At 42.2% G+C, this 68,484-nt stretch overlaps 1 protein-coding gene across 1 annotated transcript; it reads right to left on the bottom strand.

Annotated features, from left to right (window-relative positions):
* Positions 1-8,182: 8,182 nt before the first annotated feature.
* Positions 8,183-33,646, bottom strand: LOC144508494 (plasmanylethanolamine desaturase 1-like). Its single transcript, XM_078236461.1, has 6 exons — positions 33,449-33,646; positions 27,565-27,684; positions 20,121-20,212; positions 17,189-17,333; positions 10,384-10,596; positions 8,183-9,337 (listed from the first exon to the last, which is right to left on the bottom strand). The coding sequence occupies exons 1-6, from the start codon at positions 33,591-33,593 to the stop codon at positions 9,216-9,218; spliced, it is 837 nt and encodes a 278-aa protein (XP_078092587.1). The 5' UTR covers positions 33,594-33,646; the 3' UTR covers positions 8,183-9,215.
* Between the last annotated feature and the right edge of the window lie 34,838 nt (positions 33,647-68,484).

Here is a 68,484-nt window from a genome sequence, read left to right as displayed (position 1 = left end):
TGGAGGCTACCTCGTTGAATATGTTTAAATCACGGATAGATGGATTCCTGATCGGTAAGGGAATTAGGGGTTATAGGGATCAGGCGGGTAAGTGGAACTGATCCACTTCAGATCAGCCATGATCTTATTGAATGGCGGGGCAGGCTCAAGGGGCTAGATGGCCTACTCCTGCTCCTATTTCTTATGTTCTCATATTCTTATGACTGTAATGCTACGTTCTGCACCCTCTCCTTTCCTTCTCTATGAACGGTATGCATTGTAAAGCGCACAAGAAACAATACTTTTCACTGTATACTAATACATGTAACAATAATAAATCAATTCTTTCAATGCAATTCATTCATGCTCAGCAAACAGACCACAGAGGTTAAGGTTGGGTTTAGATTTCCTGCTGCCTCGGAAAAGCAGCCAGCATTATCAAGGATCCCACGCACCCCGGACATACTCTCAGCTTCTTCTGTCGGGAAAAAATACGTACCAACACATACCAACCAACTCAAGAACAGCTTCTTTTGATTTGATTTATTGTTACATATATTAGTATACAGTGAAAAGTAGTGTTTCTTGCACGCTATGCAAAGCACACCATTCACAGAGAAGGAAACGAGAGAGTGCAGAATGTAGTGTTAGTCATAGCAAGGTTGTAGAGAAAGATCAACTTAATGCAAGGTAGGCCCATTGAAAAGTCTGATGGCAGCAGGGAAGAAGTTGTTCTTGAGTCAGTTGATACATGACCTCAGACTTGTGTATCTTTTTCCCGATGGAAGAAGGTGGAAGAGAGAATGTCTGGGATCCTTAATTATGTTGGCTGCTTTGTCAAGGCAGCGGGAAGTGTAGACAGAGTCAATCGATGGGAGGTTAGTTTGCATGATGGATTGGGCTACATTCATGACTTTTTGTAGTTTCTTGCGGTCTTGGGCAGAGCAGGAACCATACCAAGCTGTGATACAACCAGAAAGAATGCTTTCTATGGTGCATCTGTAAAAGTCAGTGAGAGTCGTAGCTGACATGCCAAATTTCCTTAGTCTTCTGAGAAGGTGGGCTTTCTTAACTATAGTGTCAGCATGAGGGGACCAGGACACGTTTTGATGATCTGGACACCTAAAAGCTTGAAGCTTTCGGCCATTTCTACTTTGTCCCTGTTGATACAGACAGGGCATGTCCAACAGTACGCTTCCGATGACAATCTCCTTTATTTTGTTGACATTGAGAGATTATTGTTATCGCTTCTTCCCTGCTGAATGGAGCCACGTTATAATAAGTTGATCTTTCTCTACACCCTAGCTATGACACTACATTCTGCATACTCTCCTTTCCTTCTTCCCTATGAACTCAATGAATGGTATGCTTTGTATAGCGCGCAAGAAACAAAGCTTTTCACTGTATACCAATACATGTGACAATAAGAAATCAAATCAAAATCCACCCCCTCCATCACCGATGCACAGGGGCAGCTGTGTGTAGCATCTACAAGAACATATGAGAACTAGGAGCAGGAGTTGGCAATTCAACCCCTCGAGCCTGCTTCGCCATTCAATATGATCATAACTGATCTCATCCCAGCCTCATCTCCACCTTCCTGCCTGCTCCCCATAACCCTTCAAGATGCACTGCAGGCTCTTTCGACAGAACCTACCAAATCTGCAACTTCTACAATCTAGGAAGGGCAACAGAGGCATAGGAACACCACCACCTTCAAGTTCCCCTTCAAGTCACACAACATCTTGTGTTGGAACTATATCGTTGTTCCTTTACTGTCGCTGGGTCATAATCCTTGAACTTTCCAAAAGCACTCTAGGTGCACCTACACCACATGGACTACAGCAGTTCAAGAAGATAGCTCACTACCACTTTCAAGGAAAACTAGGAATGGTCAGTAAACACTGGACTAGCCAACAGTGCCAACATCCTGTGAATGAATAATAATAGGTACATGACAATTCTGGTAGTTTAAAAGATCAAGCAGAATATGCAAAATTTAAAAAAATAATTTTCACGATATGGGCGATGTCAAACCCACCATATCCATCCCTAGTTTCCTGTGAGAAGGTGGTTGTTTTCTCTGGGAGGTTTACTGGTATATCTGACCTACAAATATCTGCCTGGAATTGAACTCCTATAGTCTGCATAGTCAAGATATTCCGAGTGTGATTAGATATGTAGCTCAAGGATCTTGGTCCAGCAATGACCCACATAACGTACCTCATCGTACATCAACAAATCAAGTTCTTGTTAGCAAAAGTAATACCATGCCTACCACTCATCATCCAATTCGTCAATTACTCCCAAGATTCTGAAGGATGGTAAAGATGATTCCAGGCATCTTTCTCCACCTTCACGTCTAACATGAAATATGAAAATCTCCTGAGTCTTTTGTCTCAAAGATCAAGACCATCCACTAGCCTGCTTTTTCCTTCATGAGTCTGTCCTCTACAATTTCACCTCCAAATTTCCCATCAGAGCTTCACCAATCTCCTATCTTTCCTTAGATATACCTGAATATCCAACTTACCATACCACCATCCCTCTTCAGCTCAAAGTTCACTAACATCAATAGATCTATGGCTCAGTTCCTCCAACCATTCCAACTCCCATCATTACCTTCCACTCAAAAAAACCTAACAAAATTCCTTCCAATACAATAACTTTCCTCCTCCTTTCCAATCCATAAATGGTTTGTTACCAATTCTATCAATATTGTTTCAAATTCATAAATGGTTTGTTACCAATTCTATCAATATTGTTTCAAATTCTTTCAATTCATTTTCCAACCTGCTCACAGCACTAAAACTGCCCGAGTGAAAGTTACCAACAATATATTTTGTGATATTTATTGGGTACACTGTCCTTCCTTGACCCCACTGTAGTACTTAACAGAGCCAATCATTTGCTTCCTCGTTAATCTTTCTTTCCAGGATCATGTCCTGACTTGGCTCCATCTTTCATTGTCACAGAAAAACAATTGCCTCAATTGTAATGGTTATACCCCTGCACAGTATTCCAAGGCTCCACTTTTGGCCTCTTTTTCCTCCTATGCACATTTCTCTCAGCAACATCATTTGCAGACATGGGCTCATTTTTTACATGTACCCAAAATCCCAATGACACCTCGTTCTACCTTTCTGCCGTCAAAGTGTTATCCAACTGCTTAATCACCATCATGATTGGGTGAACAAGAATAATTTTTCAGCTCAACATAATCAAGATGAAATCATGTTGTTCATATTTCACCAAAATTTGGAAATGGCTATTTATCTAAAACTCTATCACCTGCATCTATTATACACTGTCTTCCATCAATCTTCACTTCACCTTCCATCATAAATTCCAACTCATGACTCATGTCTTAATTCTAAGGTAAGATCATGGAGACTGAAATAACTCCTTTATACATCTCAGGGAGATTTTCTGGAGTATCTGACCTGCAAATATCCAGCTGAAATCGATAGATGAGACCACAGGCCAAGCTGAAACATTGCAATGATATCACACCAACACAGGTGTGTATAAAGCATCAGAGATCGTGGCCACAACACAGGTCTGCAGTACAAATATGTTTAAGATATTGTTGATTCAAAAATTATTTCCCTCTTGGAAACCTTCCAACTTTAATTAACTTTGGCTAACAATTCAAAAACTTATGATTTAATATATCTAGGTGAACAAGACAGTGCCCTTAATTTACAATATGAGGAGGTGTATTGGAATGCAATTCTGAGTAAATCAAAAGAGAAAATGCTGGAAAATCTCAGCAGGTCTGGCAGCATCTGCAAGGAGAGAAAAGAGCTGACGTTGAGTACAGATGACCCTTTGTCAAACCCTTTGTACTTCGACAAATGGTCATCTGGACTCAAAACATCAGCTCTTTTCTCTCCTTACAGATGCTGTCAAACCTGCTGAGATTTTCCAGCATTTTCTCTTTTGGTTTCAGATTCCAGCATCTGCAGTAATTTGTTTTTATCTGAGTAAATCAAGTTTTTTTTTTAAAAAAAGAGCAATGGCACATCCCTTCATGCACAAGAAAGATCGTTGGACACAGTTTGCCTTTGATCGCAGAATCTTTATTTTATCCAATTAAGTTTACTTCACAAATTATAAAATTACAGTAAGTTTTCCCATAAGTGTCACATTTATAGTATACACTCTGAAGTTAATGGCGAGCAGAATGCATATCATAAGAATCAGGTTCTCGTAACACAAAAATATAACAAAAAATTTTTTGGAGGTGGAAAAAGATATCAAAGCACTGGACACCTCTAACGCTTCAGAATTTTGACATTAAAGCAAGCATGATCAGAACGAGGGAAACAGAATGGTCCCAATAATACAGCTGAAGAGGCCAGATGAAGAATACAGCCTTTTCACTGAACATGGCTAGCAGGGTCTTGAATCATAGAAACCCTACAGTGTGGAAAGAGGCCATTTGGCCCATCGAGTCTGCACTGACCACAATCCCACCCAGGCTCTACCCCCATATCCCTACATATTTACCCGCTAACCCCTCTAACTTACGCATCTCAAGACACTAAGGGGCAATTTTAGCATAGCCAATCAACCTAACCCGCACATCTTTGGACTGTGGGAGGAAACCGGAGCACCCGGAGGAAACCCACGCAGACACGAGGAGAATGTGCAAACTCCACACAGACAGTGACCCAAGCCGGGAATCGAACCCAGGTCCCTGGAGCTGTGAAGCAGCAGTGCTAACCACTGTGCTACCGTGCCGCCCTTGAGCTTTGTTTACAACTCTAATCTTGAAAATAAAATCAAAACATGTAGTCAACAGCATGGCATAACTGAAAATTCTTCTTCATAACAAAATCACAGACCCTGCATAGTATTGTCAATTTGCCAAAGTGCTTTAAGCAGATAATTGGAGAAAAAAAAAAGACACTGAGGAAAACTAATCATTTAATTTCAAATGCTAAACAGTGAAACATACCTTGAATTTCATGCTAACTTTGTAATGCATCTAAGGGTTACTTCTTCAAATATATTTTGTTCGATAACCTTTAATGTTGATTTATATACCGATTGTGTATTTGCAGGCCATAAATAAGAGTCACATTTAATTAATTTTATTTAAATATATTGCTGGTAACCATCATGCTCACTAGAAAAATGAATAAAAAATTACACAAAAACATTGTTGACCAGGAAATGAAAGAGAGAAGAAGAATTAGAAAGTGATACAAAACAGTAAGGCTTATCTACTACAGGTTCTGCTAAAGCTCAGGAAGATAAGCTGGCAGAACAAAATTGAATGCTAAATTATATACACATTTTGAATCCCTTTCATAGCCAACCAATCACTTTGGGCACTTTAATGTTTTAAAATAAAAATTACATATTTGCTCACCAGAAGACGAACAAGAATGCTCAACAACTTGCATTCACATAGCGCTTTTAACATAGATATACATACCCTTCAGAATCAAGCCAAAGGAGGACTTAATAGTATGGTTCACCAAACGTTTGATCAAGGAGGTGGGTTGCAAGGAAGTTCTTAAAGTGGGGGAGGGGAGCAGCAGGAGAAATGAGGCAGAGAAGCAGACAGTTCAGGAAGGAAATTACAAGCACTGATTTGGATAGCTGAAGTCGTCAATGGTAGGGCAAGAGTACTGAGGGCAGAATACATAAAAGGCCAGAATCAGAGGAACAGAGTTCTTGAGAAACTTCTTAGAGCAGAGAAGGTTAGACAAATTGGCAAGGCCATGAAGGGATTTAAACAAGATATTAAGAATTTTAAATTGGAGGAGTTGAGGGAACCAACCAATGTGGAGATGATAGATGAGCAGGGTCTGATGTGGAATTAGATTGAGGTTCTCTGTAAACCGCATGGCTGCAGAACAGCCTGAAGGTTCACATGCAGGCTGTGCACAAGTTAATGCACATGTGCAGCTATACAAAAATAAATTTAAAAGGAGCCACGCAGTTAAACAAACTGTCCTCACACCCCTTCTCTCTCCCGCCCCCCCCCCCCCCCCCCAAAAAAAATAGGTTACATTGGATAAAATGTGGGCAGGAGTTTTAGGGCAAGTTGAAGATTATAGCTTGAAGGATGGAACCCTGTCAACACCAGACTCCACTATACAAGTCTTTCTAGGCCAAAGGCATCAGGCTTTCAGCCGGAGAGGAGCTGAGGCAGAGGTGATGTTGAAAATGAGTGTAAGTGGCCTTTCTAATAGAGCATGCATGGGTTTGCCAGCTCATCTGGAATAACACAGGTTCCAGCAATCTAATTCAGTTCAAGACAACAGCCAGGGAAGCGATGTAGTAGGTGAGGTGATAGAATGTGTGTCAGGGGCCAAAAGTGATGGCTTCAGAAGGTATAGCGAGGGATAATACACCATCGTCAGTTACATTAACATTGTGACTTTTGATTAGTGCTGTTTCAGTGTAGTGTGGCAGAAATATGTTTGGAGATATTCAAACATGGCATTGCAGGAAATATAGGCTTATTTTACAAAACATGTGACATATTCAATTACTTTACTCCCTTTAACCTATTTTCTTCTCTACAGTGTCCAAGGATATAAGTCATCAGGTTTTATTCTCCCCCCTCCCAGCCCCAAGAGATGCTAATGCCAGTCTTGACGAAGGGAACCATTTACAATATCAGCCACATGCAGACCAGGAAGGGAACTTGGGTGGTCAATAGTTTAGTGGGAGTGAGGCAGAGAGTAAGGGACTCCCATTGGCAACATGACCTCACCAAGAAGATGAGGGAGAAGAGAGATTAGAAGGAAACAGCTCGAGAGAATTTAATAACCTATGACCATGAGCTTCTCATACTTGTTGGGGATGGTGTTTTGGAAAGGGAGAGGTGTTTAAGCAAATGATTGGTAGTTGAGGAAACAAACTGAATTTTGTTTACTGTCCAGGACAATCCTGGAATAGCGGGAGGTTGTGGCAGAGAAGAACAAGGTCCATCAGCATTAAAGTAATCCAGTTCGATCTGGTGATGAATGGTAAAACAGTAGGTTCAGTGGATGCACTCCAGTCTGTACTGCTTGCACTTGAAGGAGCAAAGATGAGGGCCATGACAATGGAATCAAACAGAATGGGAAAGACCAAAATTTCTGCTGGGAACCAGACATGAAAGTATGCTGTGAAAGTGTGATTGAGCAGGATAGTGAATGGATAGTCAAATGGTGGGCAGTTTGAATTTGGAACGGTGCTTTGCTGTTTTGTTCTATGATCAACAGCATGAATGTTGTGAGGCCAGACGAGGTGTGACTATATTAACAGGAGAATTTATATGGAGGGAGATTTAGGGACAACAGGGGTTTGAGAATGCAAGAGAAGGAAGCCAAGATGAAAATCACATGTATTGATGAGGAGGACTCATTTTAATGACAGCTGGGGGAAGAAAGGAAGTAGAATGTTTTGGTGAGAAACTCGGTGAGACTGGGGAACAGCAGTAGCCAATGAGGATTTTAAAAGAGGCAGAAAAGGAAAAGACCAAAGTGAGATTTGATAAGGGACTCACTGCCACGATGGCATTTTAGGTGGGGCAAGTGATTGAGGTTGTAGTCAAAGGTAGAAGCTTCAACAAGAGGGAAGTTTCAGTAAAAGTTAGAATGTCAGAAAAATATCCGTTCCGAGTGAATGGGTGTTATGGAAGAGAATGTGGAGGTGTGACTGTCAGTCCATTGCCAGAGTCCAAAGTGATGATAGTGGATGAGGTGGGAAGAATGGAAAGGAAGACAGAGCAAGAAAGGACAGTTGGGTTGTTGCTCATAAGACTTGTGGGTGCCTCAAATGTCAGGGAATGCCAAGCGAGGCACAAAAGGAGACCCCAAGGTGGAACTGTGACAGGAGAATAGAAAAGCAAAGTAACCAAAAAGAGAGAAATAAAAAGTGACTTCAAGGGAAGGGAACAGGAGAAAAGGACCTGAGGGGAGGGGAGGCAAGAAAGAAAAACATGGAAATAATTAACTCAGGGTTGGACCTCCAGTCAAAAATCATATGTAAATAGATAAAAATAAATGTAATAAAGTTTTTTTCAATCAAAACAATGAGCTGAAATCTTGGGAGGTTCTACAGTCAAGAATTCCCTCACTTTGGTTGAAATGAGTATACCCAATAACTGAATTATGCAAATTTGCTAGTCCTAGGAGTGGAGATACTTTATAAGTTCAAATCATGGTAACATTTCTAATGAGGCAGGCTCCAAGTTGTCATTATTGTTGGCTTGGCTTTATTTACTGTAGTAATACTAGTATGAGTGGTATCAAACTATTCAGACATTTTCCCAGTAAAATGCAAATATTCCTTAATTCTCGAACCCAGATTCACAAATAATTTGCAGGCATTAGGAATGGCTCAATTTGTTATTTGGCAATTGTATTGGAAGCCATAGAACTACGCGAAGCCATCTTATCAACAGGTACTAAAAATCAACAACAAATTTAAATTTCTGATGTGCAAAGTGCTTTATATTCCTAGATCTTATAAAGCCTTGGAACCCTATGGCAAGGTGCTTTTGGTTTTCAAACCTTAAAGCTTCCACAATAGTTCCAAATTGTAAAATACTGGACAGCAGAATGAGACATTAGAAATATTAATATTGAACCACTCCTCAATGAAAAGTTAAATCCTTCTTGTATTTTAAGCAGCTATGGTAAAAAAAACAGATCATAGGCCAAATTGCCTAACACTATGTGCAAGCACTTGTAAAGTATGACTTTAAATTCAACAATAATAACTAGTATGCAGCAGTTTTACATTTTAAATATATATATAGTATATACACACACACACACACATTCAAATAATAAAGTTAAATATTTCTGGCAAACAAGTTATTTTTAAGGCCTTGTCAGTATTATAGAAGACAAAACAAGCAAGCACCATTTGGACACTGCAATTTTGTAGCAATTCCATCCCCAAGATGAAATTCCAGTATATCCGTAGCTAAACGATTGTGTCCTGAGAACACATTTCTATTGGCCTCATTAATGTCAAGTGCAACATACATTGCGTTCATATTACATTATGTGAATGTTAATTTGAGAAACAAACATGGCTACATTAAAGGATCATTATTCAAATGCTTTCAAGTTCCTTCAAACATCTTCAGTTTTATGAGTTCTCGTTTTTGGAATAGAATGCGCTTCCAGGGTACATCATTTTTAGGCTGCAGTCATAGATTTGGCTGGTGCAATTAGTTGGCAAAAAGTAGTTTGAAAAGTCAGAACATTGGCAAAAGGTTACTTTGTTTTCTGAGCCCACTTGAAATCATCTGCTCTGGGTTTATTTCCAGTTAATCCTTGGATAATGGCTTCCAGAGTTCTCCAGAATCCTATCTTCTCCAAGGGATAGTTAAGCCAACCTTAAAAGAAAATTAAAAATTACACATTATTCTACTGAATTTTAAAAGGACAAATATTAACATTTTATACAGTTACTAATTTAAGTGGCATCATTAATTAGAACAAAACTATTTTCCATCAAATATTACATTTAACTAGAGTAGAGTCTGGACCTGTATACACTTAGCTTCAAACATTTAATATCTGACTGCTTCATGAAATATACCAAAAAAACTATTGACATATTTTGCATAATAATTTGTATTTTCCCTACACTTCAGATACTCCAAACCATATGCAAGTTTACAGTTCAGTCGGGTAACCTGCTCCCAGGTTTCATGCAGTACCAATGTTGAACGTACGAGAGTACCTCTCCCAAACTATTTGAGGCTTCACTAAGCACTCCAGGTTGATCAAGTGGGAAGTCAAGACATGGCCAATCACAGAAATGAACTCTTAGCCTACTTTCCCAAGGCGGTGAATTGATATGCATTTTGTTTGCACTAATCCTACAAAATAAGAAATAGGAGGTTCTACAGATGAACTTGGCTATTCCATACACTGGTAGATTTAAAAATGCTTTGACATTGCATTGACATAGTCAAACCCATAATGGAATTTAAAAAATTGAAGTTAAGTCTTAGCATGAATTATTCCAATGAATGACCAACCCAGTTTCCTTTCTCCAAAAGTCGATTGCCAGATTACATTAGAAAGCTGATTTGGATTGTGGCTGTGTAGCTACAAGTGCACAAAGCAATAATTAGGAAAATTTAAACAACAAATGAAAGTTTTAAAGTTTTTTTAAAAAAAAAGTTACCCAGAACACACTTGCGTATTGATCCCATTAAGTCTCTGACTGTTCTAGGTTTCTGTTTCTGGTAGTGTTATTGTACAACAGGACTGAAGATTCTCATTCTTGTGAAAACAGCGCCTCCCCCTGGTTGCTTCCTTGCTGTGTTTAAGGGTGTTTAGACTGGGGCAGTTATTTCTTCAATTTTTAAATAGACAATGTATAACATTATGGATATACTATAAAATTAGCAGGCTGGTTCCAATTGCTGACCTGTGGTAATACAGAAGTAGGTTTCATGTGGAGATACGTGATGAATACGATGATGTTTTCGGGGCAGAATAATGTGCCAATCCTGTAAAAAGCTGACCCATGACGGAAGTCCAAAATATGTATGCGACCATTTGTGAATCTGGTTGGTCAGTGTCACAAATAATCCAAGAGAAAAGACATAGCACTCCCAAGGATATATACCATACATTGCCTCTGTAGAAGGAAATATATTTTCATTAGAAGCACAGAAGCAGAAAGACACTCGTTTTGGAAGTACATATATGCATATCACACCATTACTCGACATGATTTTTTTCCCCTAAATCACCACTTACTTTAAACAGCTGGTTTAAAGAGGAGTGCAAATTTAACTAAATCAACATTAATTTGATCACCCTTGAGATTTAGAACAACTTTCATAACTATTGTTTGCAGTGAACGCTTTTCTGGTGTGAAATTAGTATTTATACAAGGTAAATCTTCAGAATTCTGCCGTGTTAGAGAGAAAGGATAGAAACTTTACACCTAAAGCATCTTCACCCTGGTCCAAAATACAGCTTCTTGATCAAAAACATGCCTATCCAGTGTAGTCTGCATTTGGAATAGCTACAATGAAAACATAAAACAAGGTAGAGCAAAACCTTAACTGGAGAATTGCAAATGTTTCGCCCTTGTTCTAAAAAGGGTGTTAAGATAATCCGAACAGTCACTTGGTAGTAGAGAAGGTTTTAGAAATGATAATTCGGATCAAAATTAAGTTATTTAGAAAAAAATCTGGTTAATTAAGGAAAACCAGCATGGGTTTGTTAAAGGCAAATTATGTTTAACTAACCTGCTCGAGTTTTTTTTTGATGACCTAGCAGAGGGTTGGCGTGGTGTAAATGCGCTTACAAAAAGCAGGTGATAAACTGCCACGTAACAGACGTACAAGTTGGAGCTCATAGAATAAAAGGGATAACAGCAACATAGATACAAAATTGACAGAGTGACAGGAAACAAAAAGAATCACTTCACAAATCTTTGTATTTAATGTAGTACTGAACGGTTGTTTTTAGACTGGAGGCAGGTTTATAGTAGAGCACCCCAGGGATTGGTGTTAGGACCTTTGCTCTTCCTGGTATATATTAAATGATCTAGAGCTTGGTGTACAGGGCATAATTTCAAAGTTTGTGGATGTTTTAAACTTGGAAGTATTGTGAACCATGAGGAGCATAGAGTAGAACTTCAAAAGGGCAGAGAAAAACGGGCAGACAAGTGGCAGATGAAATTAAATACAAAGAATTGTGAAGTGATTCATTTTGGTAGAAATAATGCAGAGACAATATCAAATAAAGGGTACAACTCTAAAGGAAATGCAGGAACGTAGGGAGCTGGGTGGATTTGTGCATAAATCGTTGAAGGTGGCAGGACAGGTTGAGAAAATGGGTAAGAAAGCATATGGCATCCTAGCTTTATCAATGGAGGCCAAGATTACAAGAGCAAAGAATTTATGTTAAATCTGTATAAAACACTGGGTCAGCCTCAATTGGAATATTGTGTCCAATTCTGGGCACCACACTTTAGGAAAGATGTGAAGGCATCAGAGAGAATTCAGAAAAAATTGACAAGAATGAATCCAAGGATTAGGAACTTCAGCTACATAGAAAGATTGGAGAAGTTGGGACCATTCTCATTTGAGAAGAGAAAGGTGGGAGGAAATCTGACAGAGGTATTACAGAAAAAGTCGATGAGGAGAAATTGTTCCGATTGGTGGAAGGATCAAGAACCAGATGACAGATTTAAGGTAATTGGCAAAGGGGAAAAGGCATGGGAATGGCACTAGGTGAATTGCTCCTTCAGAGGGTCAGCACAACAGACCAAATAGTCATCTGCTGAGGTGTCACCATTTTATGATTATAAATCCACGAGCCAAGTTCCAAGTCAGCAACACACACATTTAAAATTGACTGGTCTTCACCAACCAGATTTTATAGTGCATATAACTTGTTCTTGTGGGTCAACCCACAGAACATTGACTGCAGCGATTCAAGAAGACAGCTCACCACCACCTTCTCAAGGGCAACTAGAGATGGGCAATAAATGCTGGCCAGCCAGTAATGCTCATGTCCCATGAATGAATAAAAATATACATTTACAATAGCAAATTGCTCCAAAACAGGACAGTAAGCCAGCTGGCCAACTCAAAACACATTCTCCCAGAGGAAGATGCCATTATTTTTTTCTGCATTCAAAAATGTTGACCACTCCTTTTTAATCTGTCACTTATCTTGTGATGCAGCCCAATGCACTACGTTCTCCGTTCCACTCTGGCCTGTACTGAAGTTGTCACAATATCTTCAATAGTTGCAGTAATCTTCATCATACCACACATCCCTTCACGAGACCACAAGACATAGGAGCACAAGTAGCCCATTCGGCCCATCGAATTTACTCTGCCAATGAGATCATGACTGATCTGATGAGATAATCCCCAACTCCACTTGCCCACCTTATCCTTATAACCCTTGATTCCTTTACTGATTAAAAAATCTGTCTATTTCAGCCTTGAACATACTTAACAACCCAGCCTCTACTGCCCACTGCAGTAAAGAATTTCACAGATACGCTACCTTCCAAGAAGAAATTTCTTATTACTAGTCAATCTATTCACCTGGGCTGTTACACAAAGTTCTGGATGAGCTGTAGATATCTACAGCTCACAGCCAAGCATAATGACATTTTAATTGTTTTTTCTAGCTCCTATTTACCTCAGACTTCCATGGTAGTTCACTCAGGTTGAACTCCAACTTGGGATTCTGTTAAAAGTGTAAGTTTCATTACCAAAGGTACTTAATTTTCCAACTTCTTTAATATTACCTGCCCAAGTCACCATGCCACTCCCATCAGCACTCGAATACTTGAAGGATAGCGTAGTGCAATGCTTCACTTACTGACTTCTTCGACTCCCACCTTCACCATCTACTTGCATCCCAAAGATATTATCCTCATCTACACATTCCATCAGTCCTGCTCCACCTATGTCTCTGTCTACACTTTCCACTCTCATGAAACTGGTTTATAACTTGTTCTACAAGTCTCTCATTCTAGCAGCTAAAATTCTTTCCATCACATCACCCTTAAATTATCTTCAGAATTACTTTCTAAATCATATTCTAGCCACTGTAAGAAATATACTTTAGTTCCATATAAGTGGTCAAACTAAAAACTTAAAAATTTAGATTCAAATACAAATTTAATGCCTATAAAACCAAACAAATTTCATGTCCTTAAAACAAAAAAATTCAGAATCGTTCTTGCCCAAAGAAAATATACAGGTGAAAATCCATATCTCACTTTCTCAATGGAATCCAAGTGATATCCAACAAAAGTCACCCGTGGGCTGTTTGTAATGACAGAGGTATTTGAACTCTTTTCGCCCTATTGAGCTCAATTCCAGTTTATGGATTCAACATGACCTGGATTTTCTAGAGATTTTCACTGAAGCTAAGCTCGGACAGAAACATCAATGGGCCCTCAAGAGATAAGCTTCTTGCTATGAACATACATGAAAACGTGTTGTTCCTCTCACCCCTCCAAGCTGATTAAACCAAGGACAAAGCTTTTCACCATGCATTTTAGAAAATTATCTTGAATGAGCATGTAGCTTACGGAAGAATGTTAACTTAAAGCCTTTAGAAAATGTCCATAGGAGACACATCTTAGTAAACCACTCTTTGCAAGCATTTAATAACCAGAAAATAAATGTTGCTAGGTTTGCATTTTTTAAAAAGCAAATTTCTCATGAATCACCCAAAATAGTATCCTAATAAACTTGGAAGAAGTGACTGGCTGTGAAAGTAGGTTCATTCATTGCATAAATGTGCAACAAAAGATTCACTTAGCTGTAAAACTTCAATAAACCTGCAGGTGGTGCTCTTCAGTAATTTCTGCTCTGGTGAAATGAGGAAGGTACAAGAGAATCTTCAAAATGACATCCATTATAATTAAATTGAACAAACGTTTAATTAAATGGGATGATAGCTAAAGTTGATTTAATCAAGTCCCAAACATTCCAATGTCACAATTACCGGTTGGCACTGACTGCATTTCAAACACTACGAGGGAACTGCAATCACAATGGATGCTCTCAATCGCGTGCAGTGGGGGGTAAGCAGAGTCGACATTTGAATTTTAGGGAACGAAGGGGCATTGCTCACTGGCCTCCAACTCATCAAGAACCCTGGGCTTTAAGAGTTCTGATACGTCAGTGGTTTTTAAAAATCTAATTAAAAAGTCATTTTAAAATGTTTTGGAAGAAAATGCAGAATGCACCTTCTCGTTCAGAAACCCATACCCGCACTTCTACATCTTATACTGCCAAAAAGCTGCATTGCATGACCGCCCAGGCAATCCTCCTCCGGGGGTGGGGGTAGTTAACATTTGGACCTTCCATGACTGATGCAACAGCAACACAAACAGAGATCTAACTGCTACTAGCCATTCTCTTAGCTGGGCAGGGAGAGGGGGGGTGGTGGGGGGGGGGGGGAGAGAAATTCCTCACTTCGTTTCTTCAATTTTATGAAGACATTTCTGCATTTTCTGGAAAAAAAAGGCGACGTATGCTGAGAAAGCTCAATGTTGTAACAGGAAACACATCAATTTTGTTCGCAACTAACCATGACCTTTGATCACTTCACTGGGGCTTTTTTGGGAAAATAACTTTATTTAAAGAAAGGAATACAGAAATTAGATAAAGGCTATGGATAAATGAAAAACTTGCTTTTCAGATAGAACGTTTACTAGATTTCTATAAACAAGCTATTATATCTTTCCTGTAAGGAGAACACTGACATTAATGACTTCATAATTAATATTCAGACTTATTTACATTCATACACTACAAGTGAAACGTTCCTGAAAAATGTTGTTTGTACGTATAGATATTGCATGACCTTCGCGATCAGAAAGGCTTAGTGAGCTTAGTGGTCTGCTTTAAGGTAGACGTCTACTAAAAAATTCATTTTCAAATATAGCTTTGATCACTGTCACACATTTGTTGGGGAAGGAAAGGTCTGTAAGTGCATTACATTAATTCAGTGATGTTAACAGGAATGCTTTCACATGACAGTGAAGATACACACAGATAAGGACTCTCAGACTTTTCAGTTAAAAAGGGTGGATTACGTTCAAATGTTACCCTCAAGAATTAAATAATGCATGCTAACCTAATTTCCAGTTCACTCCCAATTTGTTTAATTGGCAGATGAACAGGGGCACACAGACTCGTGACACTGCCTGAAGACTTAGAGGTAGCAGTTTAAAACACTGTTGTAAGCATTTCATTTGTTCATTCTCCGCCCGCCCACCCCACCAAATGTTTTTCTAACCAGTTACACACTTAGCTTTTTTTCTTCTGCCTGACTAATAGTAGATTTATACATCTTGAGAAAGACAGCTGTTGACTTCACCCTGCAGTTTTTCCCCATTGTTGAGTCTCTAGCGATCATGATTTTGAACATGTCATGGACCTGGGTTTATTACAGCTGGAGTGTCTGAGACTGGAACCAATGGGCTATACAAATATTCCCTGCTGGTGTAAACATCTGTGCTCCTCAGTGGCAGTCGAAACACCATTAGTTACTAAACGAAAATTAATAGCTAGAGTTGTGAAAATAGCTGGGAAAAATCTCTGTCTTGATTCCAATGTATATCTTCCAATTATTTGTAAATAATTCTCCGTCCAATGTACATCTCACAATTATATGTACATTTCCTACCTGGTTGTCATGTAACACACAGTGCCATCGTGCACTCTAGTTATTTTAGTTCCACAAGAGCAGGTGAAAAACCAAAACTAGTAAGTTACGATTCTCACACCTGCAAAATTTATTCACAACAGCCGAAAACACCCAGCACACAAGGCGTAGGTAAAAAAATATTCCACTCCAATCTAAAGCAGAATTCAAGCCACAGTAAAAGGAGCAAACTTCTCAAAGGGAAATTTCTGGTAGTAGTTTTAATATTAAAAATGTGTGTGTGTGTGAGAGAGAAAGAGAGAGAGAGTGTGCATGGGTTGGAGGGGGAGGGGGGGGGGGGGGGGGTGAGAGAGATGCTGCAGAAAGAGCGCCTCACTCACATCATGAGTCCAAGTCAGTGAGATCAAGTCCACTCTGAGAATTTGAGCACAATCTAGAAAGAAACATCAGCACAGTACTGAGGAAGTGCTTCAATGTTGGAGATGCCATCTTTCAGATAAGCCACCCCCACCCCCCCCGCACACCCCAGCCTTGCCTGTCAGCTGGAGGTAAAAGTTTCCACGACACTACTAGAAAACAGTAGGAATTTTCTTAGTTACCTGGCCGATATTTCGAAATAAATGAGTTGGACTCAGAAATTGGAGGTAGGCATCTACAGATGATATCAAATAGGGGATATAACTAATATGGAAGCCTCCACCAAAAGATGGGAGTACAAACAAACTGTTAACAAATGTTAACAGAGCATTGGATAGTAGAACATATCACAGCAAAACTGAATCCTGTCCCCACCCAAAAGCTTGCAGAAAGGGCTACTGGATAGCAATTCCAAATGGCAACTCTGGCCAACTCGAACATCAATAATGAACCCTGCTGAAATCAGTTAACTTGGCATAATCCTGGGATAGAAACACAGGACCTTGTTGCAAATGGCTCATCCGCTTCTTGAATAAAACCTGTTAGGGAGCCTTTAAAGGAATAAACTGATGCTGATTAAACCCACATCAGTTCTATTCACCGGTCATATGGCACTTGACAAAAACAAAAATCAATGCATCGGATCAACTTACCTGGGGATACAGTAAAAAAATTGTATGCCATGTTAGCCAGGGGAATCACAGTAAGCATACAGTTATCGCCATTTGTTTCAATGAAGTCATGCCTCGTTATAGCAGTGGGATCAATATGGTGTTCTCTGAATGGTCTAATGAAAGCCTGGAGGAGGGGGAAAGCATAATTACAGCATTAGCAGCTTGTGAACATTTCTGGCACAAAATGTACATCTACATCACAAGATAATATTTCAATTTTAACAGTGCTTAATTTCAATATTGCGATAAAATACATACACAGTACATAACAGTCTGGCATTGTATTCCAATCAGGGCTGATTGTTATCACGGAGACAGCAACTTCCAGAGTACACACTGCAGTAGTTCAAGGCAGCAGCTCACCACCACGTTCTCATGGGCAATAAGGGATGGGTAACCAATGCAGGCCTTCCCAGCCATGTTTACATACCATGAACAAATTTTTAATAAGTCAGAGAATGCATGGACCAGGTAGATATTTGAATGCATCAGTTACTACTGACAATTTGTCTGCGAATTCAATAGTTAGAATCCTGCGTTTCAACATCTATAAATGTGCATCGAGGATAAATTTGGATATCAATACAATTTAGCATCAGCATTCATTAGCTAAGCCTTTCAATTTTGCCAAAATCATCGAGTTAGCTTTCAACGTCCAGATTCACAATTTCCAATGAATTATAAAGATGACTTTGCAAAGGTCGGAAGAAGTAGGGAAAGATGTGTGCTGCATGTGTTCAACCAGCTGCTTGTGACAAATACTTATTTGTCACAAGTATTCTTACATTAACACTGCAATGAAGTTACTGTGAAAATCGCCTAGTTGCCACACTCCGACGCCTGTTGGGATACACTGAGGGAGAATTTAGCATGGCCAAACCACCTAACCAGCAGACCTTTTGGACTGAGAGGGGAAACTGGAGCACCCGAAAGAAACCCACGCAGACACAGGGAGAACATGCAAACTCCACACAGACAGCGACCCAAGCCGGGAATTGAACCCGGGTCCCTGGCGCTGCAAAGCAGCAGTGCTAACCACTGTGCCGCTTTTCAGACATGTGGGGCATGATTTTTCTGCCCTGCTGTGCTTATTGAGTAGTATTGGTGGGGCGGGAAATTTCAGTGGGAGGCAAATAAATGGGAATTGCACCCAGCCGGTCACGATCATTCCAGGTCATTTTTATCCAGGAAAGGCATGAGGCTGATTTAATTATTTATATGCTACTAGTGAGCCCAGGATGCAATTGTCCTCACCAACGAGGATCAGATGGTCCCCACCAACGGGGACCTGACGAGATGGCCTCGCTGGTGGACCGGAGATCATTGAAGCCCTCCAGGCGGTCGGGGGCAGTATCCCTTGGGCAGCGCCAGACTGACACCCTGGTACTGCCCACTGGGAAGTGTCAAGGGGACAGGAGGTCGGTAGGAGGGGATGGAAGGGGGGAATCTCTGCATCGGGCGTGGCGACTGGTGGTGTGGCTGGTAAATGGGGGCAGGGCAGTGTCTGCGCAGTGGGGGGGACGAGACGAATAGATACCCTATATACTTTGAACATTTGTACACAGTATATGGGAGTTTAGGGCGCATGCCTAGCAGTCTGGCTTTCCTGGTGAGCTTAGGCTCCGCCCTCAACCCACACCAGCGTGAAATTCCCAACTGTGGGGGAACATTAGGTGGGGTAGCTTGCTGAAAAAAACCAGAGTGAAACTCTCCGGTTTTCCGACTTTTGTGACACTTGGAATTTTTTTAGTAAAATTCTGCCTGTGGAAGAGGCTAAGGATTTTAAAATGGACCAAAAAAGTAAGCTGTGAGCTATTTCCACAACTACCAGAGGTTCCTGCTGCAGACTGTAAGCTACCACCATTCATGCATTATAACTAGGCAGTGTAGTTAACTAATAATGACCACACCAGTGGAAGGGAGCGTTTTTTAAAAAAATTGCATGCAGACAATATACCGATTAGCATATTAACAAGTAGTTGCTGAGCAAGACTGGAATCTTCATGGTAGAAACACAACTTAAATAGTTTCTTTAATGTAACAGAAACACCAATGAACTTCACAGTAGATGGAAATAAAACTAGCTATTTCGGAGGTAGACAGGTTTTAAGTAGACAGTCCCAAACAGCTGAAAGCTTTGTTGGTAATTGAGAAAGACCTGGGAAGGAGCAGATGCACAGAAGCTCAGACTTAGAGGACTGTTAAGCATGAGCTGGGAAATCGGATTGGAGAAAATTAGAGGTACAGCTGGTACAAGCCATGCACCATTTGGTGTTCCGGGGAAAAAGGGAGACCGTCAAGGTCAGTGAGATGGGTGATGAGTGAAAAGGCCAGCATGAAGATGTTAAGAGTTTTGGACAAGTGGACTATTTAAAACAAAAACAGTTTAGGAAACTGAAAGAGTTTTTCGGAAGTTTACTCTGGGAAGAAAGAAAAATATAGGTAAGAATCATTACAAGGAGGCAGGATAATTGCAACGAAGATGAGACAAGAAGTTGGAGAACTTATTGTTTTGACAATAGGTAAAAATTTGAAGGTAAATTCTCTGACTAGAACACTGAACTGCACACCATCATGTTCAGCCTGAGTGAGCAGCTGCAAAGGGGGACAATCACAAATGAGAGTCTTTAGCAAAAACCAAGTAGTTTCAGTTTTGCAATCACCATGACCATTTCAATTAGGCTTTCCAATTACTACCATCACAGATATGAAAACAGATCCAGATATGGGGAGCTTATGAACTGTCACCAAGATTGAGATCATCCATTAAGCATTCTGAATTCATAAGCTAGAAACAGCAATCTAATTGCAGCATATGGTATACAAGCCTGAATAAGAAATTCAATATTATGACATATACTAATGAAAAATTCCAGCATACAAGCCTGAGAAATACAGTCCTATCACATACCTTGCCAAGTATGGGCAAGTCAACAGAACCCCACGTGTCTGCTCCCCAGTGGACTAATCCGGAAGCAAAATCAGCAGTAATCATACCTGCAACTAGATTAAAATAGAAACAATTAGAATATATACCACCTTTATGACTTGGGTATTTGAAAATATACAAGATGTGTGCACACACAATAATTTGCGAACAGATCCTTTGAATAACATTTATCCCAAAGCTGTGCATTTAGCTATCAATTAATATTTACAGCAATGACCAATTTCCATTTCATTTAACAACTTGCATTTATAGAAACACTTTAAATGTAGAAAAAAAAATCCCAAACTATTTCCACAGTGCTTAACAAAAATAGATTCCAAACCAAAGGAGACACGAGGAGGGATAACAAAAGCTTGATTAAAGGGACATGTTTTCAGGAGAGTCCTAAATAAGGAACTTAAGAGGTCGAAGGATCTTAGGACTCAAACAATTGAAGGCATGTTGCCAATGCTGGGGCGAAGGAAGTCAACAGCAAGAGTTGAAAAAATGCAGAATACTCAAGAATGTGGCACGGCAGCAGAGCGTTACAGGCATAAAAGGAAGGCAATCCCACGAAAGGATTTAAATACATGAATAGAAGCGAGGCAATGTTACAGAGGTAGTAGACAACAGTCTATACCAATGGTTCCCAAACCACGGGTCACGACCCCATTTCAGATTCCGAAAGAGCGACTGGGCTCACGCTGGAATGAGTAGACTAATGGCTCTAAAGCCTCAAGACAAATGAGGGAGAATCTCAGAGACTTATTAAATTCGAACGGGACTAGACAGGGTGGATGCAGGGAGGATGTTCCCAATTGTAGTGAGTGGTGGTGTGGGGGGGGGGGGGGGGGAGGGGGGGAGAAGGAGGAGAAGAAGAGTCCAGAACCACGGGCCACAGTCTGAGGATTCAGGGTAGACCATTTAGGACGGAGGTGAGGAGACATTTCTTCACCCAAAGAGTGGTGAGCCCGTGAAATTCGTTACCACAGAAAGTAGTTGATGCCAAAACATTGAATGTATTCAAGAGGCGGCTAGATATAGCACTTGGGGTCGAATGGAATCAAAGGTTATGGGGAAAAAGCAGGATTAGGCTACTGAGTTGGACGATCAGCCATGATCGTGATGAATGGCGGAGCAGGCTCGAAGGGCCAAATGGCCTCCTCCTGCTCCTATCTTCTATGTTTTTAGATAAGACAAGTAAGTGTCCCTTTGCTGCAATGCATTGCCTCTCTTACTGCATGGTGCATTTGGGGCTTGGGCAAACAGTCAGAGGGGTGGATAGCAGTCACACAGGCAGCACATATCAATCAAATGGTGGAAGAGAAGGGAACCCATGATTGGAGGGTTGGAGTGTAAAGATGCGGCCAGGAAGAACCCACTGTGGAAAGTTTCAGAGTTCCTAGTCCACCTTGTGCTCTTCTGTAGCCCAACAGCCAGAGAGTCATTTTGACAATTAGCAGCATCTTGCTTCTAACATCAGGCACAATGGTTTATGCAGAACTTCTACCTCCAGCATCAAAGCTTTGGACTCCTTGGCATATGAAAAACAAGGTGCTAAGAAATGTGTTCATAAATACAATGAAAAGGTTCCTTAAATGCCCGAGTGTTTTTGTCAAATCCAAAGAAAACCCAAAATGCCTCAACTGTTCCCAGGCTATCTAGGGAAAGTGTAAAACCAAATAAGCTTAAGCGACACTTGGAGACCGTTCACAAGGAATACATCAAGAATCACAAAGAAGGAACTTCTGCTGTTCCTCCACTGTCGCTGCATCAAAATTTTGGAACTCCCTTCCTAACAGCACTGTGGTTGTACCTACACCACATGGACAGCAGCTATTCAAGGCAGCAGCTCACCACTACCATCTCATGGGCAATAAATGTTAGCGCAGCCAGTCATGCCCATGAAAGAGTAAAGCCCTGTTATTCCCTCACCAAATCCACATTTCATTTCTTTTTTAAGATGCCCCTTAAAATCTGCAAGGCGATTTTACCGGCTCATTTTGCTAGTCGATCTCGCGATGTTACTGGCCCTGTTCTGCTGATGAAATCAGCCTTGTGCCCACTGGGCACCTGGCAGTGCATCACTGGAGGAGGGGGCAGGGGCACTCTTCAACGGGGGCAGCAATGGTGGGGGGGGGGTGACATATCTCCCAGTGCACTGTGTACACTTGCCTGCACAATGGCGCCCCTAGAGCTCAGCAGCCGGCTTCCCAGCGTGAATAGCCTCCACCTACTACTCCAGCTGACAAGAATCATATTCGGAATCATTGTTTCCAAGTGCTATATGATTGGGTCTGGGAGCTCACCCACAAAATGGGTGTGATTCTCCCCCATTTTCACGCTTGTTCAGCACCTAATGTTTTTGGTAAGATCACCCCCATCTCTTTTGCCACCTACCCTGATATTGCCTTATGTAGTTAGGCATTAAAGTTTGCTTGCTGAAGCGCCTGTGGAAAACTTTGGGGCATTTTATTATGCTAAAGGCGCCATTTTTGTTAACTGAGCTTTCATCACCTCTTCCTCAACCTAGTTTAGAGCTGATTAGTGTCTCTCCTAATCTATACATCTATTTTCTCAAAGAACATCTTTCTTTCAAGTATGGAAATGTTCCTGAGTCACCTTTGATCAAGTTAGAGGAAGTGATCACCTTGGCATCAGAGTTACATTATCAAGCATTTCTGTCAGAAAAGCTTTATTCAATTGTGAAACTTAACTTTCCATTTATTTTTAAAACAGGAATTTCCCATTTAAGTTTTGCAACCGAGTTCAAACCTACTCTATTATATTTGGATCAGCTTTAATGACTCATGGGTATTGCCTGCTGTTGCACATGACAAACTGAATGAATCAATTTGATAGTTTAGTCCATTATACAAGGATCTGGAATAATGCTTGCGGATCATCTTCTGAAATGACATGGATGTAGAATGGGTCTCCTACAGAGTCAGTAGAGTACACTTGCCCAGATTATTTCATGCATACACCAGTGTTCACTAAAGTTAAAAGCTTTTCTAGAGAAATTGTTTATTGATGAGAACATTTATAGTGAAGTTAAATTGTAACAGTTACAGGTCTTTTAAGACATTGTTCATGGTGGGTGGAAGATTATGCTGGTTTGCAATAGTATTATGATTTGCAATTCCTCCAGTTATACACTGAGAAAATGAAATCCATCATTTCTGCACTGATTCTATCCCTTGCATTGGCTACAGTCTCAGGCTAAAATGTTCACAATGCTAATGACCTACTTGACTCCAAGATTAATTTTTAAACCCTCACCATCATTAAGATCACCAACTACCATCTCCAGTCTGAGGCCATTGGGTGCATCACTTGCTCCTATCTTTGTCACTACCAGATCTGACTATTCTAATGCTCTGATGGCTGACATTCCATCCAGCACCTTTCATGAACTTCTGCTGCCCATATCGTATCCAGCACCCAACACTTGTCTTTACTGGGGAGGCTGTGGACTAGTAATCCAGAGACCTGCCTACCACAGATACATCTGTCCTGACAGTATCGGTAGAAGCGACCACTACGTAATCCTTGTGGAGACAAAATCCCATCTTCACATTGAGGACACCCTCCATTGTTTTGTGTGGCATTTGCCAGTGTGCTAAATGGGATAGATTTCAAACAGATTTGGCAACTCATGACCAATGTATTAGGGTATTTGAATTCAATAAAAAAAATGAAATTAAAAGTCTAATAACAACCACAAAGCTATTGGTTTTGTGGTACCTTTCAGTAGTCTATTTCTAATCAAAAAAGCTAAAGCATTAAGTCCTGGTCCCCACATGACGGATAAACCAAATCCAAGCTGACAAGACATTGCACTCCATCTTGGGCTCAATCAGGCAAGATCCAAGCTGACAGGATGAGGCATTGCCAACCCTTTCCAGGCTTGATCTAATGCTTCATCTTAGCCAAAAGATGGCTTTGAAAAATTGCATCAGGTAAAAACCTCCGTTTAACCTCATTGGCTACCCTAATCTGTTACTTACCCCAAGTGCCTGATCATGGTTTCATCCCTCATTGTTGATGTCCTTGATGGAAGCAAATCTGTAATTTTTATCTAGCCCGGCCGACATGTCACTCCAAACCCACAGCAATGTGACGGACGCTCAAATGAGCTCTGACATTACTGAGCAAACCACTCAGTTGTATCAAACCTCTACAAAGGTAATAAAAAGGAACGAAACCAGATTGAGCAACTGGCATCGACCTAGGCACTGGAAATGACAACGTCAAACCCAGCCCCTTCGACCCTGCAAAGTCCTCCTTACTAACATCTGGGGGCTTGTGCCAAAATTGGGAAAGCTGTCTCAGACCAGTCAAGCAACAGCCAGATATGTCCCAGACATCACCATTCTTGGGTATGTCCTGTCCCACCAGCAGGATAGAACCAACAGCGGAGGCGGCACAGCAGTATACAGTTGAGAGGGAGTTGTCCTGGGAGTCTTCAACATAACTCTGGACCCCAGGTATGGCATCAGATCAAACATGGGCAAGGAAACTTCTTACCGATTACCACATACTGCTCCCATGCAGCTGATGAATCAGTACTCATCCATGTTGAACCCCACTTGGAGGTAGCCGAGAGGGTGGCAAGAGTGCAGAACATACTCTGGGTGAAGAACTTCTATGTTCATCAAGAGTGGCTAGGTAGCACCACCACAGACCGAGCCCTAAAGGGTAGAGCTGTTAGACTAGGTCTGCAGCAAGTGGTGAAGGAACCAATAAGAGCAAAAAAACATCTTTGACCTCATCCTCTCCAACCTGCCTACCACAGATACATCTGTCCTGACAGTATCGGTAGAAGCGACCACTACGTAATCCTTGTGGAGACAAAATCCCATCTTCACATTGAGGACACCCTCCATTGTTTTGTGTGGCATTTGCCAGTGTGCTAAATGGGATAGATTTCAAACAGATTTGGCAACTCATGATTGGGCCCACAGTGCCTCATGGCTGCCACAAGCAGCAGCAAATTATACTCAACCACAATCTGGAATCTCATGGCCCAACATATCCCCCATTTTACTATTACCACCAAGCAAGGGGATCAATCCTGGCTCAAGTGCAGGAGGGCATGCCAGGGGCAACACCAGGCATATCTAAAAATGAGGTGTTGACCTGGTGAAACTACAACACAGGATTACATGCAAGTGAGACAGAGCCAAGTCATTCCACAATCAACAGATCAACTCTTAAGTTCTACAGTTCTGCCACTTCTAGTCGTGAATAGTTGTGGACAACTAACAACTCAGTAGAGGATCAGGCACCACAAATATCCCCATCCCCAATAATGGAGGAACCCAGCACAATGTACAAATTATTAGGATATTGCATATTGGGCTGAAACATATGCACCAATCTTCAGCCAGAAGTGCCGAAAGGATGATCCACCTTGGCTTTCCCCTGGAAGTCCCCAATTTCAGAAGCCAGTATTCAGCCAATTTGATCCACTCCATGGGATTTCAAGAAATGGCTGAAGGCACTGAATTATGCAAAGGCTTCAGGCCCTGACAATATTCTGACAAATATAGTGAAGACATGTGCTCCGGAACTTGCTACATCCCTTACCAAACTGTTCCAGTACAGCTTCAAAACTGCATCTATCCAGCAATGTGGAAAATTGCACAGGAGAACCCTGCAGGTCAGATGTCAGTTTGGTGATCCTTTGTGGCACGAGCTCTATGGCAAATATATCTTTCCTTAGTAAGGAGACTAAAACTGCACACAATACGCCAAGTGTGATCTCACCAAGGTGCCATACAATTGCAATACATCTTTACTCCTATACTCAAATCCTCTTGTAATAAAGCTCAACATATCAGTTGCCTCCTTAATTGCCCGTTGTACCTACACATGAGCTTCCAGTGACTCATGAACAAGAACACCAAGTCCCTTTGAACATCAACACTTCCCAGTCACTCATCATTTAAGAAATACTCTATTTCTGCTTTTCCGGCCAAAGTGTATAACCACACATTTCTCCACATTGTATTTCATCTGCCAAATTTTTGCCCACTCAGTTAGCTTCTCCCGGAAGCACCTTTGCACCCTCTTCACAACACATACTTCCATATTAGGTTTGTGTCATCCGCAAATTTAAAAATATTACATTTAATTCCAAAATCATTGATATAGATTAACTGGGGCCTGAGCACTTACCCATGCAGCACCCCACTGCCTGTCAATCTAAAAATAACCCATTTATTCCTACTTTCCATTTCCTGCAACCAGGAAGAATATGGTGCAAAATTTTAGCACTCATGTTTGATGGTGCTTGAACTCACAATCTCTCTCTCCAAAGTGAGATCACTACCTCAGCCATAACTGATAGCGTTTTGTTCTTGCATTTACTTACATAATTTATTTTCATGCACTATTGTTTCATTTCAGTGGGGCACAGTGGTTAGCACTGCTGCCTCACAGCACCAGGGACCCGGGTTACTGTCTATGTGGAGTTTGCACATTCTCCCTATGTTTGCATGGGTTTCCCCCTACAGTCCAAAGACTTGTGGGTTAGGTTGATTGGCCATGCTAAATTGACCCTAGTGTCAGGGGATTAGCAGGGTAAATATGTGGGGTTAAGGGAATAGGGCCTGGGTGGGATTGTGGGTCGATGCAGACTCGATGGGCCAATGGCCTCCTTCTGTACTATAGGGATTCTATGGATTTGTTGCCCTTAATCTGGGGCTTGAGATTGATTTGATTGGTTGACTTTGCTACTTGGCTTTCGCTAAAAGCCAAGTTTTTAACCTGAAATTCAGACATCTACCTTGTCTGTCTCCTGAGGTTTTAATTTTATAAAAAGCACTGGATATCCACCCCAAAACAAAGAGGGTGGCATTCTGGCTGGGATAACATGCAATCCATATAAAGATTGTGCTTTGATCGAAGCACATGCCCGGTATGTTAGCCGATCCGTTACTGAGATGCACTAACACATTGACAACAAAGATACCAGATAAAAGTAAACAAAACTACTTGCCAAGGTACTTGCATTGTTCCTCCTGTATTACAGTTCTACCTCTACCTCCCAGAGCCAGCTGTATGTAAATAAAGCACGAGATGCACAGATATCTTGCAATATAAGTTGCTGTCTTTTGTATGAATCCAAGGCTGTAACTTCAGTCAGTTAACTCCAGGAGTTAATTGCAAATTATAATAGTAACCAACTGTACTTTGCTCAAGAATGATATTGATTATGAAAATGTAAAAGCAAATTCTATTGCTATATTTAATTATCATGTCTGTAGAGGGCAGAGGTACTGATGTTATGGAGATGGAAGTAGATGATCTTTGTGATGGAAAGCATGTTGGATCAACAGCTCAGTTTGGGGTCAAATAGGAGACATTTTTGGGCTATAAAATTCCATTGCATTGCACATCAGGTCAACCATTTACTTACCAATTCCAATAAGGATCAAATGGATGTGGTCCCAGCTGAAATTTATGACCAGATGATAGAAATTGCAGTTCATTAGAGCAATGTTTAAAATAACACACACCCATTCCTGAAATCGTTTCACTGCGGGAGAAAGAGAAAACAGTCGTTTAGTTTTTTAAACTGAGCAAATGAGTAAATTATTGAAAATTCTTCATCTGAAAGCTGAAATTTGCCTCCTACTTTCTCAGGACAAAGTGTGTCATTTATTTTACATTTTGAAATACTACAGTATTATACGGGGCACATTCCCTGGCTGAAACACCAAAGCACTGTACAATCAATCTAGTACATCATCACAATTCCTTAGGTAGGGGCTGGAAGGAAAATAGCTCTTAACATTTACACGTGGACCACCTCAGAGTGCAGCATAACCGATATGTATAGTGGGAAAAGAATTGTATGCTCTGTCATGAAAATATTAAAATGTTTTAAATGTTCTCATTACTGAACTTCAAAGAGCAATAAAAACACAAAATGCTGGAAAATCTCAGCAGATCTGACAGCATCTGTGCAGGGACAGCAGAGCTAACGTTTCGAGTCTGGATGGCTCCCAGAATCCCCACTGTGCAGAAGGAGGCTATTCAGCCCATCAAGGTTGCACCAACAATAATCCCACCCAGACCTTATCCCTGTAACCCTGCGTACTTACCCTGCTAGTCACCCTGACACTAAGGGGCAATTTACCACAGCCAATCAACCCTACCCGCACATCTTTGGAGCGTGGGAGGAAATCAGAACACCCGGAGGAAATCAACGCAGACACGGGGAGAATGTGCAAACTCCACACAGACAGTGACCCGAGGCCAGAATTGAACCCAAGTCCCTGGCACTGTGATGCAGCAGTGCTAACCATGATATCACTCTCTGACTCTTCATCAGAGCTGGCACCTCAATCTCTGGAGAAAATGTGAATATCATTGCACTTTACTGTAATAACAACTTGAAATGTTTTGTGTCTTTCATATCTTATATGAATAAAATATCTTTTTGCAAAAGAAATGTAAATTAAAACTAGTGGTACCTAAGAAAGTGCTATTTTTGTGATATACCATGAGACTTGAAAGGTTATCCAAAGGTGGCTAGAATCTTTGCGATTGCATTTTAAAGCCCACCTTTTCGACCGTGACACTTTTCTAGTCCATCTCCTCTGGCTTAGGTTCAATTTCCCATTTAATTTTATAAATAGTGCTAGATGTTCACTCCAAAACAAATATGGCAGCATCCTGACTCAGATAACATGAAATCCATCTAAACATTTTTGCTTTGATCAAGCACATGCCCGGAATGTTAGCCAATCAGGATTATCTATCCAAGTGTGTCAGTCAGTTTTGACAGTGCAGACAAGTCATACCATGTTGTCCAGTTTACTTAAACTCCAACGGTTACATTTGACTGAGCTCCAGTGAATTCCAGGAAAGCTGAGAAGAAACCCAAGAGCGCACAGTGCGATCCAGCATAAGCTACTAACACCATTACTGTGGTTACACTTAGTGGATGCTGACACATTCCTAATTAAGAAATATCCCCTGTACTAAAAGCTCATAAACAATCTCTATAAACATTACTTTGCCGATTTTTACTGCAAGGAGCCATATGAATGACTGGCCACCCAAGTGAGTCTGAAAACCATGATAGCAGATGATGACAACAATATTGAATATAGTTCATCAAATTCTCGTCATCAGCAAAAACGTATTTATAAACATTTAGACATTTTTACAATTGTAAATATTGAAATATCAAAATACACCAAAATTAACACCAAAGAAGACTGTGACAAAATACAAGGCAGTTAGAGTTCTTGAATAGGTGTGAAAATGGTAAATGAATTTCAATGTAGAGGACTGCAAAGTGGTTCATCTTGGTAGGATAAATAAGGAGGTCCCTTGGAAAAATAAGAATTTAAATAGAGTGCAGGAGCAAAGGGTACAAATTCATAAATTAAAGTCGCAAAGCAGGTCAAAACCATTAAAAATGCTATTTTAGCACTGGAGTTGATTTCTTCAGGGTTAACATTCTGAACAGAGTGGTGATGTTAAACTTACATTGTATTGCACCTTAGCGAGATCACAAAGTACTGAACTTTGTTCTGGTCTTCATATTACGGAAAGTGGACGAGGAGGTGTATATTTTAAAGACACATATTTTAATTTTCTGGCTGGATTGCTTAAAAAGGGGAACCCTTCAAGAAACAATGGAGACTGTCAGATGGTTGTAATATACAGTTTGCATTCCACCTAGTGGGATGGAAAAGAATAGTCACCCATCCTGAAACTTGTCCAGTTATCTGAGTGAGATGTTAAAATACAAATACCTGTGCTAAAACAGTGGCTGCAGCAGACATGGCCTAACAGATTTTATCAGGATTATACAGCCAGCAGGGTACTTTAAGAGACTGTTCTACCAAGTAGGAGAGACATCAGAATGCTGTGCTGAAACATTAAGTCGAAACATTCCAGGCAACCTATTAAAGCACTTTGGGTTGTCCTGAGGTCATGAAAGGTGCTATATAAACATAGGTTTGTGCTACTATAAATTAAATAATGGCATAGACAGGAGAAAAAAAGGACTGACAGATCAATTGCACAGTGCTTAAATACTTAATTTGAATTAGCATAAGTAGGTAATCTAGTCATTACAGAAATAAAGCTAATCTCTCATATCATGAGTTTTACAACTGTAACCATAACTTCACTATCACAAGCAAAAATGGGGGGAAATCTCCCTAAACATACAGCCTGACTAACAGTTGGCTCAAGTAATTCCCCAGATATTTAGTTTATAAATTTAAAATTCTAAGAATCAGGGATACAATCATCAAAACAGTAGTAGAATCCCATGATTCTACATATTAGAAGTAAAATTTAATTTAGCTCTCATAAATTTATCGATTGCAAACATAAACAGATACTCAGTAGTAATAAATGCAAGATCCCACGTAATAAAACAGAAATTTGACCTACTCTATAACCATAAACCAAAGGCCATATTCATCAATTTAAGAAGTGTCCTCAGATCTAGATTCTTTGCCTCCACTTCTGAAGAATGAACTCCATTCTGTTTTCCAGCTCCATGCTGGTGGGTAGCTCAAGCACGCCAAGGAGGCCAATGTTCTTCACTTGTGAATACAACCCATCCAGGATATCACCAAGACTTCACACAGCAAATCAATACACAATCAGGGAACACAGGAACTGGAGCAACTCGCTTAGTCCCTCAGATCTGTTATGTCATTTAATGAGATTATGGTAGATCTGAGACTTAACTCTGTACCTAACTCCTTTTTAAATTTAAAAATTGATCTAAAACCAATTGGCACTTGCCAAAGAGAGCTGCAAACTCTATCATCTTTGTGTTTAAGTGTTTACTAATTTGAGTCCCGAAAAATGTGGCTCTAATTTTTGAACTAAGTCCTCTAGTGCTAGACTCAACAGAAGTAGTTTCTTCAGATCTCCCCTATTTTTCCCCCTTAATATCTTGAAACATTTGATCAAATCATCCCTAACCTTTTAAACTCCAGGGAAGACAATGCTAGTTTGCATAATTTTTCCTGTGTAGCTAAAGTCCAGGTTTCAGTCTACTAAACCTACTCTGCATTCTCTCTCAGGTCAGTATATCCTTCCTACGGTGGGATGCCAAAAACTGCACATCATAATCCAGGTGTAGCCAGAGCTCTGTATACCTGAAACATGATGTATGATTTCTACCTATTGTAACTTATTCCTTTAGATATGAAAGCCAGCATTACATTAACCTTTTGATTATTGTAACTGTTCATGATATTTTAATCTGTTTTGGCCATCCAACCTTCCCCACATTGAACCCCTTCCCCCTCTCCAAAGTCTCTGGAGTTCCATTTTTCACCATTTAGAAACTGTATCCTTTCAGTCCAAAGTGGATGACTCCACATGCATCCACTGAAAACCATTTGCCAGTTTTTTTCCCTTTATCAATATCACTTTCTAATTTTACATTTCCATCCATATGACTTACAATACCACTCGTTTTTGTGTCATCCACAATTTGAGATGGAACTTTTTATCTTATTAAATAAGAACAGTAAGAAGTCTCACAACACCAGGCTAAAGTCCAACAGGTTTGTTTGGTATCACGAGCTTTTGGAGCGTTGTTCCTTTATCAGGTGAGTGATGACAATGTTTTTTCAAAACCATAATGGAAGTCATTTATCCTGGGGATTTTTTTTCCAAATTTTTATTCCATCCAAAAAACCAAATTCAAATTGAATACAATTCATGGTCATAAACATAGAAACCCTACAGTGCAGAAGGAGGCCATTTGGCCCATCGAGTCTGCACCAACCACAACCCCATCCAGGCCCTACCCCCACATATTTACCCGCTAATCCCTCTAACTACACATCTCAGGGACAATTTTTAACCTGGCCAATCAACCTAACCCGCACATCTATGGACTGTGGGAGGAAACCGGAGTACCCGGAGGAAACCCACGCAGGCACGAGGAGAATGTGCAAACTCCACACAGCCAGTGACCCGAGCCGGGAATCGAACCCAGGACCCTGGAGCTGTGAAGCAGCAGTGCTAATCACTGTGCTACCGTGCCGCCCTAGTAGAGACCCTAGTTGGGTCCCCACAAGAGAGACAAACAGGATCCAAGCTGACAAGATGAGACATTGCACCCCATCTTGGGCTTCATTTGACACTTCACCTTAGCCAAAAGGCCGAGATGGCTTTGAAAAATTACATCAGGGGACTGCTTAGTTAAAGCTCATCAAACACCCCGATCGTTGATTCTAGCCTAGCATAGGAGATCAAGCTGCCTGATCACTGATTCTATCCTGCCTGGGCATTTGTCACTCATGTTGTTTACCCATTGACAGATTTGCTCCATCTACTGTGGACAGTCTCTGTCTCATCCCCTTGAAGTCAGCCTTACCTGAACCTAGAACCTTAGCAGCTGTTTCACTCTTTTCCCTTTCAATGCAGGAATCTTGCTTGCCTTTTCCTACTGTGCAACCTAGGGGCAACCCTGCCAACACCCAGGCTGAAACCAATTGAGGTTAACATGGACCGCAGATTAAACTTGCTCCACGTAGGGCAGTTTAAGAACATAATTTTCTCTGCAGTGGGGGGGCCTGATCCAGATCTTTAAAATGACAAAGCACAGTTGACGTACACACAAAATGGTCATTTGCAATCACACAGTTAAAGGGATACTGGGACACACCCCTTTAACCCCACAACATCTCTTCTCCACCTCTTCCCCAGCACCATCAAGGGAGCTTTTATCACCCCTATTCCCACTTTCAGAAGTCTTCGCATCCCCAATCCATTTTTAAAAAGTCTCCTTCCTTCATCATTGGCACTCCAGTATTGGGAGGTCCCAGCCCCTCCAGAGGTGCAGGAACTATCAGCTCTTTAGGATGATTTCCTCCACCCTCCCTGTGAGGAGTGACTCAGTAAGAGTTTTAACAACACCAGGTTAAAGTCACGGAGATGATGACTACCATCGACACCGCATACTGCCGGTTCCAAGTGGAGAGGATCTCCAACAAGATCGCGCATATCCACTTTAACCTGGTGTTGTTCAAACTCTTACTGTATTTACCCCAGTCCAGCGCCGGCATCTCCACATCAGGAGTGACTCACACAGCACCTCATTCCCCGGCCATCAGCTAACCCTTCCTCACATACACCCTCCACTTCCACTGGGGCCCCGCGGTGATTAATGCCCCATAACGCTGAGTGAAGGGGGGTCCTGCCTCTCTCTCTCTCCCGGGGCTGGTGCCCGAGGCCGCTCCAGCTGGGACCCGGAGAAGGAGGGTGGAGAGAGATCGGCTACCGCCCAGCCGCCGCCGCCCTCTTACCGGGAGAGTAGAGCTGCGCCAGCTCCTTGGCGCCGGGATGCTGAGGGCCCCAGCGGGCTACCTCTGGCTCGCCGTCCTGGTGCCAGCTCTCCTCAGCGGGGCCGGGCACGGCCAAGCACTCACTCCGGGAAAGCCCGCCCGCCATCTTCAACTCGCCCCCCCCCCGGCTTCCCACAGCGCGAAGCTGCCAGCCAATCGGGGCGAGGCTGGGGCCGCGTGACATCACAGTGCCCTTAGGGCTACTGCAGCCAATCAGAATGTCCGGTTCGCCAGCTGGAACCAATCGGAATCGGTCTGCTGTGGAACGCTGGCGGCCAATCAGAGTTGGCACCGTCTGTGACGTAAGGGGTCAGCTGAGGGCAGAGTAGCGGGGCGTGGGAGTGAGATGTTGCTTCTGACGCTCTGGCTGAGTCTCAGCAGCGCTTCGAAAGCTAATGGCATTTGCTACCAAATAAACCTGTTGGACTTTAAGCTGGTGTTGTTAAAACTCTTACTGAGTCTCACCACACCAGGTTAAAGTCCCAACAGGTTATTTGGTAGCAAAAGCTACTAGCTTTCGGAACAGGCTGTTCCTTTGTCAGGTAAGTGGGAGTTCTGATCACAAACAGGGCACAAAGACACAAACTCAATTTACATGAATAATGATTGGAATGTGAGTCTTTACAGGTAATCAAGTCTAAAAGGTACAGACAATGTGAGTGGAGAGAGCATTTAGCACAGGTTAAAGAGGTGTGTATTGTCTCCAGACAGGACAGCCAGTGAGATTTTGTAAGTCCAGACAAGCTGTGGGGGTTACAGATAGTGTGACATGAACCCAAGATCCCGGTTTAGGCCGTCCTCGTGTGTGCGGAACCTGGCTATCAGTCTCTGCTCAGTGACTCTGCGCTGTCGTGTGGCATGAAGGCCGCCTTGGAGAACGCTTACCCGAAGATCAGAGGCTGAATGCCCGTGACCGCTGAAGTGTTCCCCAACGGGAAGAGAACACTCCTGCCTGGTGATTGTCGAGCGGTGTTCATTCATCCGTTGTCGTAGCGTCTGCATAGTCTCCCCAATGTACCATGCCTCGGGACATCCTTTCCTGCAGCGTATCAGGTAGACAACGTTGGTCGAGTCGCAAGAGTAGGTACCGTGTACCTGGTGGATGGTGTTCTCACGTGAGATGATGGCATCTGTGTCGATGATTCGACACGTCTTGCAGAGGTTGCTGTGGCAGGGTTGTGTGGTGTCATGGTCACTATTCTCCTGAAGGCTGGGTAATTTACTGCAGACAATGGTCTGAGGTTGTGCGGTTGTTTGAAGGCAAGAAGTGGGGGTGTGGGGATGGCCTTGGTGAGATGTTCGTCTTCATCGATGACATGTTAAAGGCTTCGGAGGAGATGTCGTAGCTTCTCCGCTCCAGGGAAATACTAGTCGACAAAGGGTACTCTGTTCGCCGTGTCCCGTGTTTATCTTCTGAGGAGGTCAGTGCGGTGTCTTTCGACTCGGCCAAAGTTGTCTACCTGATACGCTGCAGGAAAGGATATCCCGAGGCATGGTACATTGGGGAGACCATGCAGATGCTACGACAACAGATGAATGAACACCGCTCGACAATCACCAGGCAGGAGTGTTCCCTTCCAGTCGGGGAACACTTCAGCAGTCACAGGCATTCAGCCTCTGATCTTCGGGTAAGCGTTCTCCAAGGCGGCCTTCACGACACACGACAACGCAGAATCGCCGAGCAGAAACTGATAGCCGAGTTCCGCACACATGAGGATGGCCTCAACTGGGATCTTAGGTTCATGTCACACTATCTATAACCCCCACGACTTGCCTGGGCTTGCAAAATCTCACTAACTGTCCTGGCTGGAGACAATACACACCCCTTTAACCTGTGCTTGGCCCTCTCTCCACTCACATTGTCAGTACCTTTTAAGATTTGATTACCTGTAAAGACTCGCATTCCAACCATTATCTTGTAAATTGAGTCTGTGTCTGTATATGCCCTGTTTGTGAACACAAGTCCTCACTCACCTGATGAAGAAGCAGCGCTCCGAAAGCTTGTGCTGCCAAATAAACCTGTTGGACTTTAACCTGGTGTTGTGAAACTTCTTACTGTGCTTACCCCAGTCCGACGCTGGCATCTCCACATCATAACTAACCTGACTGAGACTGTTTGAGGAGGCAGCAGACGCACCCTGGACATTCTCTCTTCTACCTTCTTCCTTCGGGAAAAAGATACAAAATTCTGAGATCATGTATCAACCAACTCAAGAACAGTTTCTTCCCTGCTGCTGTCAGACTTTTGAATGGACTTACCTTGCATTAAGTTGATCTTTCTCTACACCCTAGCTATGACTGTAACACTACATTCTGCACTCTCTCGTTTCCTTCTCTATGAACAGTATGTTTTGTCTGTGCAGCGCGCAAGAAACAATACTTTTCACTGTAAATACATGTGACAATAATAAATCAAATCAAATCAAATGAAACCTTTGTCGATTGTTGTTTTTTAAAAAATCATCTGGTTTACCAATGTCCTTTAGGGAAGGAAATCTGCCATCCTTACCTGGTCTGGCCTACATGTGACTCCGGATCCACAGCAATGTGGTTGACTCTTAACTGCCCTTTCAAGGGCAATTCGGGATGGGCAACAAATGCTGGCCCAGGCAGCGACACCCACATCTCATGAACAAATAAAAAAATCTGCTAATTTTAACAATAGTATTTTGTAAGCTATGGCTAAAATATATATTTATCGACATATATTTAGGATCTTTCTGGATGTAATAATCAAAACATAACATTTCAATTCTCAGAGCATTTCAAGTATATTTTTTAAATTCCAATCAGTAACTCTTGTACTGAATTTGAGTCAGCTGATTCCACCTAAACAAATATAATGAGGGATCATTAGTTCCCTGAGTTAATTACTGAAAGTAATGTATATTCTATAATTAAAACCTGTCCACTAGGATCACCAAAACAAAGTATCAGGTTTACGTATCACTGTTCTGTAGCATCTACATGGAATGTCACATGACTCATACATTCTTATGAAGGAAAGTTAATAGTTATTTGCCGTTGTGTGCCTGTATGCATTTGTATGGTTTAAATTCCATTGTCCACCTTGGAGACCAAGTCATTTCCAATCACAAAGGCTGAGTATTGTCTGAGACTGTAAATTGAGTTATCGGCTTGAGGCTAAACAATTGGAGAATTTCTGTGGCAAAACAACAGTTCTAATTTGTCTAACACAAGGATAAATAGCAAAACACTTTCTAAGGCAGTAGATAACATGCTAACACTGGACTAGAGAAAAGAATAGGATCTGTGAAAGACTTAAAAGGGAGTGATAGTGGCAACATATGGATGCACTGGGGGAATTGTGTTATAAAGTCTAGACTTACTAGTACTTATACTACTTATAGAGTGGGAGCCAGGAATTCCAAGTCTTGATAGGCCTTGGAGGTCTCATACATTTGCAGGCCGGGAGTAGGGGTGACCATGCACAATCTGACATTTTTGTAATTCTTCGGGCTGAGGACGAGCCCAGTGTGCCTGTGCAAAAAGAAAATGTCACAAGTACCCCATCATGTGATCAGGAGTGGAGCACAGTAATCTGAAAAACCCCAGACAGGGGACGGGGAGAGATCGCAGTCAAGAAGAAAGAGGAGCAGAGAAAGAGAATTCAAGCAGAAAAAGGACTGCGGTTGGCAAACTTTAAGTGGTGAGGATTCAGGAGAAGCCCCGAAGATTGAAGAGGGCTTGGAAGAAACTTCGGCGATCGAAGAAGGCAACAAAATGTTGGTTACTCATTGCTGTGTGCCATTGAGGAAATGGTACCTCTTTGGAGCAGTAGTATTCTGCTTGACATGGCCAAGAGCTGAAGTTGTGCTTATGAGATTATGTTGCAGTGCAGACTTAGGAATCCAAGGGAATGGAGTCCTGGAAGATGAGGTTGAAACCCTGTGAATTGGGCTGATGTTGAGGCCAACTAAAGGAGAATTTAATCCAGACGGTAAATCAATCTCATTAGCTAGAATTCGGTTACAGAATAAACAGCCTGAGATAGAGAAAATATAGAGAAATGAAAATGTTCAAACTGGAAAAGAAAATGAAATGTAAACATTGAACTTGGACTCCAGAGAGAGACAGAGAGAGAGAGGTTAGCATAGGAGGTAGGAGATAAGGAAAGGGAAAGAGAGTTTCAAAGAGAGAAAAAAAATCAGAAAGCATGAACAGGCAAAAGAAAAGCTTAGCTTATGGGATGAAAGAGAGTCGAGTAATTCAGATGAGGTGAGAAGTCCCATTTGACCAAGAACCTTTGCCTCATTCCTAAATTTACAGAGGATGGAGTTGAGACATAGCTTATGTCATCTGAGAAAGTTGCTGCAAAATTTAAGTGGCCGTAGAACTCCTGGACCTTTAAGCTACAAAGTGTCCTGATGGGTAAAGCTTTGGATGTTTGCTCAATTCTTTCAACGGAAAACAGTTAAAAAGGCATCCTTAACACTTTTGAGCTTGTTCCCAAGGCTTATGAATTAAAGTTTAGGGCAATGCAGAAGAAATCCAATTAGAAGCTTGTTGAATTCGCTGGGGAAAAATAAAAGATATGGATGGGATCAATGGTTCCCTCATTTAATTTAGGGCAAATTTTTGATACTGTGAAGGAAATCATAATTACGGAGAAATTCAGGAAAAGCTTTCCAATAGCAAGTAAATCCTACCTGGATGAGTGTCACACATCAAATTCAAAGAGGTAGCAGCTCTGGGAGATGCATATATTTCTCACAGCTGTGTCTTAGTATGTTGTCATATGAAAACCAGCAGGGAAGCTGGAAGAGTGGAAAAGAGTCTAGCTTTAGGGAGAAGGCAGGAGCTCTTTTGTTCAATGGAAATTATAGTTTACAGGATAAAAATGATGTAAAGAAACTAATATGCTTCTACTGCCATGAGACAGGGCATCTCAAAACCTATTGTTGGAAACTGAATGGCAAACCAATGACAGTAATAGGAACATTTAGGAGTTTTTAGAAAAGACTGTACCAGAAATTGAAATGAGCTTTAAAACAATGGCCATGATACAGGTGAAACATGTTTCCTCAGAACCCACTAGAATGGGGACATGGCTTAGAATAGTCAAGGGGATTCTTACTTGAATACTGCTAAAGTGGGTCAGGTTATTGGAGGTTTTAGAAGTTTTGTCTCTAACGTAGAAGTATTCCCTTACCCCACCAACAAAAGAAATAATCAAATTAATATTTTGAGAGAGACTGGGGCAGTTCAGTCATTGGTGGTGACTGACAATATGATTTGTGTTCCAGATGGTTTGATGGAAGGAGAAGTATCAAAAGGGGTATCCATGGGATATATTTACCTGTTCCTTTGTGTAAAGTCAATTTATGAAGTGACTTAGTAAATTGAATTGTTACTGTGGCATTTGTTCTTACTTTACCTATTGAAGGGTAGATTTTATGTTGGGGAATGATTGGGCTCGTGTAGACAGTAACATGGCAACGACTGTGTTGCAGCAGTTGCTTGATCATTGCTGATCTTGCCAAGCTCACCAAAATTACTGTGGCCAAGCATGAGAAACTTATTGCTGATAATGATCAATTGAAGAAAAAACTTGTCAGTGTAGAGAACAAACTTTCACTCATGAAAGATGAGAATTGCTAATGAGGAACGAGAACTGGCTAGAACATTGGAGTGTTGATGACAGGGAGTAGAACACTTGAATGAGGATTGAAACATCTAAAAGATAAATTTGTAACATCAAATTCAACAAAGATAGATTTTCAATTGAAACTCGATGAACTTCAAGTATCAGGAGTCTCTATTAAACATCGTGGAAAAAGTCTCAAACTGCAAAAGGAATTGCGGATGAATCGAAGTAATTGGTCAAATGTGGAATTAGAAGAAGGAATGAGGTCAGAGGGTTGGGAAGGTGCGGAGGGCGCCGGATAGGCATTGGTGTCAGTAAGTTGTTGCAGCTTGCGTTCCTGAAAACCTAAAAGGAAGAGAAAAAGCTTCTTGTTAAGGCACTGGATGAGATGAAGAATAAAATGGAACTGATGACAAGATGTGGAGATGCCGGCGTTGGACTGGGGTAAACACAGTAAGAAGTTTAACAACACCAGGTTAAAGTCCAACAGGTTTATTTGGTAGCAAAAGCCACACAAGCTTTCGAGGCTCTGAGCCCCTTCTTCAGGTGAGTGGGAATTCTGTTCACAAACAGAACTTATAAGACACAGACTCAATTTACATGAATAATGGTTGGAATGCGAATACTTACAACTAATCCAGTCTTTAAGAAACAAAACAATGGGAGTGGAGAGAGCATCAAGACAGGCTAAAAAGATGTGTATTGTCTCCAGACAAGACAGCCAGTGAAACTCTGCAGGTCCACGCAACTGTGGGAGTTACAAATAGTGTGACATAAATTCTGATTCTAGGATCGCATGATAAAGACTCAGGAGGAAAAAAGCAGAAATATTTATGTGAAATAGTGTGACATAAACCCAATATCCCGGTTGAGGCCGTCCTTGTGTGTGCGGAACCTGGCTATCAGTTTCTGCTCCGCGACTCTGCGCTGTCGTGTGTCGCGAAGGCCGCCTTGGAGAACGCTTACCCGAATATCAGAGGCCGAATGCCCGTGACCGCTGAAGTTGGGGAGCACTTCAGCGGTCACGGGCATTCGGCCTCTGATATTCGGGTAAGCGTTCTCCAAGGCGGCCTTCGCGACACACGACAGCGCAGAGTCGCGGAGCAGAAACTGATAGCCAGGTTCCGCACACACAAGGACGGCCTCAACCGGGATATTGGGTTTATGTCACACTATTTCACATAAATATTTCTGCTTTTTTCCTCCTGAGTCTTTATCATGCGATCCTAGAATCAGAATTTATGTCACACTATTTGTAACTCCCACAGTTGCGTGGACCTGCAGAGTTTCACTGGCTGTCTTGTCTGGAGACAATACACATCTTTTTAGCCTGTCTTGATGCTCTCTCCACTCCCATTGTTTTGTTTCTTAAAGACTGGATTAGTTGTAAGTATTCGCATTCCAACCATTATTCATGTAAATTGAGTCTGTGTCTTATAAGTTCTGTTTGTGAACAGAATTCCCACTCACCTGAAGAAGGGGCTCAGAGCCTCGAAAGCTTGTGTGGCTTTTGCTACCAAATAAACCTGTTGGACTTTAACCTGGTGTTGTTAAACTTCTTACTGATGACAAGGACAGCTTTGAGATAAGGTGAGTCAGTGCTACTGGAGAGAGAGCTCGAGTATGCACACCTGGCAGCACATGGCACTGAGTATGGATCTCATGATGTGGCGAGAACAGCAGTCTGAGGAGCTTTGTATATTCTGAAGATACCTGTAATCCTGGGTGGATTCAGAACATGAGAGGTGGAAGTTCAATTGGAATCCATGTGGGGCAAGTTGTAGCTGGAGGCAGTCACTAAAAGAAAATGTGGCTGTGGAAGCGAGTTTTGGTAAACACCTTGTCAAACACAGAGGGGGAAATGGAAAGCAATGAAGGTGAACTTGGTAAAGGAGACAGACAGAAATCCCGTTACAGAGAAAGGCAGTGCTTCTTCAAGCTAGGCATTGTTGGATGAGAAATGGCAGTGAAATAAACACTGAACTAAGCTGGATACTGCGGATGCAGCAACCTGAAATAAAAACAGAATGCTGGAAAGCTCAGCAGGTCTGGCAGTATCTTTAGAAAGAGAAAATTAACCACTGGAATTTTACTGGCATGCTGACCTGAGGCTCGTAAGATCCCGTCCGAGGCCAACCGAGAATGCTGTTCTGTGAGCCTCGTCTGGGGCGGGGGTGCCAGGAAAATTCCGGTGAACGTTTTGTGTCCATTTGATTCTTCAGAGAGTGAAAATGTGCAACAAAAATGTAGCAAACTTATGATCAAGAGAGTCACCTACGTGTAGTGGGCTGAGGGTGGCGGGATGGAAATGAGGGGGAACGCGGGTGCAATTTCTCAGGCCCCTCACCTCCACGACTGCTCCATTGGTCCTTGAGCAAGTAGGTGCATCCTGATTTATTTGTTTTTACAGGATTTTTCATCAAAAATATACTTTATTCATAACATTTGTAAAAGTGCATTACATAATAGTTCAGATTTGACATATAAAGTGCAATAAAGTTCAATTTCTTTCACTGTGAAGTGCCTCACTAAACTCACAATTACATGTTGGGTGGGATTCTCCCAAAATAATTCTAAATGTCAAATTCGTGTAAAATCTGGAGCAAATCCTGCTGGTTTTTTCAACAGGATTTTCAAAGCGAATCTCCCAGTGAAAAATCAGTCGGCCGGGCCTATTCCTGCTGGAGAGGCTGGCAGCATAGCGCTGAGCAGGCCACTGCGCACTCGCTGATCTGTCAGTGCCGACATCGGCGCATGCACACTGGTCCCGCACTGCCAGCCTCCCGATTGCTGGTCAGCTCACTTGCTGGCCAGCTCTGAGAACCCATATCGCTGCCCCCATGGCCCAATCACTGACCACCCCCCCCGATGTGTCTGGGCCAGCCTCGACCCCCCACCCCCACCTTCCAGCCCAGCCCGTCTTGATTTCACCCCCCCCCCCCCCCCCCCCCCATCCCAATGACCAGCCCCAATTGCTGGCCTCCCTTCCTCTGTCACTGACCCCAAAGTGCAGAGTGGCAGTAGGACACCCCACCCCCACCGATCACCTCCCGAGAGGCCCCGTCCTCACTCTAGCCCCACCCCAACTCTGGCCTCACCCCTTGACTGCCCAATGCCCGGTGGGCAGTGCCAATGTGCTCTTTTGGGCATTGCCACTTTGGGTAGTGCCACAGGGCCAGGCTGGCACTGCCACGTTGGCAATGACCAGGGGGCACCCTCCTCACCCTCGAATTCCTGGGGGACCTCGATGCCTCCCCTTCACTCCAGCGAGGTCAGGCCGCCAGCTCCCCACAAGTGGGGTGCTATTGTAAATTCCGCTGGAGTGAAACACTCCTGAGGGGAAAGATTAGTGGGCCCAGAGATTTCATTCCCGGGCCCTCTAATTACATTTAAATGTGTTTTTGCATAAATTCTACAGCTCCATGGAGTTGATGGCACTGGAAATCCGGCGCCTGAAGACGTGTGGAAGATGTAGCATCCAGCAGGAAGCCCACTAAATGAACTCTGCTTGAGTCTCCCAGCCCATTGCACTGCAAAAGCAGCACAGTGGGCTGGGAGAATCATCCCCATTATATTTACAATATGCATTAACATTTTATGTCAAACGTTCTCTGTCCCACACAGCCTGAAGGGTTTTACACTGGCTCCAGATCCCCCGGTGTACAATGGGGAAAGGCTACTGAGCCTTTGTGGTGGTTGCCCAATCCTGCCCTGGCAAATAGTCCTGAACATTGGAATGTGCCACTCTACAACACTCAGCCATGGGGAGCTTTTTGCACTAGATGACCAGAAAGTTTCAGGCAAACCAGAGAGTAGGATGGAGAATAGGTGACTGGAAACGAGGACTGAGGAAATTCTTGTCTCAGTGAAACTACTATCCCTGATTGGCAAATGGCAATAGACCTTTCTCAGGTGTAAGGTTCCCTCAAGTGGTAACATTGGAGGGGTCTTAAAAATAATGTGTACTGTCATGACATTCGTGACCACCCTTTGGTGAAAGGCACAGGCTTGGATATACTATGGGTCAGGGTCATACTAGATCCAATCAACTTTGTGAGTCTCAAAAAAAGGCAGAAGCTCAAAATATTTACTCAACAATGATCACATCCACTCTAGAATCGACCAATGTCCTCAAATCCTCTTCCTGACAACTTCTTGTGACCGAAGTCTTATGGACCATCAGTGTCTCCAGTGTTACTGATTATGCATAGTGGACTCCACCCATTTTATAACAATCACATGGAAACCAACTTCATTGCATGCACATGAAAATTATGCCCCCAATCATTGTGCTTTTGAAGACTGGGGCCTCTTAAATCTAGATTCATGGAATTCTCAATGTATTGTGGTCACTTTACACCATGGAAGAATGGCATACTCCTGATCTTCCCTTCATACTCACGAGTACACATTTCTTCACCCAACGAAAACCTTTTGCACTTTCTAGTTCCTCCAAAATGGCTGATATGCTTGGACAGGAAAAGTTCTAGTTGGTGACAATGGCCAAACGCTGAGGATCTCATTGAGCCTGATTGTTCATTCTAAACAGCTAGCGGCTTCCACTAATGTAATGTCTTAAGATTTAAAAATAAACAAGCTAGTATAGCTATGCAAACAACCTACATGACTCCTTGAATAAATAGCAGTATTTATAAGTACATGGCCATTGCTATATTTGGTGGCAATTCAGCTGAATCTGGAACAACCTGTGCTCTCCTTTGCCCTACCTTTACCACCTTGATTTTGGCACCTTGCCTCCTACTTCTATTTCTCCTACAGCTTTACCTGTTGATGTTCCTCCTCCAATTGCCATTCTTTGATATTTTTGTTATAAATACCATTTCTTTTGCAATGGGAGAACACAGAACTAACAGCACGTGGCGAGCTAGGATGCATTCTAGTGTATACATGTGTATACATTCTATGCTTATCAGATTTTCAGGTGCAGACTCTTTGTAAACATTTCTTGTTCAAAATCTTGTAGTGCAAGTAATACGACTTTTCATACTAATTGCCAGTGAACTTGATACATTATTGTTTTTCAGAGGTTCCCTGAGAATAGATCAATATTCCTTTCACCTAGGTAATGAGACTGAGAGGCCCCAAAAGGAAGGAGATAAGTCATGCCTTAATCATTCCTATAGGACGTATGGTAAGATTGAAAAACCTTTAGATCCATTTTCAGACTTAAGTGGATGGCAGGTCCAATGCCGACCTGAATTAGGCCTCATTAATATTAATTGGGCACCTTTTGCACATCCAAAAGCAGCTCACCCATTTGGAGAAAATGAATTTCATGTCATTTGATTTGCTGGCCATGGCCTGAAGGTACAAGAGCCAGGAAAGGGGGCAGTTAGTATACGATGGGGTTGGAGAGCATTCTTGCTTCTTCTGGCTCCACAGCAACATTTTTAAGTTACAAAAATGTTACCTTTGTTGGGAGCCTCTGCTTAGGTTGCAAGGATCACTGAAGAATTCACAGCAGAGTAGGCCTCATTCTACAATATCCAGTTTCACAGAAGGGGTCCTAAACAAACTTTAGCTCTTTATTTACATTTTTAGAGAGCCTAATTCCTCTTTTAGATAGCCATCAGAAAAATGTCCTGACCTAATATTGGGTTGGATCTCTTCCTTGCACCCTTCGGTGAGGAATGTTGTCCCTCAGAATTGGCCCTCCTGTATTCTTTTTATACTTGTTTTAAATGCTGCAGCAAAACTCAAATTTTTCTCCTTCCTAGTGGTAGTAAATACAGCACCAGTGGCTTTACTGCTACCATCTTTCTCCTCTATAAAACATGAGAGCCTTTTTTAGAATCCTGAACATGCTCAAAGTGTAAGCATGTAAATACATGAAGTCCTGCCTCACTGTTAACTCACCAAGCATGGACAGTGTTAGCACTCTTTCTCACCCACTCCCTAAGCTGTAAACTGCTATCTGCTCCCACTACCCTTGTTGCTGACCACTTGCTCCTACTCAATCACTCATGATTTGTTCTTTGGCAATTCTAGATAGGGGCTAAATTTTCATCTGAATGTGGAGGCACGTTTCAGTAAAAAACGTGAGTGTTTTTTGTAAGAAATCTGATCTTTGTCCATGTAGCCAAATCCACGCCATCTTCTTTTCCCTTTTATGAGTACCTAGTGTGCAAAACACATACCCGCCCCTGCTGAGGTTGAGTTCCCCATTTTAAACAAGGAACAAAAGTTGGATTTCCTACCAAACACCATTTCCATCGTGATACAATATTTTTGTAAAGTTGTACGAACTAAGGAATAGCATGATGGGAAAATTGGTCAGCTATTTGGTACAATATAAGCAAGGCTGACTCCGCATAACTTTAAGACTGTATGAGTAAATAAAACAAGATAAGGTCAAGGATGAAGGAGTCACCGACCTTTTTCTGTTCCATCAAAGGACAAGATAAGGGTATGAATGATGAGACAAAGAGTTCAAGGAGGTCAGCAAGTTATGACATGATTAATGACATTGCTTATGATTCTATTACTATTTGAATTCCTGAATATGCTCTGGTTACGCAAACTGATAATGATTATGTATAAATACTGAACTGATTCTTTGTGTAATGGTGGACTTAAGGAGGAATTAGCAAGTTGTACCAACTGCTCTCTGAACTCAAGTTTTCAGCCAAAACTGCATGCAGTCTTTAGTAAATAAAAGCTAATTATTTTGTCGGAACGAACTTTGTTGAGTTTTTCTATCACAGTCAATAAGCACGAAAATTTCCACTTCAACATTTTGGAAGCCCATTAAAAGAATGCCAGGTTTGAGAATTCATGAAGAAAATAGAAAGTCTGCTGAGAAATCCGGAATATTCCAAAAGGCTAATGTAAAGTGTTTCCATGCCTTTCACTGTCTTGTAATGCATATGTGTTTTAAATGCATTGATTCATCAAAAAGATTCTTCCTTTCAAAGTAAATTGACCCTGACGTTGTTTACTGTCTTGTGAATTTGTTAATATGCATTACAGTGTTTTTTCAATGGTAAAGGCTATAAGACAGTGAAAAGTGTTATAACGTGACCTGTCAGCCTGTCCTGTCATTTTTTATACTGTGATTTGAATGTCTCTGGCTGCTGTAAAAAAAAAACAATAATTGACAGGTGCTCTATGACATTGCAATGAGCACCTTCTGTCCTTTATTTCCCAGCTTACTGTTTCAACAGCTGTGACCATGATCAATGCTTAACTGAATTTCAGGTGATAATGGATTTCAATACAGTTGGTTCATCTGAGAATGAATGACAGTATTAAGCAGTTGTTATAACAGATTGTCCATTTGGTTAAGAAAGCCCACCAATGCATCTATTCTCTCAGGAGGCTAAGGAAATTTGGCATGTCCGCTACGACTCTTGCCAACCTTTACAGATGCACCATAGAAAGCATTCTTTCTGGTTGTATCATAGCTTGGTATGGCTCCTGCTCTGTCTAAGACTGCAAAAAACTACAAAGGGTCACGAACGAAGCAATCATCCATCGACTCTTTCTGCTGCCTCGGAAAAACAGCCAGGACCATGGACCCCAGACATAGTCTCTTCCATCTTCTTCCATCGGGAAAAAGATACAAAAGTCTGAGGACACATACCAACCGACTCAAGAACAGCTTCTTCTCTGCTGCCATCAGACTTTTGAATGGACCTCCCTTGTATTAAGTTGATCTTTATCTACACCTCAGCTATAACTGTAACATTGCATTCTGCACTCTCTTCTTTCCTTCTCCATGAACGGTATGCTTTGTCTGTATAGCGCTCAAAAAACAATACTTTTCACTGTATACTAATACATGTGACAATAATAAATCAAATCAAATCTTATTTGTTGACACGCTAATGGCATAATGCACTTTTCTCAGTATCAGTGATATGAAGACATTTATTAGATGGTGAGAGCTTTATTTTTCCCCTAAGGAATTTTTTTCCATTGATATTGCATGGAATCTGAGGACATACATAGTACCTACTGGGTGAGTGGCTATGGAGTATACATGGGAAACATAGAGCTGGCAAGGGGAGGCAAGGGTGATCTGAAGTGGCATGGGCTGAAATGGGGGTGTGTGGGAGGTGAGGTTTAGGTGGTCTTTAAACACTGTTGGGAACCTACGTTCACAACCACACCCCTTGTGCACTCCAGTGTGGCTCACAAACTGCACTGTGAACACAACTCCAAAGGGGAAAGAAGCAAATGGTGTATGAAATCATGGCTGTGCCGTTTACGAACCTCGGAAATGTGCAGGTCATGTTTTCCCATGCCCACAAGAGGATTTGACTCTGCTCTCCATGAAATGGGCAACTTCCACCTGGTCTTTGTCATGCTGACTACTCATGATTCGTTTTGCTCAATGTAGGCTGACAATTTCTGGATCTGCAGTGACTGCAAGTACCACCCTCTGCTCAGGATGCCGAGTTGGGGAATCAGGCCAAGCATCTGCTAAGTCACAAACACTTGAAGCAGTCACAAGATTTCAGTAGAGCATAATGAGATGAAAAACCAGGGCACATGACAAAACCCACGCAAACAAACTCATGCAATACAAACGGAGTATCTAAGGACAGAGACCCTGGCAAATGATAAACTAAGGTAAAATAAATCATGATGTTTCATTTTGAAGTGAAACATATTTCATGATTGAACTGATATGAGATGAGGGAGGGATCAGCTGGCAGCAGAGTGCCAGCAACCTCCTTTGCAGTCAACCAAATACTTAGGTCTACATGCTAAACAAAAACCAAGAATTCACTCCACAGGTCCTGGAGGCAATTACAGATCTACACCATCTGCCGCAAAGATGCCACAACTAACCTACACTTTAGGAATAATAATGCTCATGGCAATTAAGGTATCACTCTCAATGTTTTTGCATTGCCAGAAATTATGCAGTGCTATTCTATGAGGAGAGTGCCTCAGATTGCCAAAGAGGGAAACCTTCCCCGTACCCACCTCATGCAGCAGCACTGCCTCCTTGGCAACCATTAATCAAGGGATTTGGCTATTTTATGACTCTATCACTTGCTAAAAAGAAATGGCACTGGAGCGAGGTGACTTCCTGCGAGCTGTCCCTAGCTTACCCTCTAGTTCTATCTTTTACTCTTGTTCTATGCTCGTAAAACTTAACTCTAACTCCTTTAAATTTTGTAATAATGTTCTCTTTAAGTCTCTTATGACTGTAACACTATATTCTGCACCCTCTCCTTTCCTTCTCCACTATATACTCTATGAACGGTATGCTTTGCCTGTATAGTGCGCAAGAAACAATTCTTTTCACTGTTTCCCAATACAATAAATCAAATCAAACAGACTCTGCATTATGCCAACACATTTGTTTCATTCCAAACAGTCCTTACAACAGCTAAGCAACTTTTACCTGGCTATGGAGTCACTTGCCTTAACTGACTGCATCCCCTAAGCTTTCCCCAGCAAGTTTTTAAGACATGCTTAATCAAGCGCTTTGTTTGAACTTTTGAGAGCACCTTGTGCCAAATACAGTTGGGGCTGGGAGACAATTGTAGCCGCTTGAAAAATGTAAATCTTAAGTTCATTATTTCATTACTAAGTTCTTCAGACTGAAATATTTCTGGATGAAGGAAAACCTATACTTTTAATGTTCTGAAAAGTGTTACAGCCTCTGAATTGGGGCACAATGTCAAAGAGAACATTCATGACTTGCTCAATAGAGGCGAGTACGACATATTAGCTGATTTAGCAAAGATTTCTGATAGCTCTCCAGGGTAAATCTGGAGAATAAAAGTGCATGTCTGCGATCACATTCTCTTGTAAGTCAGTGCTGTACCTGCTGTAAGCATTGGTTGTAGATCTGACTGCGTCGGTGAATACAGCTCCTCCAAAGCATCATAACTGTAGCACAGCCACCAGGTACAGAGCTGCTGGGAAACTCCTCTCCCAGCAAATACATCAGAGTCCATGATTCCTGCTTTCCTCTTTATCGCTGAAGATGTTGTCTCCAGGCTGGATTACAGTTCCACGGGTACCAATGTACTTTGGTACTTCACCCAAGCAGGGGTTTAAGTGTGGTGAGCCTGGACGATGAGTTTGTTGATAAGCTAGGTTCAAGTGGAACTTTTTTTTTAGTTAAACCAAGTCTAGACTCAACCAGGAGAAACTCTAAGCAGGCCAATCAAGATAACTCTGTAGTCGTGATTTTAAGCCCATCCACCATGAACTGTGTGGGTATGGGTGTTGAAATGGCAGTGCTGTGCTCCTGGCCAAAACTTTTGTAAACACCTCCATTTCAACTTCAGAATTTTTAACAGTACACCGCTGTGAACATAGATTTTGCCCCAGGACATATCAGGTCCTTCAATTTCTTTAATTAAGCAAGTCAGACAAGAAATGCAAGAGTCAGAAATACTTTAAGGGAGGATACATAATTCTAAAGATAATTGCCTCTGTTACATTGTTCCTTATACTTGTACTGTTGATATTGTTGCTCCAAAAATTGTTACGAAATACATATATGTAAGCATTTGATCTAAGTGATTTTTGCTATTTTTCAACAAAGAATCCTTAATGAATTTGAATTTGTTTATTTATTGGTCTCTTGTTTTTTGTGAATAGCAAGGGTTATTTTCCAGTTGAGCGTTCACATTTGAAATTGACGCTAATTAAATGTAACTTTGAAGTTTTCCCTCGTGTTTTCAGTCAGTCCCCAGTCCCCACAAGGATCCTTGAGTCTGCAGTGGGTTGGAGGCAAGCAGTTGTACCATTTGCATTGGCTCTGCCAGGACACCAAACTAGTGTTGCTACAGGAAGAATGTTGTTGTTGATTTATTCGTGTCACAAGTAGACTTCCATTAACACTGCAATGAAGTTACTGTGAAAATCCCCTAGTCACCACATTCTGGTACCTGTCCGGGTACACTGATGGAGAATTTAGCATGGCCAATGCACCTAACCAGCACGTCTTTCTGACTATGGGAGGAAACTGGAGCACCCGGAGGAAACCCATGCAGACGCGAGGAGAACATGTAGATTCCTCAAAGACAGTGACCCAAGCTGGGAGTCAAATCTGGGTCCCTGGCGCTATGAGGCAGCAGTACTAACCATGGTGCTGCCCCTATGAGTCTCTTTGTATCATGATAGAAGCTCAGAAATGGCCTGTCGAACTTTTTGGAATAGGTGTGTAAGTTGCATGTCTATTACAGATACCCACCCAGGCTTGCTGATGAAGCCTCTGGACATTCTTGGGCAGTCAGGGGATAAAGAGACAACAGAACAGAGCTCTGTACCTACTTCCTTTGCCCTGTGCCTCAGGAATGTTGATTCCCCAAGTTGTTTCTCTAATAAGCACTTTAAAATATGTATTTAACACATTGTTAAATCTGTCATGTGCCTCCAAACCAACTGGCTTGGTCTTCCTCCAGCTCAACTGGATTGACAGGAAAATTATTGAATCTACTGTTTTCAACTCTACTGCATAGTCACTTCACAAAAAGTAGATAAGCCTAAAACTACAGTCAGATTAGTGTCAGAGTGTGACCCCACTTGAAGCTAATTTAAAATGTACAATTACACATGGATTTTAATTGGCAGATTGTTGAAGATGATTAAATATTAAAGAATATTTATTTCAATGCCTTTCTCCACTAATGGAGAGGGTATGATGTTTTCAGCATTGAATTGCAGTATTGCTGTCTAATTCCAGCCTAAAGCCTTGAAGCAGGAGGAGATCCTATTTTCGCTACTTTGCAAAATCTTATTTTTATCTGGAGATGTGTAAATGTCCGGAGAGATATGTTATACCTCACTGAGCAAATTTAGGGAAACACCAACAAGTGCTTGCATTTATACAGTATTATGTCCCAGGGTATTTCACAAGAACATTATCAATTAAACTCAACAACAAATCACCCAAGGAGATATTAAGACAGATAACCAAATACTGGGTCAGAAGGTAGGTTTTAGATAGATAGATAGATAGATAGATAGATAGATAGATAGATAGATAGATAGATAGATAGATAGATAGATAGATAGATAGATACCCTACAGTGCAGAGAGAGGCCATTTGGCCCATTGAGTCTGCACCGACCACAATCCCACCCAGGCCCTACTCCCATATCCCTACATATTTACCCACTAATCCCTCTAACCTACACATCTCAGGACACTAAGGGGCAATTTTAACATGGCCAATCAACCTAACCCGCAGATCTTTGTGCGGGTTAAATTTAATGAATTTCTTAAAGGATGAGAGAGAGGTAGAGAAGTTTAGGGATGGAATTCCAAAGCTTAGGACCTTAGGCCATAGCTGCCAATGATGGAACAATTCTAATTGGGTTTATGTAAGAGGCCAGAATTGGAGACGCACAGAGATCTCGGAGGGCTGTTGGGCTGGAAGGGGTTATAGGTGGTGCTGGAAGGGGAAGGCGGAAGTAGTTCTTTTAAAAAACTATTCTTAATAGTTCATTCTATTGTTCCTTTCTTATTCCAGTGGCACATGGATATTGGATACTAGGAAAAATCAGTATTAGGTAAAATGTTACTTTACTATTTATTCAGCTCCAGTAAAATTCCCTGCATGTCACTCAGGCACATTCTAAAGGAGTGTCAAGTTACTTAGAGTGTTTCAGGACAAAGGGTTCAGTTTCAAATGAACTTGTACATAAATACACAATAGAAACATGAATTAAAAGTGCAGTTGAAGAGGAAAGTTTTAAGGCGGTTTTTGAAGGTTGGTGGAGAGATAGTATTGCAGAAGGAGCGAGAATAAGCTAAGGATCTGTTACCGGGTGCACTGCCTGTTGCAGGTTTCATACAAACCATACCCGTCCCACTTACACTGACCTTTTGTCTAATCTATATTTTATCTTATTCTTTTTCTGTCTTTCAGCCTTTCCAATAGCTGATTTTTCTTCCTTATCTCTTCCATATTTTATTACATTTTTCTTTGAGTTTCTATTCCTCATGCTACTCTGTTCTTCTTCACTTTCCAATTTTCAAAAGGCCAAATTTTGTTTTTTGTGATTATCTGTGTTGGATCTATACAGGACCATATGAATTCCTTCTGACCCATGCTCTGCTGTCTTTCATAAACAACTGCTCTCAAGATGGATTTGTGCTCACAAACTACTGTTTCACGCAGTTGAAACAGTTTACAAGAATGGCCAATGCGCTCTTGTGGCTTATATGTTGGAAACAATTCAAAGGACCTAAAATTTAATTCTTCTCAATGGTCAAAATGTTCCAGCTAGAATGATAGAATTTTGCTGAATAAAAATTGATCTGACTCATCCCAGCTGAATTCCTCTTCTGAAAAAACCATCTATTTCATCTTATTTCCATGGGTTGAATGTTACACAGTAAGAAGTTTAACAACACCAGGTTAAAGTCCAACAGGTTTATTTGGTAGCAAAAGCCACACAAGCTTTCGGAGCTGCAAGCCCCTTCTTCAGGTGAGTGGGAATTCTGTTCACAAACAGAGCATATAAAGACACAACCTCAATTTACATGAATAATGGTTGGAATGCGAATACTTACAACTAATCAAGTCTTTAAGAAACAAAACAATGTGAGTGGAGAGAGCATCAAGACAGGCTAAAAAGATGTGTATTGTCTCCAGACAAGACAGCCAGTGAAACTCTGTGGGGGTTACAAATAGTGTGCCATGAACCCAATATCCCGGTTGAGGTCGTCCTCGTGTGTGCGGAACTTGGCTATCAGTTTCTGCTCAGCGACTCTGCGCCGTCGTGTGTGACCGGGATATTGGGTTCATGGCACACTATTTGTAACCCCCACAGAGTTTCACTGGCTGTCTTGTCTGGAGACAATACACATCTTTTTAGCCTGCCTTGATGCTCTCTCCACTCACATTGTTTTGTTTCTTAAAGACTTGATTAGTTGTAAGTATTCGCATTCCAACCATTATTCATGTAAATTGAGGTTGTGTCTTTATATGCTGTTTGTGAACAGAATTCCCACTCACCTGAAGAAGGGGCTTGCAGCTCCGAAAGCTTGTGTGGCTTTTGCTACCAAATAAACCTGTTGGACTTTAACCTGGTGTTGTTAAACTTCTTACTGTGTTTACCCCAGTCCAACGCCGGCATCTCCACATCTTGAATGTTACAGCCCACCCGCTGGACATGTTTTGGCAGGGTTAGGGCAGGTAAACTATCTTCCACCAACCCTCGACCTTTTTTATATCCATTTGTTGGATGTGGGTGTTGCTGGCTAGGACAGCATTTATTGCCCACCCCTAATTGCCATTGAGAAGGTGGTGGTGAGCTGCCTTCTTGAACTGTGGCAGTCCACGGTCCCCATATAATGGTAGGTTGGCTGGCACTGAAATTGGCAGTCTGCACACTCTGATGAAGGGTCATCTAGACTCAAAATGTTGGCTCTACTCTCTCTCCTTAGATGCTGTCAGACCTGCTGAGATTTTCTGGCATTTTTCTGGTGTTTTTATTTTTAAAAGTATATTAACGGACAGTTGAGCTTGTTGACAAATCAATTTACAGTCTACGCCATAATACATTTGGTGTTGGCAGGCAGGTGGGAGAGAGCAGATCCTTTTTTTTAACCCAAATGCTTAAAAGGCAGGAAGGAAGGGGGTAGTACCTCCTTCAGGGGGATCCTTTGTATGCATCAGGATCACCTTCCCACCACTCCTCACTCAAGATGATAAGATGATATCACCCACTGTGCACCTTCTGGCCTGGCTTCCCAAACCTTTTTCCCAAACCATCTTCCCAGAGGTGAGATGAGGTGGGGGGTGGGAGAATTGGCAAGGCTATCCACCTGCAGGCAACCACTTAAAGCCAATTGTTGGAGGTTGACTGGGATTTTCCAGTCATTCAACTGCTGCTCCACTCAAGCTAGAGAATCTCTGATTGGTTCTCGGCTACAGGATCCCATCTGATGTCCTTAATTGGATGGTAAACCCGTCCTCTGGTCGTTGATTAGCCAATCAAAGAACTTCTTTAATTCAGTTTTTATAGACTGTTTATTATTGTCACAAGCAGGCTTACATTAACACTACAATGAAGTTACTGTGAAAATCACCTTCATTCATAGGAGCATCATTAGTTGTGCCAGCATTTATTGCCCATCCCTAATTGCCTTTGAGAAGGTGGTGATGAGCCACCTTCTTGAACTGTACTAGTGGTGTAGGTACACCCACTGGGTTGTTAGGGACGGGGTTCTTGGATTTTGACCCAGTGACAATGAAGGAACGGCGATATATTTCCAAGTCAGGATATTGAGTGGCTTGAAGGGGAACTTCCAGGTGGTGGTCCTCCCATGTGGCTGCTGCCACTTCTAGATGGTAGTGGTTTTGGGTTTGGAAGGTGTTGCAGAGTCACAGGTGAGTGACTGTTTTGCTACACAGTGTGGGTTCCTGACCCCCAATTTGAGCCTCGCAGCAGGATCCAGATGCCTGTAAGAAAGTCTTTCCTCAAGTAAATCCAACTTCAGACAACTTGGAATTATTTTAAGAAGTCAGGAGTTTCACAAAATTCAGATAACCTGTTTTGCAAACCATTGCTGCACATGTTCAATTTGACAAATTGTAAGGTGTTGTTTATTGTGTACACACTCAATGCTGGGTCTCTATGGTAGCAACTCCACATCATAGCATTTTTGATTGTCAGGTTTTGATATGTCTGATCAACTTTTATTGTTTGTTTCCCATAATGGATGAATGGTTATGCAATCAAATTGTCTGTTTCTCTGGTTATGTCTGTGTGTGAGGGAGGTGGCCCCAAGACCCCAGTTATTTTATTGATCTTGGGGATTATGCATAAAACACCATAGGTTTCTTAATTAAATAATAGGTGTTAGGGACTATTTTCACATTGGGTGAGGGGGGATACTTTACACTGTAAGTACTCCCCTCAGTATTCTGTCTCCTTGAAGTCTTAATCCACAGCAAAGAAATACTAATTAAAGGCATTGCTAACAAGAGACTTACAAGTGCCAGACAACTTAAAGATCAAACACAATAACATAACATGACTGTCTGTATTAAAAGGAAATGCTGTATCATTGGGAGAAACATACATCATTGGGAGAGCTGCATGTCATGTTAATATAGCGATTTCAGACACAAGAAAAGCTATAATGTTTCTGTCTAAATTAAGCCATTATGTTGTGTACTCATAAATAGCACTGGAAAACTATACGAGTGACTTTCTGACAGCTATGAATGTCCCTTTGGGGCCTAATTGACTTAACAAACATACACTTAGAAAACATTCTCTAAAGGTTATTGAAGCAGTGGCTCTAAATACAAATGACAATGAAGTCAGGTTGCACCTAATTGGGGAATAACAAGATATATCCCAGAGGGATTGTGTATATGTAACACCTGCCAGATGGTTCCAAGGCAGCTGAGAGAAGTTATTAATATTAAATTTACTAAACATTACAGCAATGACAACACTTCAAAGAATACTTCAGTGGCTGTAAAGAGCTTTGAAATGTCCAGTTACAATGATAAATATTACACAAATGCAAATCTTTCTTTTTGGTGGTATTGGTAGGAGTTGCTCCTCAGTTTCTATGGCTTCTGCAGTTGACTGGCCAGTGTTTTCCTTTCTGGGTAGACTCAGCAGGTCAAGCAGGTTCTAGGTGTAAGATAAAAGCTAAATACTGCGGATGCTGGTATCTGAAACAAAAACAGAAAACGCTGGAAAATCTCAGGAGCTCTGACAGAATCTGTGGAGAGAGAATAAAGCCAACATTTCGAATCTGGATGACCTTTATCAAAGCTAAAGACAAGGAAAATCGGACAAGATTTATACTGTGAGGGTGGGGCAGGGTGAGGTGGGGTGTGCTGTAATTGATAGGAATGGCATAGACAAAAAGACAAAGGGAATGTAAATGGTGATGATAAAGGTAGAAAAGGTAGGGTGCTAAGAGCGTCCATTAAGAGATTGGAATGTGTAAATGGCAGAACAAAGGTGCAGAGTGCAGGAATGCGGTAGAGGGATGGTGAAGCAGGATGGAAAGCGAGATTTTAAAAATGGAAAAATAAGAATATAAAATAATAAAAATTGATGAATATGGTGAAAAGAAGAAACTAGATAAAATAAATGGAGATGGAGTAGGGGTGTAGGAGATAGTTCATGCTCTGAAATAATAGAAACATAGAAACTAGAAGCAGGAGTAGGCCATTCAGCCCCTCGAGCCTGCTCCGTCATTCATTTTGATCATGGCTGTTCATCAAATTCAATATCCTGAATCTCTCCCCTGCACCCCATCCCTTGATCCTGTTAGCCCCAAGAGCTATATGTAATTTCTTATTGAAATCAATGTTTTGGCCTCAACTTCTTTCTGTGGTAGTGAGTTCCAGTACTTGAATTCTGTCCGGAAGCTGCAAAGTACCTAATCGGAAGATGAGGTGCTGTTTCTCCAGTTTACATTGGGCTTCCCTGAAACATTGCAAGAGGCCAAGGATGGACATGTGGACAGGAATGAAGGGTAGTGTGTTGAAATGGCCAGTGACAGGAAGGTCTGGGTCATCGATGTACCGATGAAGGAGTTGTGGGAGGGGGCCAGTGTAGGACTGAAACAGGGAATGCTCCACATATCCCAAAAGGGACAAGCAGAACTGGGACCCATGCGGATGTCCATAGCCATATCTTTTATTTGGAGGTAGTGAGACGAGTTAAAGGAGAAATTTTGAGTGAGAGACTAAGTTCAGCCAGATGGAAAAGAGTGGAGGTGGATGGTGATTGTTCAGCGAAGAACTCTTTGGCCATCCTGGTGGGGAATGGAGGTGTAAGGGGATTGGACATCCATGGTGAGGAGGAGGTGGTTTGGGTCAGGGAACTGGAAGTTGTTGTTATGACATAGAGCATCAGAGGAATCGCAGGATATAGATGGGAAGGGACTGTACAAGAGAAGAGAGAATGGAGTCAAGACAGGAGGAAATGAGTTCAGTGGGGCAGGAACAGGCTGACATGGTGGGTCTACCTGGGCAGTCCTGTTTGTGATTTTTGGGAAGGAGGTAGAAGCGGGCTGTCTGGAGTTGGGAGACTATGAGGTTGGAAGCTGTCCGCAAGCAGGACCCAGATCTTCCTGTCGCTTTGTTTTCCTAACACTATGAACAGTGTCTTGGGTAACTGGGAAAATATGAATTGTCAGTTATCATTGGTACTCAAAGCATTTGGCTCAGATCTAATCAAACTCATTTCATTCCAAATATTCTATGATCAACCATTTAATATAATTAAGGAAATTCATTTAAAAAAAAGACTTGGCAATAGTACCGGCTCAGTAGATCTGAAATTATATTTTAGTTGGCATTAAATTATCCTCAAAGTTAGCCAGATTGTAGTTTACGAAGTGAGCTGTCAGTGACTAAGGGGTCAATTTTAAACCCACTTGTGTGGCAAGAGTGCAACATAAAATGGGCAGGTACTTGCTTGGTTCCTGATCATCTATTTGATTTGATTTATTATTGTCACATGTATTAACATAGTGAAAAATATTGTTTCTTGCGCACTATACAAACAAAGCATACCGTTCATAGAGAAGGAAATGAGAGAGTGCAGAGTGTAATGTTACAGTCATAGCTAGGCTGTTGAGAAAGATCAACTTAGTGCGAGGTCGATCCATTCAAAAGTCTGACAGCACCAGAGAAGAAGCTGTTCTTGAGTTGGTTGGTACATGATCTCAATGCACCCCTTCCTAATAGCTCAATGCACTCTACACCCGTTTTGGGCAAGAGGTCAGTGAGAGCATGCCCTCCACCCTGGAAGCCCTGGATGAAGGTTTTTCCCGACGGAAGGTGGTGGAAGAGAGAATGTCCGGGGTACATGAGGTCCTTAATTATGTTGGCTGCTTTGCTGAGGCAGCGAGAAGTGTAGACAGAGTCAATGGTTGGGAGGCTGGTTTGCGTGATGGATTGGGCTACATTCACGACCTTTTGTAGTTCCTTGTGGTCTTGGGCAGAGCAGAAGCCATACCAAGCTGTGATGCAATCAGAAAGAGTGCTTTCTATGGTGCATCTGTAAAGGTTGGTAAGAGTCGTAGCTGACATGCCAAATTTCCTTAGTCTTCTGAGAAAGTAGAGGCTTTGGTGGGCTTTCTTAACTATAGCATCAGCATTGGGGGGGACCAGGACAGGTTGTTGGTGATGTGGACATCTAAAAACTTGAAGCTCTCGATCCTTTCTACTTCGTCCCCATTGATGTAGACAGGGGCATGTTCTCCTTTATGCTTCCTGAAGTCGATGACAATCTCCTTCGTTTTGTTGGCATTGAGGGAAGAGATTATTGTTGCTGCACCAGTTCACCAGATTCTCGATCTCATTCCTGTACTCTGTCTGATCATTGTTTGAGATCCGACCCACTATGGTGGTGTCATCAGCAAACCTGAAAATCGAATTGGAGGGGAATTTGTCTGCACAGTCATAGGTATATAAGTACCCATGAACAGGGGCAACCTGAGAACAGGGGCACCGGTGCTGAGGATGATCGTGGAGGAGGTGTTGTTGCCTATCCTTACTGATTGTGGTCTGTGGGTTAGGAAATTCAGGATCCAGTCACAGAGGGAGGTGCCAAGGCCCAGGCCACGGAGTTTGGAGATGAGTTCCGTGGGAATAATAGTGTTGAAGGCTGAGCTATAGTCAATAAATAGGAGTCTGACATAGATGTCCATAGGTGTTATTTAGGTGTTCCAGGGTTGAGTGCAAGGCCAGGGAGATGCTGTGGATCTGTTGCGGTGATAGGCAAACTGTGGTGGATCCAGGCAGTCCGGGAGGCTGGAATTGATTTGTGCCATGACTAACCTTTCATAATGATGGATGTCAGAGCCACCGGCCTATAGTCATTAAGACACACTGCTTGGTTTTTCTTAGGTACCGGGATGATGGTTGTCTTCTTGAAGCAGATAGGGACTTCAAATTGTTGTAAAGAGAGGTTGAAGATGTTTGTGAATACCCCCGCCAGCTGATCCGCGCAGGATCTGAGTGCCCATCCAGGTATCCCATTCGGGCCAGTCGCTTTCCATGGGTTGACCTTCGAGAAAGCTGCTCTGACATCTGCAATGGTGACCCAAGATACAGGTTCATCCAGGGCTTCCAGGGTGGAGGGCATGCTCTCGCTGACCTCTGGCCCAAAACGGGTGTAGAATGCATTGAGCTCATCAGGAAGGGGTGCATTGGAGCTGGCGATTTTACATGCCTTCACCTTGTAACCTGTTATGACTTGTAGACCTTGCCATAGTCGGCGGAGGTCTGTGTGGCTAGCCTGGGACTCTAGCTTGGTCCGGTACTGTCTTTTGGCATCTTTGATCGATCTGCTTAGATTGTATCTGGCTTTCTTGTAAAGGTTAGTGTCGCCTGACTTGAACGCCTCAGACCTGGATTTCAGCAAGCAGTGGATATCCCTGTTCATCCATGATTTCCGGTTGGGGAACACACGGATTTGCTTCTTTGGCACACAGTTTTCTACACACTTACTAATGAAATCAGTTACTGTAGTGGCGTACTCATTCAGGCTGGTCGCAGAGTTTTTAAATACTGACCAGACCACTGACTCCAAGCAGCCCCATAGGAGATCATCTGATCCCTCAGACCAACATTGCATGACTTTCTTTGATGGATTCTCCAGCTTCAGTTTTTGCTTGTAAGCTGGGTACAGGAGCACAGCCTTGTGGTGTGATTTGCCAATGTGTGGGCGGGCAATAGAGCGTGTTTGATATTCGTGTAGCAGTGGTCTAGGATGTTTGAGCCTCTGGTGGAACAAGAGATGTGTTGGTGGTAACTTGATAGTACGCTCTTGAGCATGGCCTGATTGAAATCCCCGGCCATGATGAACAAGGCTTCAGGATGTTTTGTCTCAAGGCTATTCGTAGTGGCATATATTTCGTCCAGTGCAATCCTCACATCCGCATGGGGTGGGATGTAAACTGCCATCAGGATAACGGAGGTGAACTCCTATGGAAGGTACTAGGGGTGGCATTTTAGCGTCAGGTACCGGGAGGCACGGTAGCACAGTGGCTAGCACTGCTGCTTCACAGCTCCAGGGTCCCGGGTTCGATTCCCGGCTCGGGTCACTGTCTGTGTGGAGTTTGCACATTCTCCTCGTGTCTGTGTGGGTTTCCTCCGGGTGCTCCGGTTTCCTCCCACAGTCCAAAGATGTGTGGGTTAGGTTGATTGGCCAGGTTAAAAAAAAAATTGCCCCTTAGAGTCCTAAGATGCGTAGGTTAGAGGGATTAGCGGGTAAAATATGTGGGGGTAGGGCCTGGGTGGGATTGTGGTCGGTGCAGACTCGATGGGCCGAATGGCCTCCTTCTGCACTGTAGGGTTTCTATGATTCTATGATTCTAGATCTGGGGAGTAGGAAGTTATCGGGTAAGCGTTCTCCAAGGCGGCCTTCGCGACACACGACAGCGCAGAGTCGCTGAGCAGAAACTGATAGCCAAGTTCCGCACACACGAGGACGGCCTCAACCGGGATATTGGGTTCATGTCACACTATTTGTAACTCCCACAGTTGCGTGGACCTGCAGAGTTTCACTGGCTGTCTTGTCTGGAGACAATACACATCTTTTTAGCCTGTCTTGATGCTCTCTCCACGCACATTGTTTTGTTTCTTAAAGACTTGATTAGTTGTAAGTATTCGCATTCCAACCATTATTCATGTAAATTGAGTCTGTGTCTTTATAAGCTCTGTTTGTGAACAGAATTCCCACTCACCTGAAGAAGGGGCTTAGAGCTCCGAAAGCTTGTGTGGCTTTTGCTACCAAATAAACCTCATAGAAATCATAGAAACCCTACAGTGCAGAAGGAGGCCATTCGGCCCATCGAGTCTGCACCGACCACAATCCCACCCAAGCCCCACCCCCACATATTTTACCCGCTAATCCCTCTAACCTACACATCCCAGGACTCTAAGGGGCAATTTTTAACCTGGCCAATCAACCTAACCCGCACATCTTTGGACTGTGGGAGGAAACCGGAGCACCCGGAGGAAACCCGGGTGCTCCGTTGGACCTGTTGGACTTTAACCTGGTGTTGTTAAACTTCTTACTGAGTAGAAAGTTGCCAGTGTTGCTACGTCTAGGCATGATGAGGTGTTGATTAGGAAGCAGACTCCACCTCCGCTAGCCTTGCCTGAGACCGCTGTACAGCCCATTCGATGGATTGAGTCCGGTGAAGCAGGAGTGAGCTGTGAGCAAACCTTGTTAGTACACCCCAACTAACTACCTCAAGGTCCATATACAAAGCCTGGCCACTAGGGGGAGGCTGGAGATGGCAGCTGTTACTCATGAAACTATTGCAATATACACCAACATGAGTCCCCAACGTTATCAGAGGAGGAGGAGAATCTTAGGACAGGCGTTTCTGGTATGCTTAAACTTACATTTCCCTCCTACTCAAGTTTGTGGATGAGAACTGACACATAATTAACCTACTAGCATTTATATAGAATCATAGGAGGCGGCCTTTTGGCTCATCGAGTCTGCACTGACTCTCTGAAAGAGCATCCCACCCAGCCCCCCCCCCCCGCCGCCCTATGCCCATAACACCACACATTTAACACACTCATTTCCCCCTAATCTAAACAATTTAGCATGACCAATCCACCTAACCTTCACATCTTTGAACTGTGGGAGGAAACCCACACAGGCACGGGGAGGACTTGCAAACTCCACACAGACGGCCACCCAAGGATGGATTCAAACCCAGGTCCGTGGTACTGTGAAGCATGTGCTGCCCATCAAGTTAAATTATTGTATATAATTAATTAGTTTTGGTGTGGTTTTATGTAGACATGCTTGATAGCCATCTTGCAATCACTAACATACCACAAAACAATGATATGAATGACCAGCTGATTAGAATTTTGGTTGAGGAAAATGCTTTTTTCAGTGGTATGTAATCTTGAACATTAGGTAAACAGGACCGCATCTTAATGTTTCAGCTGAAAGACAGCAATGCTAACAATGCAGCAATCCCACGGTGCTGTGCTGAAACTTCAGACTATTATGTACTTCTGTCCAGGTGAGGGGCATGAACTCACGACCTATTGACCCAGAAGGTCAGAAAAGCTGCTAAATAAGCTAAACTGGTATACTTGCTCACTCACGATGTTGTGAATTTGCTCTATAAAGAATGAGACTTACATTGAACATATCTCACCATGTCAAAACAGCACATTGCATTTCATACAATTGATTGCTCAGTGACTTGTTCTTAAAGTTCCAAGAAATGTACAAGATTTACAATTCCTATATGCACCATTTAAAAAAGTCCTTAAACCGTTCGATCCATCTATGTGAGCAAGTTAGTAACTTGATTACAAAAATAATGGAGCTCACATTGAATTACATTAAGCAGGATGTTAAAAATAGAGTACAATATAATTCAGTTACAGTTCACCTTATTTTACAACATCTAACTGAGCAACATTCCCAGTAGATTAAGATTCAGGTTTATTTTCACCACCAGTGAAAGGATTGTACGGAGCTGCTGCTTGCTTGAAATCTGAATCTTTTCAGCAGTTTTTTTCTTCCATCTGAATAATTCAAGTACCTGAAAAGCCACAGTGAGAACTGATGAGACCACAGCCCATTAACACAGTAAAATGACTTAAAGCATTTCACACGCGGACCATCTCAAGGGCAATTAGGGGTGGGCAATAAATGCTGGCCAAATCCAGCAAAGCCCACATCCCATGAATGAATTTTAAAAATTAGGATATCAGATCCCAGGAACTCTGTCTGCAAGCAGCTTCCAGCTGATTCAAAAGTTGACAGAAACTATCTTGCATCATGTGATCTTTTACAAATGCAAAATCCTTTTCCAAATAAGATGCATGGGGTGGTACGGTGGCACAGTGGTTAGCACTGCTGCCTCACAGCACCAGGAACCCAGGTTCGATTCCCGGCTTGGGTCACTGTCTGTGTGCATGGGTTTCCTCCGGGTACTCCGATTTCCTCCCACAGTCTGAAAGACGTGCTAGTTAGGTGCATTGACCTGAACAGGTGCCAGAGCATGACAACTACAGGAATTTCACAGTAACTTCATTGCAGTGTTAATGTAAGCCTTAGTTGTGACGAAGAAATATACTTTACTTCAAACTTGGGTCAACTGACGACGTGACAAAGACACTTAAACTCTTGAATTATTGTATAACAAATCTCCTTTATTATGCTATACCAAGTTACCTCAAAATTACATTAGGCATCAAGCTTTGTTATACACGAAGTAACTAAACTCTGACTTACATTGTTACAAAGTAACTAATCTTTGACCTACTCCATTATACACACAAGTATTCAAAAAGTATCAAAACTTCACAAAATATCCAAACTCATGAATTGGACTTAGAGATACTACCCATGGTGACACGAACTGATCAGATTCCCTGGTGATGGTTTTTGTTCCAATGTCTCCAAGTCCCAGACTTGGGGTCTTGCTTCTACAGTGGTTGATCTTGGGTTACTGCTGCTGATGTCACTGTCTCTTCTCCCTATACAGATCCTACTGGCACTGATCATGCTTCCAGTCACATACTCCAAGGACAGTCAATCACTGATTTTTTGGTCATGAATATGGAGTCTTGCCTCTGTCAAGGGGGTGTAATTCTCTCAGGCACACGACACACTGCTCTGTGTTCAATCACTGTCTGTTCAAGGCACAGCATCTACCACTGTCCAATCAATTCCCGTGTTTGTTCCATAGCTGTACATCATGCTCTTTGCTACACCCTTAGTCCTTATCCTGAAACAGAGTTAGCCCTTTTAACCATCAGGCTTTGCTGGTGTCTTTATGAATACATCAGCTACGGGTGGGTAGTTAGAACCATACAATCCCATTGAGTCTGCACTGACTCTGCAAAAGAGCATCTTGCCCAGGCCCAACCCCTGTCCTGTCCCCATAACCCTGCATATTTACCATGGCCAATCACCTAACCTACTTACCTTTGGACACTGAGGGGCAATTTAGCATGGCGAATCCACCCAACCTGCCCATTTGTGGACTGTGACAGGAAATTGGGACGCCCAGAGGAAACAGGGCAAACATGCAAACTGCACAGTCACCCAAGGTCAAAATTGAACCAAGGTCACTGGCGCTGTGAGGCAGCAATGCTCACCACAATGCCACTGTTGATTATAGATTAATTATTTTCGTGTCACAAGTAGGCTTACATTAACACTGCAATGAAGTTACTGTGAATACCCCCTAGTCACTAGACTCCAATGCCTGTTCGGATGCACTGAGGGAGAATTTAGCATGGCCAATGCATCTAACCAGCACATCTTTTGGACTGTGGGAGGAAACCGGAGCAAACCCATGTAGACACAGGGAGAATGTGCAGACTCCGCACAGACAGTGACCCAACTGGGAATCGAACCCAGGTCCCTGGCGCTGTGTGGCAGCAGTGCTAACCACTGTGCCACCTGTGTCTTGTGTTGTGGATTTCACATTTTTAAGTTTGAGGCAGCTTGGGTCTTTGCATTTGAATGGTCCATTCAATTCATTAATATCCTTATTAATTTCAGGAAAGGGCATTGATGCAAAATCAATCTGGAATGTTCCTCTTGAGATAGGGGAGTGGTTTCTATCCATAAAAGGAGTCAGGCGAACCTTGGGCAACCATCTTTTGTGTTCTGTTTTAAAATATAAAAATTGGTTTGAAGTTTAGAATATACTGGCGCATGATACATTCATATTCCCTTATGCAACAAGGAAGATTTCCTCTTCCATTTCCTACTATTCTTATGTGGGCAACTCTTGTGGCTTTAGCAGAGGTAGAGGCAGGTTGCTTGGTTTCCTGCCCTGACAGCTGAGAAGTTATTGACTTTTGCCCTCTGGGTTTTGGAGACCTTGAGGACCCTACTAAAGATTGCACCACCTACATCTGGAAGAACAGGTATGGCCATCAGGAGAGGGCACAGCAAGTGAAGGACTGAGAGGGAGGGACAGGGATGTAACAGATGAGAAGTGAGAGCCCTGTGTGGAGTTCTAATTTCCATGTCTCCCTTTGCCATCATGCAGCTGTGGCGGCACAGTGGCAAACACTGCTGCCTCACAGCACCAGGGACCCAGGTTCGATTTCTGGCTTGGGTCACTGTCTGTGCAGAGTCTGCACATTCTCCCCGTGTCTGTGTGGGTTTCCTCCAGGTGCTCCAGTTTCCTCCCACAGTCTGAAAGATGTGCTGGTTAGGTGTAAGCCTACTTGTGACTAATAAATAACCTTTAACTTTACCATTTATCTGGAGAGCAATTTGATATGGATCAGTGAGGTGCTTTAAAGCCAAGGCTCAGACTACTATCATTCTATTTAATGTGCTTTATGTTGATAGCAAGATATCCTCAATGTACTCTGACACTAACTCACTTATGCTTGAGCTGCAATTGTGGACCATGTGCTTGGAACGCATGTCACAGATTTTCGACTGCCCCTCAATGATTATCCTTTCTGTTGATGGTGCCCAGGCCACAGCAGAGCAAATTTTGGAAATGGCTGTGCCCTTAGACACAGACACTCCACAGCTCTTCCAGCCAGACTGTCTGCTATTGCTTACATATGGGTGTGAGGCATCAGGTGACATCCTAATTAATAGTCAAACTGGGACCACGAAGTGCACGCACTGGGCTGGTGCACAGGAAACATGAATGTTGTGACGGTACACCCTCAGAATGAATCATCCACAGACAACTCTTGCATGCATGAAGACTCTGGTGGAGAGAAAATATATGAATTAATATGAACAAGGCAAGTATATTGCAACTTATCATGAAAATGATTGTATCTATTTAACTGCCTACTGAAATCAAGTCAACATGATTTCATGTTATCTTTCGACCATATGAATCTCCAGAGTATCAGAAGTGGCATTGTATGACATATGGGTCAATATTTAATTCTCTGCCACTGAATGGCTGGGAGGTCCCCATTTCCAATGGCCAGAGACACAGACATTGCTGACGTCCAGCATTTCCTCCTCTGCAGTTGTCAACTGAGATTTGTTGGGGAGCATCTCTGGTTTCTTCAACCTTGTGTTACGGAGTCTTCCTGTAATGGGGGAAAGAATAGACCTCTTAATGACTAATGCCATGCATACAACCAATGGATGCAGTGCATTTGGTGACAGTGACTATGAGGGAGAAATACCAAATTGCATAAAGACCAGAAAGAATGGGAGTGTTGAATGGATGGTGGGAATTTGAAGGTATGCATAGGAAAAGGATCATGTGCTTGCAAGCAAATAGAGATGTGATGGTTTATGCTTGGTAAGGGGTTGAATGACCCGCTCCTGTACTAAACAAAATGGCACTGCAAACTGAGCAATGGAACCAATGCCGATACAGATTTGGTGCAGTTTGCCCATTGCTAAATTTGAATGCTTTGCTCCCATTTATTATTGGCTGCAATGTATACCAATCTCCAACCCATTGTTTCCACCACAGATTAAGTCTTTCGACCATATGAATCTCCAGAGTATCAGAAGTGGCCAGAATCTCATCTAGAGATTCGGGTGGCATGGTGAAACAAAGGTTAGCACTGCTGCCTCACAGCTCCAGGGACCCGGGTTCAATTCTCAGCTTGGGTCACTGTCTGTGTGGAGTTTGCACGTTCTCCCTGTGTGGGTTTCCTCCAGGTGCTCCGGTTTCCTCCCACAATCCAAAGATGTGCAGGTTAGGTGCATTGGCCAAGCTAAATTGCCCCTTAGTGTCCTGGGGTGTGGATTAGTGGGGTACATATGTGGGATTACAGGAATAGGGTCTGGGTGGGATTGTGGTCAGTGCAGACTTGATGGGCCGAATGGCCTCCTTCTGCACTGTAGGGATTCTATGAACATTATTCAATTTTTTCTCTTTCAGTCATGTAAGATGTGGTATATGTGTTGGACCACCTGCATTTTGAAGCGTGACCTATTCATGGAAAGAAAGATGAAAACCTTCTGTTCCTTAAGACAGCCCTGGTAGCTTCTCTTTGTCCAAGCATTTGGGCACCTCTTCAAAATCTCTCCATCTCAGTTCTGCGTTTGCTTTATTTCCTGCCTCTGGAGCAGCTTGGAATTGGTGTTAAATATTCATAAGCAAGTTATCACTGTTTGTATTTCATGTATAATGGTTTTTCTGAAATGCAGTCAGAGTGAATGGTCTTCATTAACTTTGTATCATGCTTAAATAGCAAATAACTAAAATTTAATTTATACCTCATTTACTTTCTGCTTTTTGTGGGAGAGCTATTGTATCAGGTGAGATATCTTGGCAAAAGCGCATTGTACAGAATGGGGAATGTCAAACATAGAAACTAGGAATGTGCTCCACCATTCAATAGGATTATTGCTGATCCTCTATCTCAATACCATATCCCATTTTCTCCCCATATCCCTTGATGCCAATAATATTTTTTTAAAATCTATTTCTTTCCTGAACACATTGGCCTCCACGGCCATGTGATAGAGAATTCCGCAGTTTCACTACCCTTTGAGTGAAGACATTGTTCCTCATTTCATCTTAAATGGTCTAGCCTGTATCCTGAGGCTGCGTCCCCGGTTCTAGATTCCCCAACCAGGGAAAACATCCTCCCTGCATCTAGTCTGTCCAGCCCTGTTAGAATTTTGTATGTTTCAATCAGATCTTCTCTCACCCTTCTAAACTCTAGTGAATGCAGGTCCTCTTCTCATAGGACAATCTTGCCAACCCTGGTATCAGCATAGTGAACCTCTGCTGCACTCGTTCTATGGTCAGTATATCCTTTCTTAGGTGCAAATGTGGATACATAATAAGTAAGAAGTCTCACAACACCAGGTTAAAGTCCAACAGGTTTATTTGGTAGCAAAAGCCACTAGCTTTCGGAGTGCTCGCTGCTCCTTTGTCAGGTGAGTGGGATTTCAGTTCACAAACAGGGCATATAAAGACACAAACGGACATATAAAGACCTTTAAGACTTGATTACCTGTAAAGACTCGCATTGCAACCATTATTTTGTAAATTGAGTTTGTGTCTTTATATGCCCTGTTTGTGAACAGAACTCCCACTCACCTGACGAAGGAGCAGCGCTCCGAAAGCTACTGGCTTTTGCTACCAAATAAACCTGTTGGACTTTAACCTGGTGTTGCGAGACTTCTTACTGTGTTTACCCGGCGCATCTCCACATCATGGATACAAAATAAAACAGGAAATTGAGAAAATAAAGGAAATTTGGTTAATGGGAATTATATGTTTTTCCTTCAAACATAACCTATTGTTAGGCCTCTTTATAACAATGCTTATTGCATAAAGTGTGAAATATTATGCGATTTAGCCAATAGGTGGCACCAGTTACTACATGGAAGGACTTTTCATCCACATGTTCTGACAAGTTAACACTTTGTCACTGGAATGCTCTGCACCATCTTAAGGTAGAACAACTACCACAAAAGCTGAAAGTAATCAAAACAAAATCCAA

The sequence above is a fragment of the Mustelus asterias genome, chromosome 20, assembly GCF_964213995.1.
Source record: "Mustelus asterias chromosome 20, sMusAst1.hap1.1, whole genome shotgun sequence".
Lineage (NCBI taxonomy): Eukaryota > Metazoa > Chordata > Chondrichthyes > Carcharhiniformes > Triakidae > Mustelus > Mustelus asterias.
Note: the sequence above shows the minus strand (reverse complement) of the source record. Positions and strands in the feature narration are given on the sequence as shown.

Coding starts and splice junctions, on each gene's coding strand:
- LOC144508494 (XM_078236461.1), bottom strand. CDS start 33,593: ATGGCGGGCGGGCTTTCCCGGAGTGAGTGCTTGGCCGTGCCCGGCCCC. Junction 27,685..33,448: donor GGCGCAGCTCTACTCTCCCG/GTAAGAGGGCGG, acceptor TTTCTCCCGCAG/TGAAACGATTTCAGGAATGG. Junction 10,597..17,188: donor TTTTTTTACTGTATCCCCAG/GTAAGTTGATCC, acceptor TTCCTTCTACAG/AGGCAATGTATGGTATATAT.